The following is a 71,724-nucleotide window of genomic DNA, read 5'->3' as shown; positions in this document are numbered from 1 at the left end:
ACAATTTAACGTCTCTGTTTAGACTGTATATAACGTCAACACGTGTCGCTCTCTGCCGGCCTCCCTACCATAGGCATGTTCCCACCATAAAGGCTTCCCTACAAGATATGCTTGACGTCAGAGGAAATTGAGTACATCCAGTATTTTCTCAAACGGTGCTAAATTTCCAAACCTCACGACACCTGTATTTAGAATAAAATTATAAAAATGGAGTATATAGACGTAAATAGCAGTAGTTGGTTGATATAGCTATAGACATACAAAGCTTACATGAATTTACTAGATATCTCCAAAAGAAATTTACAAAGCTCCTGGGGTTTCGATAGCATTGGCATATGATCAGCGTGGACAATCTCTTTCACTTCTGCCACCCCGATGTTTTTAACCAGCCATCTTTGGAAATCTGATGGTAATCCTTTATCCTCAGTACATATGATACCGAGCCATACCATTTTGCAAAAAACATTTTCCTCTTTGACAAATTCTCTTCGAGTAGGGGGCTTGGCCTAATCAACAATTTTGCCAATTCAATATCCTAAGAAACGAAAAAAGGTGTTTTAATTACTTCAACTTGCAATATTGCTAATGAAAAAGAGGGAGCCTGTTTAGATTGCAATTTTTGGAGAGTTTTGGGAGAAAAAAATACTATAGCACTTGAAGAAGCGCTGAGCTTCCCCGAGCCGAGCTGACCTGATGAGCTCGGCGTGCTGATGATGAGAACGTATCCCAACCCTGCAAAACGAACAAGAAGTAGTCTCTAGGGTGACTAACTGGGGAGCTCCGAGGTGGCCCCCGAGGGCACTCCGACGGTTAAGTTAGTTTTTCGGTGAGTGGAGTTCACGGGAAGAGGAGCAGTCGGGAGTAATTTGCCAATAGTGAGCGTACCTTGTGTAGTTGGTGTGCGTTACCATTTATACCTGCTTGTGAGTCCGACCTCCGTACGTTTCGGGACCTGCCCGGGATAACCTCAATCCCGCGCTGAGGGGGATTCTCCCCGCCTTCGGCGGGATTGTTTCGCAGAGCCTCTCGAAGCCCTAGTGGTGGTGTGCCCCAAGACGGTTGTTAGGAGCCTAGGGCTCAGGCCCAGCTCCGACTGTCCTGGGCTGCCACATGTCTAGGCCCAGGACGGGGCCTCTGCACTAGCCCCCTAGATTAGGTAGGGCTTCCAGGTAGACCTAATCTACACCCTTGCCACGTGAGAGCTCAGCGTCGCACTGCTCTGCCATGGTCACCTCCGGTACAGTGCCGTTACTGAAAAAGCTGCGCCCGCGTCCTTTCAGTTGTCGCGTCTCTTCGGTCTCCGTACCGCTCTTAAATGCGTTCACATGGGGCGATTCAAATTCAGACAGCCGTTTCCCCCTATTCCACCCCCTATAAATAGGGGTTGCCAAATTTCATCCGACTCTCTTTGCCATTTTCTTCCCCTCGTGAGTTTTCTCATTCTCTGAAATTCCAGCGGCGAGACTCCCAACCCCAAGTGCCCAGATTCCGGCGATTCTTCCCCCTTTTCCCATTCCGTTCATCAGTAAGTCCTTTTCCCTCCTTCATTGCTCTCCTTTTCTTTCCTCTTGCCATCTTCCGCTTTTTATGTCGGATCGGTCCGACGTTACTTCCACCACCTCCCAGATTCCTGCCCACCGTAGAGCCCCCAGGATCTTCATCTCTTCTTCGTCTTCATCCTCATCCTCATCTTCATTCTCTCTTCCACCTCTTTCTTCTTCCGCTTCCAATCTCGACCTGTTCGAGTCTATAGTCATCATGAGCTCTCCATCTGCCCATTCTCCCTTGGCCCAGATCCTGGAGGAGGCGGTCGAGCTCAACGCTTTCGTCGAGCGACAGGCCATCTCCGTCCCTTCCTCCAAGTCCCCCCATGACTCCCCCGGCGGAGCCCGGGGAAGGGCTGGTGAGGACAGGGACTCCTCCGAGGGTACCCCTGCCTCCGAGCAGGGGGATGATCCTGGACTTGGCTATGGTCATCCCGACCAGCAAGAAGTCACTCTCTCACCCGAGGCAGTGGCCGAGCTGGCCGGGTCTTTTTCTATTCCTCCGGCCTTTGACTCGAGGACTGCCGGGCCCAACGACCGAGGTAGCCGACCTTCCTTCGGCTTCGTAGCCATCTATAGGGAGCAGTTGGTCGCAGGGCTCCGGCTCCCCATTCCCTCGACCCTGGCCGAGATCTTAAACTACTGGGGGCTCAGGATCACCCAGGTCCACCCCAACTCGATCAGGATCATCATTGGATTCCTGATCTACTTCCAGATCTGCTCCATCCCCTATTTTCTCTCCCTCTTCCGAGCCTCTTACACAATGCCCTAAAGGATATGGTGGGCAGAGATGATGTGGGAGCCGATCTGGCGGAGGTTCCCTTGGAGGATGACGAGGCTCCCGGCAGGGCTTCCGGAAAGTAGCCGGTGGCCTAGGGGTGTTGAGGGGGACGAGCTGTACATGGCCAGGCTTTCATTTTTGGGGTAGAGAGAAAGCATATCTTTCCCCAGTGTGAAGGGTACGGATATCTAGCATCACCAACTCTCCCAGTATGTAAAACCTGCTGCCGGGTTTTCCTCATGTCAGTAGTCACCTGCAAGAGGTTTGTCTGCCTAAGGGTAGCGACCACTCCAGAAACCCTTTCCATTTTCCTTTTATAGCTCGGTAGGCTTTGTAATAGATAGGTTTTGAATGTATATATGAAATAGCATTCAATGAAAACTGCCTAATTTTGACTTTCAATCTTTGCTTGCGTCGAGCCTTGATAATTGAAGTGGTCTGCCGACCTCCCGGGTCGAGCATCGAACTGATCCACCAAAACGATGTGCCGGGCCTCTCGGGTCGAGCATCTACCAAGCTTTAAGCTAACAACTGAGTTGTCAAGGGCAACAGTTTAAGGTAGCAACAAACTACATCAGGCTAATTAGCGACGTGCTGACCTCTTGGGTCGATCACCCAACTTTAAAGGCAGCCATGCCGACCTCCTGGGTCGAGCGTCAGAATTTTAAAGACAATCATGCCGGCCTCTTGGATCGAGTACCAAACTTTAAAGGCAACCCTGCCGACCTCCTGGGTCGAGTGCGAGATTTTAAAGATAGTCCTGCCGGCCTCCTGGCCGAGCGTTGTGCAAAAGTAATTCGCGATGTGCCGACCTCCGGGTCCGAGCACCACCCTTCCAGGGCAGTCATGCCGACCTCCTGGGTCGAACGTCGAACTCCCGGATTTCAACAAACTACATCAAAATGGTTTATGATGCGCCGGCCTCTGTAGCCAAACACCAAACTTTACAGCTTTAAAGGCAGCCATGCCGACCTCCTGGGTCGAGCATCTACTCTCAAACTTTAAAGGCATTCCATCCGTTACCATTCATCTCCAACCCCCCACTAGGACACTTAATATTGTCTGAATGTGCTAGTGTAGGACCTAAACTTTAAAACTAAACGGCGTTGGTAAAAGGAAAGTTAAAAGTCTGACATTTATTCAATGACGAACTTTTACACGAATTCTGAAGAATAGACTTCCCTGGCCCAATCTAACCTACGAACAATCGCAAGTTCGAGAAATGCCAAGTGCGGGATATTTTCACTCCATCTAATTTTGCAAGCTTGCAGTAGCCGACTCGGCTAGTTTCCAGGACTTTGTACGGCCCTTCCTAATTAGGGTCGAGCTTGTTGGAACTATGGGTTCGGCTGACGGAGCTCTTTCTTAAGACGAGGTCTCCTGGCTGGTACTGCATGTTCCTTACTTTTGCGTTATGATAGCGGGCGAGCTGGCTTTTGTACTTAGCCATCCGTATCGCCGCTTCCTCGCGCTTGGCCTCCAGCATGTCCAAGTTACATCTCAACTCTTCTTCGTTAGCTGACACAACGAAGTTCTGTGTCCGAGGCGAGGGGAGGCCGATCTCCGCGGGCACCACTGCTTCTGCTCCGTAAGTCAGGGAGAATGAGGTCTCGTGAGTGGCCGCCCTTGGCGTAGTGCGGTAAGCCCAGAGGACACTAGGGAGTTCATCTAGCTAGTTGGACTGGGCTAATTCCAACCTAGTCTTTATTCCTTGCAAAATGGTTCAATTAGCATTTTTCACCTGGCCATTGGCCTGGGGGTGGCCGACCGATGTGAAATGTTGGTTAATCCCGAGCTCGGTGCACCAGCTCCGGAAGGGGTTTTCGGCGAACTGCCGCCCATTGTCAGATATCAAGACATGTGGAATCCCGAAGCGGCAGACTATGTTCTTCCAAAAGAACTTCTGAATTGCTTTTTCAGAGATAGTGGCCAGGGGCTCGGCCTCCATCCACTTTGTGAAATAGTCGATGGGCACCACGAGGTGCTTGTACCTGCCAGGAACTCGGGGAAAGGGATCCAAAAGGTCTATTCGCCACTGGGCAAAGGGCCAAGGACTATGGATGGAGACCATCTCCCCAGTTGGCTGGTGGCGCAGCGGGGCGTGCACCTGGCAAGCCCGGCATTTCTGAACTAGAGCCTCAGCATCTCGAAACACCGAGGGCCAATAGTAGCCTAAGAACAGGCACTTTTTGGCCAACACCCGGTGAAGAAGTGCTGAGGTTCCCCGAGCCGAGCTGACCTGATGAGCTCAACGTGCTGATGATGAGAACGTATCCCAGCCCTGCAAAATAAACAAGAAGTAGTCTCTAGGGTGACTAACTGAGGAGTCCCGAGGTGGTTCCCGAGGGCACTACGACGGTCAAGTTAGTTTTCCGGTGAGTGGAGTTCACGGAAAGAAGAGCAGTCGGGAGTAATTTGCCAATAGTGAGCGTACCTTGTGTAGTTGGTGTGCGTTACCATTTATACCTGCTTGTGAGTCCGACCTCCGTACGTTTCGGAACCTGCTCGGGATAACCTCAATCCCGCGCTGAGGGGGATTCCCCCCGCCCTCGGTGGGATAGTTTCCCAGAGCCTCTCGAAACCCTAGTGGTGGTGTGCCCCAGGATGGTTGTCAGGGGCCTGGGGCCCAGGTCCAGCTCCGACTGTCCTGGGCTGCCACGTTTCAAGGACCAGGACGGGGCCTCTGCACCCGAGATCCCACATGTGCCGCGCATAAGCTTTCGTGAACTTCACGGAGGATGTAGTCACCTTCCTCAAGAGTCACGCACTTTATCCAAGGGGACAGATACGACCTCCTATAGAGGGTCCCCCCAGCGTAGGCGTACTTAGCAACTCTGAGCTGGAGTCGGCGAGCTTCGGTTTTGTCCCCGGGAATGACACCCGAGTTGAGGAAGTTCACGAGGGGAGTCATCCAGGTGGCCGAACTGTCTATGGCCAAGACTTGGACCGGGTCAATGCTCTTCTGCTTGACTACCTCTACCAAGACTTCCTTGCTCAGGTGAGCAAACGAGGAGGACGCCAGTTTCGACAGGGCGTCCGCGCGCTTGTTCTGGGATCTCAGCACCCGCTCGATTTCAAAAGTATCGAACAGGGCTATTGCCTCTCATACCTTAGCCAGGTATTTCTTCATGACCTCCTCCTTAGCCTCGTACTCCCCGTGAACTTGTTGGACTATGAGCTGAGAGTCGCTCCGGACTTTGATCGCAGTTATACCCATCTGGTGGGCTATCCGCAATCCTGTCAATAGGGTCTCGTACTTAGCCTCATTATTGGATGCCGGGAAATTGAATCTGAGTGCGTAGATCAGCTCTTTCCCGGTGGGCGAGGTGAGCAGCAGGCCGGCACCGCTCCCTTCCTTACTCGAGGCCCCGTCTGCGAATAGTACCCACGGCTCTTCCGGCCGTACCTCCGTGGGCGGAGAGCTCGGCTCAGCCATAGACAAACTTGCCCCCTCGGCAAGGAAGTCTGCCAAGGCCTGAGTTTTAATAGCAGTGCGAGGCTGATAGCCGATGTCGTGCTCAGCCAGCTCGACGGCCCACTTGGTCATTCTGCCCGAGACCTCAGGTTTGGTGATTATCTGACGTAAGGGTTGATCCGTCATGACAATAATGCTGTGGGTTTGGAAGTAAGGTCGGAGCTTCCGAGCGGCGTGCACCAAGGCCAAGACTAATTTTTCTGCAGGCGTGTACCGCGTTTCCGGCTCTTGTAGAGCACGGCTGACGTAGTATATTGGCCTCTGAGCCCCCTTGTCCTCCCGTACTAGAACCGCGCTAACGGCCTCGTTGCAGGCAGACAAGTATAGGAACAGGGTTTCTCCCCGCTCCGGGGCGGTCAAAGCAGGCAGCTCAACCAGGTATGCCTTTAGGTCGGTGAAGGTTTTCTGGCATTCCTCAATCCACTGAAAGTCCTTGGGTGCTTTCAGGATTCGAAAGAAGGGTAACCCCCTTATCGCGGAGCACGAGAGGTATCTATTCAGGGCGGCCATCCTTCCCGTGAGCCATTGGACCTCTTTGACGCTCCTCGGAGGGGCCATGTCCATGATGGTCTGGAGTTTATCCGGGTTGGCCCGGATCCCCTTTCGAGAGTCTAGGAAGCCCAGGAACTTTCTCGACCTAACCCCGAAAGTACATTTCTTCGAGTTCAGCCGCATCCGGCTTTTCCATAGAATGTTCAGGATTTCCCTCAGGTCGGGAGCGAGCTGCCGGTCAGTTCGACTCTTGACGATCATATCGTCCACATAGGCCTCCATGCTCCTGCCGATCTGCTTTTGGAACAACTTGTTGACCAAACGCTGGTAGGTAGCTCCGGCGTTTTTTAACCCAAACGGCATTGTCCGGTAGCAATAAATCCCTTCCTCGGTGATGAAGTCTTTTCCCGGTCCTCCTCGGCCATCTCTATCTGGTGGTATCCCTTGAAGGCATCCAAGAAACACAAAATGTCAAAACCCACAGTTGAGTCTACTAACCTGTCGATCCTCGGCAAGGGGAAGCAGTCTTTAGGGCAGGCCTTATTGAGGTCTGTGAAGTCCACGCACATCCTTCAAGACTGGTCCTCTTTCTTCACCAGGACGGGATTGGTTAACCAGGTCGGGTAGTATACCTCCAGGATGATCTTGGAGTCCAACAGCTTGCCGATCTCTTTCTTGATCACCTCGTTCCGCTCCGGGGCGAAGCTTCTATTCTTCTGCTTCACTGGCTTGAAGCGGGGGTCTATGTTGAGGTGGTGAACGGCCAGGTCAGTCGGAATCCCGGGCATGTCTTCAACCGTCGACGCGAAGACCTGAGAATACTCCCTCAGCAGGGCCTTCAAACTCTCTTTCTCATCAGGGGGTAGCCGCGCACCGATGCGGAGGATCTGGTCAGGCCTGTCCTCCCTCAAGGGTAACTCCTCGATCTCGTCCTGAGTGCCCAGCTGTTGGGCCTCCTCCCCCGGGATGTAGGGCTCCAAGCTGGTCGTCTGGACGACCACCTTCTCATGTCCTCGGAGCATGGCCAAGTAGCAAGCACTGGCCATTTCCGGATCGCCGTGCACCTTTGCTATTCCTCCCGGAGTGGAAAATTTGACGCTGAGGTGGAGAGAAGAGGGGATAGCTCGGAGGGCGTTCAAAGCAGGCCGACCTAAGAACACGTTGTATGGGGATGGTTGTTTGACCACCACGAAATTGACTGGGATGGTCCGGCATTTTGGGGCCTACCCTACCGTGACCATCAGGGTGATCATTCCCTCCGGGTGAATGGGTGGTCCGGTGAATGCCACCAGCGGTGTCCGGATCGGGGTCAGCTATCCGTCCTCCAGGCCGAGCTCTTTGAACACCCGATAAAACAAGATGTCCACAACACTTTCTTGGTCGACGTACACCTTCTTCACCCGATAGTTATTGGTGACGACGTCTATTACGATGGCCTCGCGGTTTCCGGATGCCAGGGGAACCGCGTCCCTTGGTCCGAAGGTGATTTCCTCATCCATGCGCAGGCGGTTCAGGGAATCATCTCCCTCGAGGAGAGGTCGCCTGTTTTTCCGAGCTGCATGGCTATCCCTCCCGTGGAGCCCCCAGCGATGGTGTTTATCACCCCTGCTAAGTTCTGGGTGTCCTGGTCGGGGAAGTTGTCCCGGGGAATGTCACGCCGCTCAGGGCGGCCGCGACGCTGGCCCTCGTCCCTGTCCCCGCGGTAGGTGCGCCCTGACTCCTGGGCTGGTTAAACTTGCCGCACAAATCGTCCCAGGAAACTGCGCTGGATCAGATCCTCGATCTCCCTCCGCAGGGCCCAGCACCCCTCCGTGTTGTGCCCGACGTCACGGTGAAAGGCACAATACCGGTTCTGATTCCTTTTGTTCCGGGGGGTCCTCATCTTAGGCGGCCGTTCCCCTAGGCCCTTTGCCTCCATGACTGCCAGGATCTAGACCCTAGGCCGAGTCAGGGGGTATAGCCCTTCTCCGGGAGCGGGGGCGGAGCAGGGGCCTTTTCCTTCGAATGCCGGTCAAAGACGTTTCTCTTGGCCAGGCCATCCTTGATCTCAGAGAGGTTTCCCCGTCCCCTCCGATCTCCGAGCTCCCGATCCGACTCTCTTTTCAGGCGGGCTGCTTCCTCTGCGCTGGCGGCTGCGTGCGCCCTGGTCAAGAAATTCTTCCAGATTTCCAGGAGGCTTCTCGGCTAGCTTGTAGAAGAATTCCTCTACCCTGATCCCATTCGTGAAGGCGGCCATGACCACCTTCTCATCCTTGTCCCTGATCTGCAGGCTCTCCGTGTTAAAGCGGGTCATGAAATTCCTCAGTGACTCGTCTGGCTTTTGTCGGATCGCCATCAGGTGAGCCGCGTTTTTCGAATAAATCTTCGAAGAGACGAATTGGGTGACGAACTGCCTAGCCAGCTCGGTGAAACTTCGGATGGACCCCGGCGCCAGGCCCTGGAACTAGAGCCGAGCCTTTCTCTTCAGAAACATGGGGAAGGTCTTGTAGCGGATTTCATCCGCGGCGGTTTGCAGACGCATGTGCGTCAGGAAGACCGAGAAGTGGTCCTCCGGGTCGGTTGAAACGTCATACAACTCAATATTCGGGATCTTGAACCTCCGGGGTAGTGGGTAGTCCTCTATCTCCCGGGTAAAGGGAGAGGTCGTGTAGTTGTCCTCGTACAACTGCGGTCGCAGGATCTGCTCGAGTTCGTCTCAGACAGGCTTCCACTGGGGAAGGTTGTGCGGCCGGCTCTTGACAGATCGAGCGGGGGAAACATTCAGGGCCGTTCCACACGGGCTTTCGTGGGGAGGGGTTTCTCGGACGGCTCTCTGCGGACCGGTCGCGGGAGTACCTCTCACTATCTCCGACTACCGAGGCCCGTGGGCGAGGGGGGGTCCGTGGCCGCTTCCTTCTGGGAGGTTGGTCCTGTGACTCATCCTTTGAGAGGATGAGCGGGGGTTCCTTCTCCTTCGCCTTGGAAGTCGGTGCACCCCCGGCCTCACCCCCTTCCTTCGCCTACCGGATTATGTCTTCCAATATGGGGAGATTCTCCACCATGAACTGAAAGATCTGCTGTCTCCGTTCCTCTGAAAGGGCTGAGCCCCCGGCGTCCCGAGCCGCCTCGGCCTCCATTCGTCGGGACCCCTCGCCGGCTCCAGGGTCGGCGTTCTCTACAGTTCGTTTGGAACGTGTTCTGGCCATCAACACAACTTCAATTACCTTGCGTTTCCCATAGACGAAGAAGCGCTGAGCTTCCCCGAGCCGAGCTGACCTGATGAGTTCGGCGTGCTGATGATGAGAACGTATCCCGGCCCTGCAAAACAAACAAGAAGTAGTCTCTATGGTGACTAACTGGGGAGCCCCGAGGTGGTCCCCGAGAGCACTCCGACGGTCAAGTTAGTTTTTCGGTGAGCGGAATTCACGGAAAGAAGAGCAGTCGGGAGTAATTTGCCAATAGTGAGCGTACCTTGTGTAATTGGTGTGCGTTACCATTTATACCTGCTTGTGAGTCCGACCTCCGTACGTTTCGGGACCTACCCGGGATAACCTCAATCCCGCGTTGAGGGGGATTCTCCCTGCCCTCGGCGGGATTGTTTCCCAGAGCCTCTCAAAGCCCTAGTGATGTTGTGCCCCAGGATGGTTGTCAGGGGCCTGGGGCCCAGGCCCAACTCCGACTGTCCTGGGCTGCCACGTGTCTAGACCCAGGATGGAGCCTCTGCAGCACTTTTTGTAGAATGTAATGTATGTGAGATAAAAATATAATTAAAATATGAGAAAAAATATTCTTACAAAAATTTAAAAATATTTATAAAAAATGCAATCCAAACAGGGTCAAGAATTAATGATTGCAATAATGGGCTTACCTCGGTGGAGCATAGTTGGTAGGCTTTGGTTGTGAGAAACTTGGGCCCAATAGATAGTGCTCGTCTTGGGTTTTCTGGACTACCTTAGGATAAATATTGTGTGTCTAATGTCTCTCTTGCTGGGTATAGCTCAAGTAGCTTTCAGAGAAGAATATAAGAACAACACAAATTGCAAGCAAAATTCAGCAAAAATGTATTGTCATAAGAGAAACTATAAATATATCTCTATATCTAATGGATGAGTCACGAGTTTGGTGTTAAAAAATTATGCCATTTTTGTTATTTCAGATATACCTTTTCAAGATTCAGCATAATATATCCACATCCTATCAGCAAAAATTTTCACTCTTATGTAACTACTGCCATTATACGCATTCTCCATGTAGACCTCCACTATTCAACAACCTATTAATTAGCTAAAACCACTAATAACCTTTTTCCTTTTCAAAAGTAGAAAAAAATGTTATACTCTCATTTGTAAGACAATTAAAATTCTCAATAATCACCAATAAATAATATCTTTTTCTTTATGAATTTTTTTTAATGTGCCTCTCCCACAAGTAATTAATAATGCATTTCTAGGATAGTGTCATTTATAAGACTACCAAAATTTGCAATAATCACCAATAAATTATATCTTTTTCTTTATGAATATTTTTTAATGTGCCTCTCCCACTAGTATATTACTAAAAGGATTTCAAACTGAAAATTTTAATCTTTTATCTTTACCAAAAACAAATCAACATAGGATCTCAAATGGAAAATTGAAAATCCCTAACAAAATTAGTCAAGTGCAAGGCATGCGAACCGCTAAAAATGAACATTTTCATCTATTATTTTAAAGATCGTATCTAATTTTGTTATTTTAGTAATTTAAATTCTCATTTTCAAAACAAAAAAAACTCTCATTTTCACAACTTTTAATGAGAAATTAGAAAACCCTAATAGACATACAAGAAACAAAATTGAATATGACCCTCAAGATGATGAACCAAAACTATCTAATTAAACCAAAAAACTATCATTTCTAACAATGCATGTACGGTGTACGGTGTACGGTGTATGGTTTTTTTCTTTTAATTTTTCATTAAAGATCCTAAATTAGCCTTCTTTTGTAAAGGTAAAGGATTTAAAATAGTCATAATGATAGATAAAGGACTAAATTGGTCAAAACCCAAAAGTTGAAGGATCAAAATAGCCATTTTCCAGCTAAGAGAGGCGGGCGGTGTTCGAATCTCAGCCAAATCCGATATGCACTACTACTAGCTGATTGGTGATTTTCTTAGCACCATCCAATTATCTCCTTTCGTGTTTGTAATCTGTTTGATTTTGAGCCTGAATGAGAATTACAAATTAATGCTCACCGTCAGATCAGTTTGTTACCTTTTCCCCAATATAAGATGGGGTATGAACAGCATCAGGCATCAAGGCTGAAACAAAAACAGCAACTGAGATCTTCTCGGGGTAGGTTTCCATGGCAAGAGCCAAGCTATAACCACCATAGCTATGACCTACTAGTATTACCTTCTCATCAGCTGGAATTGCAGCCATGAGTTCCATTAATGGCTCAGCATAGTCCTCAAGTGTGTGGATCTCGTGGATGCTTTTTGTGTTGATGCTGGAGGCAGATAGATCAACCGCCGTGACCCTGTGCCCGCCGGCTGACTCGAGCAATGGTTTCAGCTTGTACCAAATCCAAGCTCCATGGCAAACACCATGTACCAAAATAAAATGCTTCTGTCGCTTGTCACTGGAAATTTCCATCTTGTTACGTTTTGATTTTTCAGAAGTAGCAAATGATCATGAGACTTCGTATGTAATGAGGGTGGCCAACTAATTACTAATATAGTCTACGTAGAATTCAAGGTTCACACTTAAAAAGAAGCATATTTTATTTTATTTGATTTTTGGCAAACCTGGAAAAGGATGGAGGGGACATAAATCTTATCTCAGAAACCCAATTCTTTTACATGAATTTGTTAAAATATAGAAAACTAAAGCTATCTAACCTAATTAAAACTTGAAAATTAGCTGGTAAAAAGAAGCATATATGGTCAACCGTACCTTTTTTCTTAATTGATGTAAATGGTTGATGCAACTACTTTGCTATCTACATCTTCTGTTTTATTCATTTGCTTGTCATGTTTGTGGAAAAAAATGAATTCTTCCTTTAAGGCTAGCAAGTTTGCGGTCAACATGGGTGAGCTACAAGGACCGGCGCTTGGGTGGAGCTTTATGCTGATAAGCAGAGGTATCAAGATGGGTAAATCCGGTGAGTTTTGATAGATCATAATTAGCTAATTGGTATAATTGGATCAATTCATTTATATTCATTTGATAAATAAGTCATCAATTTATATATAATTAATAAATGGATATGGATATACCGAATTACCTATTTATAATTCATGTGAAATTTTATTTTATTTTTTGTATGTTGTTTGATAAGAAATAATACATTTTAGTGTCATTAGATGGATAAAAAATTCAAATTTATTTGTTTAACATCCACTAGAAATTGAGTTTAAATGTATAATTATTTTTAAATAGATATAAATGGATGAACTGAGTCAACTCATTACCCATCAATTAAACGAGTTTTATTGGGCATACGTTGAATACAAAAAAAAAAGAAAGAAAAAAGAAGAGATTAATTGGGTACTCATTTAAACCAATTCAAAATTCACTGCATATCCAAGTCCACTTATTAGTAGATGGATTTGACCGAATTAACATAATTAGGTAGGTTAACACCTCTACTCATAAGGGTGGATGATTCCTCCCTCAAATTCTGAGAAATATTTATAATTGTTCTTAAAGCTAGCTGTATTAGTAGTTTGCACCCCTTTGAAACCACAAAATTTATATATTTGCACCAAATAATTTCCAATATAGAAATGTCTATGTAGATTCTATTAAATATGCATTTCTTTACATTTAGAATGATAAAATTCTTTAAATAAATATAAGATTGGTGAACAAAATCATAAGTGTAATAATAATAAATTTAATTCAAGCTAGGGTTTATTTTTAAATATCTATGGTCATAATATAAACAAGATAAGAACATTTTAATATAGAATTACTAGCACATACTGGGCCTTTTCCTGTAGTTATTCACTAAATTGCTCTACACAAAGATTTCCGCATAGGAAACTATTTGAGTGCCAATAACAAGAAAGAGAAGATGAAAAAAAGGAAAACAAGGAAAGTAGAAAGAGATTCAAAGGATTCAAAGGAGTGAAGAGTAGAATGAAATGGAGAGTAAGAAACACTATTCTTGCATATATTTATATTAAAGATAAAAAAATATACATGCGATAAAAATGAAATTATGAAGAGAAAGAATTGGAGAAGATAAACTTGAAGACGCAGAAACTAAACTGAAAGTATAGAAGCATAACGACAACAGAAAAAAGGAAGATGACGGGAGAGGTGCTCAAAAATAGAAATAAAAGACAGAATCTTTAAAGTCATGCTTGGAACTTTTCTAGGATAGGTTTTTGACCCATAGATGTTTTAAATGACTATGAATAGCCTCATAAATTTTTCTTATTCAAATTTGATGTCTTAATTTTCATATTCCTTCAAATATATCTTGATAATTTAATTTGGACTCGCTAACTTATGTTTGAAATTTTAAAGAGCTGATTACATTTATGTCCCCTAAGGCTTGGCCAAACTAAAGATCTATCCCTAAGGTTAGAGCAAATAACATTAGCACCCTTGTCAATAACAACATCTAAATTCCATCATTAGCAGCAGCAAAATGCAAAAATTGCCCCTCCTTCCAAGTTCATTGATTATAAAACCTGATAAAAGAAAAACAAAAAAATAGGAGTTAAAAGGGAAAAAATTATTAAAAAAATTACAGTTTGCATGAAATTTAGATTAAAAAAAAGAGAAAAAAGGAATATTCTCTTAATTACGTACCAGGGAAAAAGAAATAGAAAATAAAAAGCATAAGACCCATTTATAAAGGAAAAAAATTGTATATACAAAAAAAAATCAAAAGAAAAATAGAAAAGAGGAAATACTTGCCATGAAAGAAGAGGGAGATCAGTGAAAAAGGTGAGGGGTAGGGAACTCTACTGCTAATTTTTCCATCACCTTAACCTTCTCAACATCTTCATAAGCCATCCTTACCCACTGTTAAGACCCAATATGGGACTTGGAACCGACATCAGAAGTATGGGATTCTAGCGTGGAGTTTATATGATTTTGAACTGTTTCACTTCAACAGTTAGCTTTTGAGGTAGGTTCTCTTAAAGTTCATATCAATTGGCACTAGAGCCATCCACCATCACTCCCAGTTGCAATTGTGCAATGTGAGTGGTGATACTTGCATAGACGATTGTATCTTCTCTTTTTAACCTATAGCATACGAACACAAAAATTGGATTTTCAACAGATATACAACTACATGCTGAGAGGAAAAATAGATATTGATTTGGATAGCAAGATCTATTTTACGTGTCAATGTTTGAGGTTAAATTTTGTTTTATTTTTTCTTTATTGTGTTCTTTGGTTCCATTTTGAGTTGCTTTCCAATTTTTATAATATGAAATTCAAACTTTATCCATTCATGAAGTTAGCCAACTTCATTTCTGTGAGACTATGGTTGAAGCCTGAACGTTGAAAATAATGATTTTTGAGTGTAAAAAGTGAGGGAGAAGAACAAATAAATAAAGACCTTTGGACTTTTTTTTTTAATAATGACCTTTGGACATTTTTGAACTTCCATTGCATATTTTGATGGCATCACTGACACTTGAACAGTGAGAAGCTTGTTGACCGGTAGGAGAAATGTATTTGTTAAAGGTTTAGTAGTTTGTAATTTGGTCTAACCTCAGGGATTGGTTGATAGTTTGGTCAACTACAAGGGAAGTAAATATAATTGATCCTGTTTTAAAAATATCAAATTGAGTTATATAAAAGGTTTTAAATTGTACGATACGTGTGAAGACAAATCATATTAGTACATATTTACATGAGGCTTTATACGTTAACTAGTTAAATCCCTGAATACACTTACAATTTCATGCTAAGGCAACTTGATTATCAACATCAATCCAACCGGTTGAATCCTTTGAGCACTCCCAGTTTAAGTTAAAAAATGTAGGATGTGACAGAGTACAAATAATAGAGATAATTTCAGAAACTCCTCTCGAGGTTTCTAACAGTCTCACTATTCTCCCTTAAAATTTTAAAAATATTATTAATCTCCCTAAAATTAATGTTCTTTTAACAAATTAGCCCAATTAAAAAAGATCAACAATAAAAAAATGATTTTAAGAGGAAAAACACTTCATACCAAAAGTATCCCATAACTTATTATTAGTTTGTTGACTTAGAATCCAAAGGGAATATTAGTTAAAATAAAAAATAAAGACTAAAATCTATCATGAGCATAATAGAATTTAGCAACACTGACTATTTTTCACAAAATTGCATAAAATAGCAAAATCAAAGTATTGGAGAGGAAAACTTATTAATTTGGAATCAAGATTTATACGTAAAATTCCTAAACTCTTAGTATCAAAATTTGAAAGATTTTGAATAGGAATTGAACAAGACAAAGTTTGGCCTTTTCAAGAAAAAGCATCACAATAGATGGCTAATCATAACAAAATATAAAATATGCTAATATATGTTTGTTTTTTCGAATTATATGTTTAACTTACGGGGTCCATTATTTCATATGCTTAACAAGAAATTTGCATCATTTGTAATTAAAAAAAAAACAACTCTCAAGCAACGTTTGGGTTAATAAAAAGGTATGATTTTAATGGAAAAGCACATAAATAAAAGTAGAAAATTTTTTTTCTAAACCTCATGCCTGAGTTATGTATATAAATAAAAGAAAAGAAGCACCAAATATTTTGGAAAAGAAAGGAAAGAATAGATTATGTGCAGTTGTATTTTATTTGTAACTTAATAAAATCTAATTGTAAGCATATTTTACTACTTTATCCTCTTTTTAGTGTATTTTCATATTCATCTTGTTATTCTTTTGAAAAATTTATGAAATAATAATATTTCAATAGGAATTTTAATCTTTTTTAGGAGAAAGAAATTACAAGAACTACTAAAATATAGAAAAAGAATTTTAAAATGTTAAGAATTATTGCTACAAAATTTAGTATTCAAGATTTTCAAATTTTTTATATTATTATGGTTAATTTAGTACAAGTGACTCAATTGTTTCTCTCCATATAAGTTCGTAATATTTTCTAACTTGTAAGGATAGTAAAGTCATTTGACCATTCATCAGGTAAGCAATGGGCCACAAATGGTTTATAGGGGAGGTAAGTAATATTGTCAAAAGTTTAGGGAAGGACAATAAAATTGTCAAACATCTCAAGGGAGGTTTCTGAAATTATCCCTAAATAATTAGATGAATGGCATATGAAAGAATTGTGATACCCCAATTTGGATAGGCCGGATAGGCCCAATAGCTTTTGGGTGTAAATCAGGGAACTAAAATGCTTGAACCCAATGTTAAGCCTAATTTTATAGATCATACTTTCCAACTATCCAAAATGTTCAGTCTGGCAAGAAAGATAAAGAACTATAAGACAAGCTTGATAGACTGGAGTAAGGCAAGTAAGACAAACTTTGGGAAAGAGATAAAAGCATTAAAGCAACAGATTATGGAATCAAAAAATGGAAAGTATGATAAGAACAAGGGGATCATTGTTGAACTGAAGTTGAAGCTATGTCAGGCTTACAAACAAGAGGAGATTTACTGGGCACAAAAAACAAGATGCAAGTGGCTTCAAGAGGGAGATAAAAATACAGCTTTCTTCCATGCAAGGGTGAGAACTAGGAGGCAAAGGAATAGATTAACATGCCTGCACAATGAGGATGGGAAGTCGTGTGAGACAGAACAAGAAATCGAAGAGGAAATATGTAATTTTTACAAGAAAATGTACACATCTTCTCAACCATTTGACATTGAAGTAGTTACTGAGGGGGTTCCTTGTACAGTCACAATGGAGATGAATGCAATGCTGATAAAACCAGTAGATGAAAATGAGTGAAGGCTGCATTATTCTCTATGCACCCAGACAAGGCTCCAGGTCCTGACGGTATGTCTCCTTTCTTTTTCCAAAGGTACTGGACTACTTGCAAAAATGATATTGTGATGGCTATTCAAAGTTTTCTTGCTAGGGGTCATTTACTAAAAGTTTTGAATGAAACAATAGTGACTTTGATTCCGAAAGTAGAAGCTCCCATCAACCTATCCCAGTATAGGCCTATCTCTTTATGTAATGTTATATATAGAGTCATTGCAAAGGTGTTGGCAAATAGACTGAAAAGAGTCATCCCAAAATGCATTAGTTATGCCCAATCTGCTTTTGTCCCTGGTCGACACATCCTTGACAATGTAATCCTAACCCAGGAACTCATGCACTTCTTGAAAAATAAGAGAACAGGCAGCAATGGATTTATGACCCTAACACTTGATCTATCAAAGGCCTACGACAGAGTAGAATGACAATTCCTAGGAAGGATGATGATGAAAATGGGATTCTGTCTCACTTGGGTAAAATGGATCCTCAACTCTGTTACAACTGCAGCTTACTCCTTTAATGTAAATGGCCAAAAGGTGGGATATGTCAAACCATCCAGGGGTATTAGACAAGGAGATCCCCTTTCCCCTTATTTGTTCCTTATTTGTGCTGAGGGGGGCTGTCCAACCTGATGAACCAGAGACTAAACAGTAAAGCTCTAACAGGTGTCAAAGTAGGGAAGGAATGTCCAATGCTGTCTCATTTACTGTTTGCTGATGACTCTCTATTTTGCTATAAAGCTAGTATCCAGGAAGCTGAGCAAATGAAAGGGATGTTTGCTATATATGAACGAGCTTCAGGACAGGCCATCAACTATGAAAAGTCTGCTGTGTTCTTTAGTGCAAACACAAACAAAGAATTGAGGAAGACCATATGTGCTGAGCTGGGAAATATGAAGGAAGTTGCAAGTGGAAAATACTTAGGACTCCCTATGATGATAGGCAGATCAAAACAATAGGTTTTTGGCTATATCAAACAAAAGGTAAAAGACAAGCTACAAGGATGGAAAAGAAACCTGTTAAGCCCAGTAGGAAGGGAGACTCTTATCAAATTAGTGGTAATGGCACTTCCCATATATACCATGTCATGTTTCAAACTTCCCAAAGTGATGTGTAAGGATATAAGTCAGATGATAGCTAGGTTCTGGTGGAGTGGGGGAGAGAAAGAGAGGAAGTTACATTGGACTAGCTGGAAAAAAATTTCTCAGGTGAAAGGTAGAGGGGGATTAGGATTTAGAGACTTGGAAAAATTCAATGAAGCACTCTTAGACAAGCAACTATGAAGAATACTCACCAATCCAAATTTGCTTGTGAGTAAGGTGATGAAGGCTAAGTATCTGGCACAACCACAGAACTGGAACAAGGATCCACCAAGAGCAGCTTCTTGGATCTGGAAAAGTGTGAGAACCTGTAATTTTCTTAATTGCTAGGTTTTATTTTCTTTTAATTGCACGCTTTCCCACATTTATTGATACGAAAAAATTTTAAAAATAATTTTTATGAGTAAATATGGTTTTTAAATTATTTTTCTAGTATAAGTTAGTTTATAAGATTTTAAGAGTGTATACCGGACTTGGGACCCACTAGTGCGGTAAGTTTGATAAAATTCGGCCGATTAGGTTAAGTTTTGCATAAATGGATTTATTTACTAGGTGTTAAGAGATAATTGGAGGTTACATAGATGGATTAGTATTGGAGAGACAAGAGGATAAGTTTAAACTTAAAAGGTGACAAGTGTCACCATCTTACTTAATCTTGGACTTTGACCATTTAACTTTACCTTTCCTAATAACCAAAAATTGACCAAAAATTCATCTTCTTCTCAAGCTTCTTGGCCGAACTCTTCAAGGGAGAAAAAGAGAGAAAGCTTCTTCAATTTTCCTTCCTTTCTTGCTTGAATCTCCCAAACCAACCGTTTAAATTCCAAATTTCTCCACAAAAGGGAGTTGCTAAGCTAGTTTAAGGTGTTGAGTGGTCATTTGTGAAGAACAAGTTCTAGTTATCTTACTTATTGGAGTTACAAGGGTAAGTTGTCAAGGAAATTCTCTTTTGTCCTTAATGATGTCAAATTGGAGGTTTATAAAGGTTGAATATGTTAGTTTGTGGATTATTTCATGACTTATGGTTGAGATGTGCAAATTTTCCTATTTATTGAGGATTTTCTGTTTTAATATAGAAATTATTGTTTAGTCATGGATTAATGGTTTGTTATAGTGTAAGATAGAGTTGGTATGTGTTGGAAATGATTGTTTGTGAAAAATTGTTGGTTTGAAACTAAAATTCCGGATTAGGATTCCAAGCAAGCCTGTTCTGTCTGAATTTATTTGAGCATATTAGATGCTGAATCAGCTTTAGGCTAAAACATGAAAGTTTGAGATAATGATGTTTTGTGGTTGCCTACAAAATTTCAGCTCAATCGGAGTAGCGTAACCTGTGAAACAATAGAAATACCCCTGCTGCCCTGTTTCTATCCGAAACTGATAATCAGCTTCTGTAATTGATTAGTTTGACTAAAAATATTACTGAATTGGTTGTTGATGTCTACTTAAGAATTAAATATTTGTATCTTAGCTTTCAAATGGCTTTGGAATTACCTGAATCGGAGTGGTGTATGCTGAGATATGATTGAATTAATCAGGACTACTAGTTGAATTTCACAGTGACGTTCAAACTGGAAAATCTGGGGTTGTTTTGATAACTTTGACTTAGTTAGGGTGAGAACTAGACTAAGTAGTCTTCATCAAAGTTATAGCCCTCTATCTTAGCTTCGAAACGGTATAACTTGTACTTCAATCCAATAAGTGTAGCTTCGGTTATCTCCGATACGCTAAGTAGCAGTGAATCTGCCTTTTGGTTTCTTAGCTTAAAATTCATTTCCGGTCATTTTCCTAGCTAAATCTTGTACTTGAATGACTTTGAGCCTATTGAATGGATGTTGTGATGAATTTATATTGTGTATGACTTTGGGATTGGTTGAGAAAAATAATGAAGCCATAAATGATTGGAAAATAGGTAAATACAGAGGACATGCTGCTCAAAATTTTAGGGCTATACGATTCTTTCAAGTTGAATTGATTTTGGTAAAAATGATGGATTTTAGGAGTTGTTTGTAACCCTAGAACCAACTGTTATCCTTTTGCTCAAAAGTCATATTTTATTCTTTTGTACTAGTACTTAACTTGGAAAGGCGTACGACGTGTAGTCGAGCCTCATTTATGCATTCCATTTACTGGATTTATGACTGTGGGAACCATAATTATTTACCTTGGTTATTCTAGGGTTTCTTGGTTATTAGAGCCCTACCTTGGTTGAAACTTTTGACGTATCCTTGCTTTAACCGGTGAGTGTACCATTCCCCTCATTTGTTGCTTAACTGGATTTCTGCACTTGAAATCTGTGATCTGAATGATTGTACTATCTGTTTATTCTGTTTGAGATGAGGGTATACTTTATCACACTCGTTCTCTTATCTGTCTGTATATCTACTGTCTGTCTATATGCCTCCTTACTGTGTATAATCTGTTATCTGTATCTGAGTCTGCTCGGACGTCGTTGGGAGGTTGGTATCCAACGACCTTTCTGTGACCTTTGAACTCAACACCAGTGGCTAGTTACTCAAGTCGGACCGGCAAGGGTCTGGTCGAATAGATAACGAACCACGGTAGTCTCTTCTGGGAATCTTTGGGTATTGAAACTCTTGATTCCGGTATACTCAAGTATTACCACTTCTGTTTCTGTTGAGGTGTTCGGGCTCGGTAGGGGTATGTTTGGTGGATAGAATTTGGTGTAAAGTGAGGTCTACGGACATGTCAGTTCTAAATACATTGACGGAGAGTCAACGGGTTCGGATCAAGTACTGCAAATGGGAATCTGGCTCCTGAGAGCCACCTGTATCCTTCATATTGGAATCATTGTGTCTAACTATTTCACTTTATATCTGGCATGTGTACCTGATTTGTTAAACGTGAGATGTTATGATTTTACTGCTATATGTCCGGTACCTCATTGGGCATAAGCTCACCCCCTTCCCGTTATTTTGTTTTCCTTACAGGGTTCCATGTTTTGAAACCAAGATTTTTGGAAGAAAAGAGTTGAGCTAGTTGTAGGACTTCTCTTGCTTATGCTCCTCTGTAACTGAAACCCTAATTGTATTTTGTGTAGCGTGAATACTTTGGCTTTTATTTTGGTTCATTTGTTCAAGATTCCGATGTAAATATATGTATAAGTGTTTAATCGACTTCCCTTACTTCCGTATGGTTTGGTAAGCTCTATTTTAACTTTTGGTGGTCTCCAGTTGTTCATTTTCATTGGGTTCTCGCGCGTACTATAGGGTTTGTGAGATTCAACTCCGTAGTTCTATCGAGAGTTGGACAGGCGGTCCGTCGAACCCTTTGGTTCGCCTTAGGTTGAGGTGGGGCTGTCACAGGTGGTATCAGGGCTGCTTCGCGTGGTCTCTGCGCGGAGTGAGTTTGGGCCAAGTGGTGTTATGGTTCTGATTTCGTGAATGTGTCTAAGTGCTTGTTTGAGTATAAGTTATGAACCGTGCATGTCATAAGTGTAAAGATCTTTATCATGGAACTTGAGAAAGCTAGGTATGTATGTCGGATAGGAATCTTTCATATATGGATGATTTACTCTTGGGACCGGCCGGCTCGAGTTGTGAATTATCTTAGATGGGATTCTTGCGCCCGGATACGAAAGAGATGAGAGTCTAGGTTAGAAAGGACTTGGGCGAACTAGAAATTTGATTCTATGGAACTTCATGTGGTTTGTTCGGGTATTCGTAAGTATGATTAACCTGGATTAAGATATAAATTGTGGCATTCTCGTAGATTAGGGATGGAGACCTAGAAAGGAAATAACTTTTCGTTAGTTGCTTTTGTACTTTTAATCTAGTTCGTTTATTGTACTTTTGGATGACCCCGCTACCTTCATGGACCTCTTTTGGTTGTATCTAATTGACTGCTACTGTGTGACTGGTTCGATACAGTTGTGTATATATATGCTTTTGATTTGTGTGTACCTCTTGTTATTTGCTTATGCTTATAATTATCTTTAATATTATTTTTGCACCTCGACTTTAGATTGACTTAGATCAATGGAGGGCACTCGTAGTGGACGAGGCCGTGGGCGTGGAATTAGGCAACCCACGTCTAAAAGGGGCACTGTGAAAACCTCGTCTGGACCAAACCCTGAACCTAGGGTTGACCCCAACGTCCAAATAGCTACTGCCATGCAGCAAATGACTGATTTGCTAGCTCAAGTGGTGCACCAACAGGGTCACAACCCTAACCCCAACCCTGGGAACCCTGGTAATCACGTGGAGAGCGAGGATCGGGCCCTCGAGAGGTTCCAGAAGTTTGCCCCACCAAAGTTTATTGGGGGACCCGATCCAGATGTAGCCGAAAGGTGGTTAGAGAAAATGGTAGATATTTTTGCTGCCCTGCACTACACGGAGGAACGGCAGGTGACTTTTGCTATTTTTCAACTGAAAGGGGCGGCCCGTTCCTGGTGGAAGGTAATACGACAAAAGTGAGATCGAGAGCAAACGCCCAGGACTTGGGTGAACTTTATGCGGTAGTTCAACGCTAAATTCTTTCCTCCTCTAGTTCAGGAACAAAAGGAGGATGAATTTATCCGACTTTGTCAAGAGACCCAGACGGTGGCCGAGTATGAGAGCCAATTCACCCGACTATCCAAATTCGCACCCGAACTCATCGTGACCGAGCAACAAAGAATACGGCGATTCATCCAGGGTCTGAACGTGGAGATCCAGAAAGATCTAGCCATAGCCCAAATTAACGCCTTCAGCGATGCCGTAGAGAAGACGCAACGGGTAGAGAATGCTAGGCTGCAGGTGAAAAACTTCCAAACCAAGAAAAGGGGCTTTCTTGGGAGTAGCTCCGAGCAAGAGGGTACAAGTACACCCCCTAAGATTGGAAAGAGAAACGAGGGAGCACGACAACCAGGGGTGTCACGGGATGTCTCTCAGGGGGGACCGGTCTCTGCTACTCATGGTCCCTGTGGATATTGCGGAGGGCCAAATCATACGGAGGCAAATTGTTGGAAGAAAGAGAGAAAATGCTGCGCTGCGAAAGTGCCAATCATTGGATTGCTGATTGCCCAGTTCGATTACGAAAAGGAAAAGGGACCCCGCAACCCACTAAGACTAACCCTAGACAGTCGAAAAAGGAAGGGGATGGATTGAAGGTACCGGCTCGGGTATATTCTTTAGAACACCATCAAGTCCCTGACTCGTCTGAACACGTAGAAGGTACGATCCGTTGGGTACCTTAGATTTTGAAAGATTCCGTTGATAAGAAAATTTTGAGGACGAAATTTCTTTAAGGGAGAGAGAGTGTGAAAACCCGTAATTTTCTTAATTGCTAGGTTTTATTTTCTTTTAATTGCACGCTTTTCCACATTTTATTGATACGAAAAAATTTTTAAAAAAATTTTTATGAGTATATATGATTTTTAAATCATTTTTCTAGTATAAGTTAGTTTATAAGATTTTAAGAGTGTATACCGGATGTGGGACTCGCTAGTGCGGTAAGTTCGATAAAATTCGACCGATTAGGTTAAATTTTACATAAAGGGATTTATTTACTAGGTGTTAAGAGATAATTGGAGGTTACATAGATGGATTAGTATTGGAGAAACAAAATGATAAGTTTAAGCTTAAAAAGTGACAAGTGTCACCATCTTACTTAATCTTGGACTTTGACCATTTAACTTTACCTTTACTAATAACAAAAAATTGACCAAAAATTCATCTTCTTCTCAAGCTTCTTGGCCGAACTCTTCAAGGGAGAAAAAGAGAGAAAGCTTCTTCAATTTTCCTTCCTTTCTTGCTTGAATCTCCCAAACCAACCGTTTAAATTCCAAATTTCTCCACAAAAGGGAGTTGCTAAGCTAGTTTAAGGTGTTGAGTGGTCATTTGTGAAGAACAAGTTCTAGTTATCTTACTTATTGGAGTTACAAAGGTAAGTTGTCAAGGAAATACTCTTTTGTCCTTAATGATGTGAAATTGGAGGTTTATAAAGGTTGAATATGTTAGTTTGTGGATTATTTCATGACTTATGGTTGAGATGTGCAAATTTTCCTATTTATTGAGAATTTTCTGTTTTAATATATAAACTATTGTTTAGTCATGGATTAATGGTTTGTTATAGTGTAAGATGGAGTTGGTATGTGTTGGAAATGATTGTTTGTGAAAAATTATTGGTTTGAAACTAAAATTCCAAATTAGGGTTCCAAGCAAGCCTGTTCTGTCCGAATTTATTTGAGCATGTTAGATGCTGAATCAGCCTTAGGCTAAAACATTAAAGTTGGAGAGAATGATATTTTGTGGTTGCCTGCAAAATTTCAACTCAATCGGAGCAATGTATCCTATGAAAAGACTGAAATACCCCTGCTGCCCTGTTTCTGTCCGAAACTGATAATTAGCTTCTGTAATTGATTAGTTTGACCAGGAATATTATCGAATTGGTTGTCGATGTCTTCTTAAGAATTAAATCTTTGTATCTTAGCTTTCAAATGGCTTTGGAATTACCTGAATCGGAGTGGTGTGTACTGAGATATGATTGAATGAATCAGGACTGCTAGTTGAATTTCATAGTAAGCTTCGAACTGGAAAATCTGGGGTTGTTTTGGTAACTTTAACTTAGTTAGGGTGAGAACTAGACTAAGTAGTCTTCATCAAAGTTATAACCCTTTGTCTTAGCTTCGAAACGGTATAACTTGTACTTCAATCCAATAAGTGTAGGTTCGGTTATGTCCGATACGCTAAGTAGCAGTGAATCTGCCTTTTGGTTTCTTAGCTTAAAATTCATTTCCGGTCATTTTCCTAGCTAAATCTTGTACTAGAATGACTTTGAGCCTATTGAACGGCTGTTGTGATGAATTCATATTGTGTATGACTTTGGGATTGGTTGAGGAAAATAATGAAACAATAAATGGCTGGAAAATAGGTAAATACAGAAGGCATGCTGCCTAAAATTTTAGGGCTACGCGATTCTTTCAAGTTGAGCTGATCTTGGTAAAAATAATGGGTTTTAGGAGTTGTTTGTAACCCTAGGATCAACTGTTATCCTTTTGCTCAAAAGTCATATTTTATTCTTTTGTACTAGTGCTTAACTTGGAAAGGCGTACGACATGTAGTCGAGCCTCATTTATGCATTCCATTTACTGGATTTATGACTGTGGGAACCATAATTATTTACCTTGGTTATTCTAGGATTTCTTGGTGATTAGAGCCCTACCTTGGTTGAAACTTTTGACGTATCCTTGCTTTAACCGGTGAGTGTACCACTCCCCTCATTTGTTGCTTAACTTGATTTCTGCACTTGCAATCTGTGATCTGAATGATTGTACTATCCGTTTATTCTGTTTGAGACGAGGGTGTACTTTATCACACTCGTTCTCTTTTCTGTCTATATATCTACTGTCTGTCTATATGCCTCCTTACTGTGTATAATCTGTTATCTGTATCTGAGTCTGTTCGGACGTCGTTGGGAGGTTGGTATCCAACGACTTTTCTGTGATCTTTGAGCTCAACACCTGTGGCTAGTTACTCGAGTCGGACCGGCAAGGGCCTGGTCGATTAGTTAACGAACCACGGTAGTCTGTTCTGGGAATTTTTTGATATTGAAACTCTTGATTCCGGTATACTCGAGTATTACCACTTCTGTTTCTGTTGAGGTGTTCGGGCCCGGTAGGGGTATGTTTGGTGGATGGAATTTGGTGTAAAATGGGGTCTATGGACATGTCAGTTCTAAATACGTTGACGGAGAGTCAACGGATTCGGATCAAGTACTGCAAATGGGAATCTGGTTCTTGAGAGCCACCTGTATCCTTCCTATTGGAATCATTGTGTCTAACTATTTTACTTTATATCTGGCATGTGTACCTGATTTGTTAAACGTGAGATGTTATGATTTTACTGCTATATGTCTGGTACCTCATTGGGTATAAGCTCACTCCCTTCCCGTTATTTTGTTTTCCTTACAGGGTTCCATGTTTTGAAACCAAGATTTTTGGAAGAAAAGAGTTGAGCTAGTTGTAGGACTTCTCTTGCTTATACTCCTCTGTAACTGAAACCCTAATTGTATTTTGTGTAGCGTGAATACTTTGGCTTGTATTTTGGTTCATTTGTTCAAGACTCCGATGTAAATATATGTATAAGTGTTTAATCGATGTCCCGTACTTCCATATGGTTTGATAAACTCTGTTTTAACTTTTGGTGGTCTCCAGTTGTTCGTTTTCATTGGGTTCTCGCGCGTACTATAGGGTTTGTGAGGTTCGACTCCGTAGTCCTGGCGAGAGCTGAGCAGGCGATCCGCCGAACCCTTTGGTTCGCCTTAGAGTGAGGTGGGGCTGTCACAAAAAGCATAATGGGAAGCAGGAAACTGTTGACAAAAGGGATAGCGAAGAGAGTAGGTGATGGAACAACAATCGATATCTGGCAGGATATTTGGACACCAGGGAGTGATGATGGCAGGATAAAAACTCGGAGAGGTCCACAGTGCACCATAAGGAAAGTAGATGAACTGATAACAAATGGAAAATGGAACCAAAGAACACTGAATCGTTGGTTTATAGAAGATATCCAGAAGATAAAGGCTATACCACTAAGTATAACAGGCTGCCAAGATAGACTGTATTGGAGATACACCAATTCAGGTGTGTTCACTATGAAGTCAACCTATGATGTAGCAATGAGAGCAAGTCAGCAATAGCACAAGGAAAGGATGCAAGAGGATAGAGGGGGTATGAGCTATGACCAACAGAGCTCAAAAATCTGGAAAGGGGTGTGGTCCTTACCGATGAAACACAAACTAAAACATTTCATCTGGAGGTGTCTACATCACAGCCTGCCAGTAAATGAAGAAATAAGCAGGAGAATAGGTAAAGGCAGTCCAATGTGTAGAAGTTGTGGGGAAGAGGTGGAAACAATCAAACATATGCTGTTTTTTTGCAACACTGTTGAAACTACCTGGAAACTAGCACCAGTACAATGGGATGGTTTGAAGGATATGAGAGGCAATTTTGTAAGATGGTGGGAAGGGATATTAGGCGCAAAAAAGAGGGAACAAGGACAGGAGCATATAGCGCTAACTGTAAATATCCTCTGGCAAATATGGAAGATGAGGAACAGGAAAGCTTTTGATGAAAAAGATGCAGATCCAAGGAAGTCAGTACAGAAAGCTATGGTAGAGTGGAATGAGTATATAGAAGCCCAAAAAAGTTTAGATGGAGAGTTCATTCAACAAACAACAAGCTCAAATAGAAGCGAGGAATGGAAGCCACCCTCAAGAGGACAGATAAAGATAAATTCTGATGCTGCATTTTCACAAAACACAGAGAGAACAGGCATAAGTGCTGTGGCTAGGAATGCAGAAGGAAAAATGATGAAAGCATGGGCAAGAGCTGAACTAAAAGCTAGCGAGCCACAAGTGGAGGAAGCAGCAGCAATTCGGATGGGAATGCAAATGGCTTGCGATGCAAACCGGAAGGAAGTAGAATTCCAGTCTGATTGCAAGGAGGTAGTGGACATGATCAACAAGGAAAAGGAGCATCATACCAGGACAGCTACTGTCCTTGAAGACATTGCAAATATGAGATGTTTGTTTGAGCAATGTACCTTTTCTTTTGTTCATAGAGCTGGAAATAGCTGTGCACATAGCTTAGCAAAATTTGCGGTAAAGCTAACTAAAAATATTGAATGGGAAGAGTATTTTCCCATATGGCTCCATGAGAGTGCACAAAAGGATTACGAAGGGAGAAATTCTGATGTATCCAATCTTGTAATATCAAGTTCATGAAATGAAATGAATTTATGATGTTTGACAAAAAAAAAAAAAAAAAGATCATACTTTCCAACCTGATATAGACTTTACATTCATCCCTTGAGGCTTTTGCATCCTTGTAAAGCTTGCCTAATCCATAATTTAGAGCCAGCTTATAAGAGCACCAGATGTGGTTCTCAGTTCCCGTCTTTAGGTCAACATGTACTTAATCCAACACAGCACTAAGTTTCTGCACACCTTGTATAGTCATGATCCAATACCACTTATTAACTGATGTAAGGGCCATACACGGGTTGCTCTGATGCCCATTGCAACACTCAATGCAGGAGGCTAAGCAAATAACTTTTGATTATAAACTATTAGGTCTTGGTCCAATGGTCAGGGAAGCCTCCTAGAACTCTTCTGTGCACTAGATTAGATGTTTTCTTTTTTCAGAAAAAATATAGCTGTGTACTTGTTTGGTTTAAAGATTTAGTCCCCAATCCTCACACAAGCTCAGTTGGACTTCCCCTTTTGCACAGTATGGGAGTAGTGAAGATTGTTGACGTTAAAAAACAATAATTGATTATAGATTGTTGGTTCAGAATGCTAAAGCAAAACTTTAAGCAGCCCATGACCCAAGAATGTCGATTACAGTACTCATTTTCCAAACTGATATGGGGCTAGGTATTAGAAGAGTAATCTGATTCATTAGATAGATTGGGCTATGATGTTTCATACACTGCAAGTGTAATATATTCATGTCCAAATTGCATAAGCCACAATTACAGAGTAAGAAGAAGATTGCTCTATAACTTCAATCTTGTGAAAAGAAGATGTTAAAGCCTTCCTTCACATTGATGAAGCACTAGCATATTGTTCTACGAGGGAAGCATAGATGCCATCTTTCATACTAATCAAGCTTTCATGGTTCCCTTTCTCCTTAATAACTCCATTTTGAATAACTGCAATCAAGTCTGCACACTTAATTGTGGACAGCCTGTGTGCCACCATGATTGTGGTTTTTCCCACAATAGCTTGATCCAATGCATCGTGGACTACTTTTTCAGATTCAGCATCAAGAGCACTAGTGGCCTCATCAAGAAGTAGAATCTTGGGGGACCTTACAATTGCTCGAGCAATGGCCACTCTTTGCTTCTGTCCTCCTGACAAATGTATCCCTCTTTCACCAACTTGTGTGTCGTACCCCTGAATTTATTAATCTTTGGGGAATTAATCAACAGAGCACTTTAAAATGTCAAAAACAAGATTGGATAGTAAAAATATGTGAAGTCAACAGGAAAGGATGACAAGGTAATAAGGAAGGTAAGTTTCTGTTTGCAAAAGGTCTAAGGAGTGAATGTATCTGCCTCCTTTCTCGTAGAAGCGATCCAAAATACTCGATCAATCTTTCTGTACTCAATTCAAATAGATGCTTTTTGAATGAATTATGAATTTCGGAAACAACTAAGATAAGAAATATGGTGTGTTTAGACCTGCTGTAAGCTGCTTATGAACTTGTGAGCATTTGCAATTTCCGCTGCAGATATAATTTCGGCCTCTCTGGCGCTGTCTTCTTTGCCATATGCAATGTTGGCGCGAATTGTGCCATTAAATAAAACTGGCTCCTGACTTACCAATCCCATCTGCTGCCTTAACCATCTTAAATTCAGCCTTCGGATTTCTACTCCGTCTAATGTTATTTCACCTGAATTAGGATCATAAAATCTTTGCAGCAATGAAATGACAGTAGATTTTCCGCTCCCACTTTCTCCAACCAGAGCAAGTGTCTGAACAACGAACTGCACATAATTAGTTTCAGTTGACAACTAAAACCAGTTTCTCTTTTTGATTACCTACTGACTAAGGGTGAAGTAAAGTAAAATTAAACAAATAAAGAAACTGAAGACCATTCATGAGACTTTACCTTGCAAGACTCAATAGCCAAACAAAGATCTTCAAAAATTGGAACATCAGGTCTACTGGGATATTTGAAGCTGACGTGTTGAAATAGTATGTCTCCCTTCACATTGTCTAACGTAATTCCTGAGGTCTCACTCGAGTCTATGGGTGACTTCTGGTCAAGAAGTGCAAAGATAGAAGCAGCTCCACTCCTCCCTTTGCTAGTGTCTGGACTAAGGGCACCTGATGTAGATATACTGACAGCTGCCAAACTCAGGCCATAGAAAACCTGCCAATTATGTTAAGTGGAATAAGAACAAATGTAATAGAAATGATATGAACCTGCCAATTTGTTAAGTGGAGGAAGCTCAAATTCAAATAGAAATGGTAAACGACTTTAATCTTTAGCGGCTAGAAAAATGATAATGAAAAACGATATATTATGAATCTTACCTGGAAAACCTCACCAAAGGTTATGTTGCCAGCCTTAATGAGTCTAGCTCCAAAATAGAAAATGGTTGCATAAGCAGAGTACAGGAAGAACATGGACAAACCATATCCTACACCACTATATAATCCTTGTTTTATTCCTAATGTCATAGGACGTTTACACTTCTTCTTAAACAGTTGTATCACCTTATCCTCTGCAGAAAAGGATGCAACTGTTCGAATACTTCCAACTGCATCACTGGCTACTTGAGTGGAATCCTCGTACAGCTTCTGTAAACAGAATGAAATGTCAACTTTTATTGCATAATCCCTCAATTCCAGAAACAAATACTTTGGCTATGAAAACTTTTGGGCAATTAGTTTCTTTCCAACACAAAGAAGATGCAAAGGTGTCAGCTTATTACCCGAGTTCAGATCTAGTACCGCAACGAATATCAGTCTTCTGTTCCCTTTTGCATGGTAAGTTTTGAAATCATCAGAACATACACAAACTCCTAAAGACACTAAACATCACTCGCAGTACTTATTTATTTCTAAATTGTTCATTTCTCAAAGTATTGTTTGTTTCACTTCCAGTGCAGCAACTATTAACAAATTGTCCTGCCTACAGATATTTAATCAAATCTCTAAAAACTGAAGAAATATCAAATTTTATGGCAAAAACAAAGTATGCACCTAGTTGTAATTTAAAAGCACTGTAATGATGGCTCTGTGGTTATAACAAGAATAACTTGGTATAGTGCCTAAACTTATTATCTCAAGACCTTGTACCAGACAAGAATGCAAGTAATTATGAGTTTCTGATTTCTCTTTCGAAAGTCAATATCTCATACATTTGAACCTCCCAACAGTAATCAAGGTCTTGAACTAACCTTTGCATCTGCACTGAATCCACTTAAGGATTTCATATTCATGTACCCGTGAAGGCCAATCAGTGGTAACATTACTATTACTATGAGAGATAACTGCCAGCTTGCTCCAAAACCAATAGCCAAACCAGCAAAAGCTGTTGAACTATTCTGAACAAGCGAGGAAAGTGATTCGCCAACTAGACTTCTTACACATGTTGCATCAATGGCAAGCCGAGAGCTAATTCTACCACTTGAATTCTCCTGCCTGTCAAACCAACTTATGTCCATATGAATTATTCTTTCAAAGCATTTCAACCGAATTCGTCTGATTAGCTTACATCCTGCCACAGCAAAAAAGTATGTTTTTAATGGTGTTGCCAGTAAAGAAGACCCCCCAAGAACTATTAGCATTAACGCCCAAAATCTTGATTTCTTCTGAAGTTCATAAGCAGGCTCATAGAAGGTCTTGATTGCTCCTGATAAAATTACACCAAAAATTGGTAATATAGCACCAGTAACAACAGCTGCCAAAGAACCAAGCAATAATTCTGGAATTTCTTGTTTGTTAACGTAGGCCAAGCGGTAAAGTGGAACTTGATGGTCCATCTTTGATGGCATGGAAGCTGATTCTTGCGATTCTCCAACTGCCATATCAACCATATTGACAACAGTAGGCAGACCAGTTGAAATGGAGAATGAGTGATGGCTACTGTTACTTAATCCAGATGAGCATCGGCTTATGGATCTCAGAGAGGAAATACTCTGGCTTGAATGTCTTCCTGAATCTGTTTTAATCCCTGAGCCATCCTGATTATCCACAATATGCTCATCGGATTCTTTGCTAAGCTGTTGTAATCGTACAAGCTCAAAATATACTCCCCCAGGATTATTTAGTAGCTCAGTATGTAAGCCTGAAAGTTTTAAATGATTAAATTAGCAATAAGCATTTCCTGTAAGCCTAATGGAACGAGAAAGAAATAGATATAGTTGAAAAGAATCCTCAACCATGATAACTCCTCATTTACATTCTGAGGAAACTTCAACAAAGCATGAAAATTTCTAGAAATATGTGAACCTTATCAACAATCGTTCTTGATAAGATGAGAAAATATAACAAGTACCTCCATCCAAATTCCAATAAGTCTTTTGATAGCTGCTGATCATCCTTTGGTTTGAAAAACTAGGGTCCTTACCCTTTAAGTTTGCGGAATTCAAATCACAATGCTTTCAAAGGGGAAACATTGGAGACATCTTAGTCGTGAATTATCTGCTACAATTATAACACAAGACTTGCTTATTCACGAAACATTTTAGCTATTCATTGTTGTTCTAAACCATCACTTTTACCTACTAGTAATTAACCGATCATTCAGTTTATATATCACACAAGTACTGACCTTCTTCAACAATCTTTCCTTGATGAATTACAGCAATTTTGTCTGCGTTCTTCACTGTACTCAAACGATGTGCTACAATAACAGTAGTTCGGTTGACCATAATCGCATCCAGAGCTTCTTGCACAATCCTCTCAGATTCTGCATCAAGAGCACTTGTAGCTTCATCCAGTAGCAAAATTCTGGGGTCTTTGAGAATTGCTCTAGCTATTGCGATTCTCTGCTTTTGTCCCCCTGACATCTGAATTCCATGCAAACCAACCATCGTGTCTAGTCCCTGAACATATTAACATTAGAAATGTCAAAAGGGAAAGCTGTCAAAATAAAAGTGAACAGAAAGGAATATTATGAGAAGACGAGTTCTCTCATGAAGATAGTTTCATTTAATTATTACTTCTGAATTTCTTGATTTCGTATCCATGCCAGTTAACTATCAACTTATCTTGGAGAAACCATTGTTAACAACCATGAGAAAGATCTGTTCATGTACTACTACTCCAGGTTCATGGTATTGTCCTTAGTTGCAACTTGCTGGTGCACGGCTTAATTTTTCAGAACCTAAAGTAATGATTGATTACATGCCAAGCTTTTGATGACAATTTGTTTAACTGTTACTGAAAAAATACATCTTTGCAAACATAAAGTTTGTGCTATCCAAGTAAACAATTCAAAAGAGTCTCAAAGCTAAACCTGAGGTAGTTTCTCTATGAACTTTGCAGCATTGGCGTGTTGTGCAGCAGCTTGTATTTCTTCAAGGCTTGCATTATCCTTCCCATATGCAATATTTTCCCTAATGCTCGAAGCAAATAAGATAGGTTCTTGGCTCACAAGACCAATTTTGCTTCTGATCCACTTGAGTTGAAAATCTTTGATGTTGATACCATCTAACAGAACTTCACCTGCTTGTGGATCATAAAATCTCTCGATAAGGCTCAGCACTGTTGATTTTCCACTTCCACTTCGTCCAACCAATGCTGCAGTTGTTCCACTTTTTATGAAGAGAGAAAATTCACTAAGAATTCGTTCATGCACCCTTGCTGGATAGCTGAAATAGACATTCTTCAATTCTATAGTACCAACCATATTATCCAATTTCAATCCATCTAAAATGGATGGACTGATTAATGGCTTTCTATTCATTATCTGAAACATTCTAAAAGCCGCAGCTTGTCCCAATGCAAATGCACTCAAGCATGGGGATGCTTGCCCAATTGAACTGCCAGAAAATCAAAACAGCTAGATGTTATTAGCATTTCAAGGGGTCATGCATATGAAATCAAATTCACCCAGTCAAGGCCATCCTAACCCCTATGAAATAAATCTTCCTATGCAATTTCTGCATTCTAATGTAGTGGATTTTGAAGTACACTTGGAAACATGACATGCAAAGAAGCATTCCTTTTTCTATTCCCACACGCATACACACAAAGAAGAATGTTACTCACAAGGATCCCGTTAGTATTGCGAGTGTTACATTCAGGACATCTCCTCCTGAATAGTGTTTCTCCAAGATCATCTTGGCCCCAACCCATATGGCTAAACCATAGCAGCAGTAGAAAACAAACATAAAGACACCAGAACCCAAACCGGCTGCCAAGCCCTCTTGCACACCGGATTTGTAAGCTTTATTTAGGGATTTGTCATATTCTGCAATAGCTTGCATCTCCCCTGTAAAAGATGCAACCTGAAATCCAAAATCTTTTGCTAGTCATGTATAATTGAAAGCGAAAAAGCTTAAAAAAACACCATTTTCAGAATTTCCATTCTAACAGTATTCTTACTGTTCGAATAGCACTAAGAGTCTGTTCAACCAGTGTAGCTGCTGCGGAATAGGCTGCTTGTCCGTGAGATGCTAGCTTTGCCATTAGGATAGTCATTGCAAAGGCAGTAAGGACAAGTGGTGGGATTGAAGATAACATTACCAAGGAGAGTAGCCACCCCTTGATAAAAGCTATAATAAAGCCTCCAAAAAAAGAAGCTGACAACTGTATGAATTTTCCAACCTGTTGTTTGCATCAAATAGAAAAGTATCATATTATGCTCCAATGATGCTAAGAACTTCTTGTTATGACTATGAGTTGAGCCATGATACCTTTTCACCCATGGCATCTTGAATAATAATAGTATCCCTTGATATCCTCTCAATAATTTCACCAGTACTAGTTTCTTTGTCAAAAAATGCAATATCTTGCATTAGTAAAGATCGCAGATATGAACTTCTCATCCGAGCTGCCTGCCTTTCTCCTGTGATTGTCCAGCAAGCTACCTCTGCCAAGGAAAAAGGGCGCATTGTTGAGTTTTTCTCCAATACTCATCATGAAATTATAGAGAACATTGCTAATCAGGAAACGAAAGTAACTCACGAAAAAAAGATGTGACACCAGAACTCAGAGCCAAGTACACAAACTTTAAAGATACCTGTACATGAATTTGTGAGTCAGATAAAATAGGACTTCCCGACACATAGTCCATCAAGATACCATTGCAACACTTGCATTCACAGAGTATAAATTGTAAGCTTCTTTGAGATAACTTTGAATGGAAGTTACAGAGTTGAAAATTTGAAATATCTACACAAAATATCTACCCAAACTGAACAGCATACCGTTGTCTATTTTCTATCTCCTGAAAGAAACCAAAATGTCAATAATTAAGAATCTGTTTGTTAAACTAGAGTGCTTGATACCTTTGAAACTTCATGTACAATTTCTTTTCTATCCAGAGTCTTTCCGAAAGAGTTGATTGTCTCTCCCAATACCACTGCCAAAAGGGGTACGCAAATCCCACTTGCAACTGCTGTGACCGTACCAACTACCATCAAGAAAACGTCAACAGAATCAGCTAAGGAGAACAGCTTGCAGTATGGGACTTTATCAGCCACTTCCTTTTTATTTCTAGACTTGACTGGAACTTCTTGATTGCCTGATGCTTCCAGTGAAGTGTTCCGGACGTTGATCATGTCTCCATTGGAGCAACTCCCCTCAGCCATCACTTGACTAGCGTGCTGGTTCTCCATTTATCAGATATCAGTATCCCAGACTCAATGGAAATGATGTGCCTGTATCCTTAGCATTCTATCACTCAATTTATATACAGAAAGTGATAGTTTTTTAAGTGATTATGGGGTGAAATGAGCAGTTTGAAGTGGCGATAATTTATATTTTACCATTGGAAATCACCTTTATTGAGCATCAAATAATGCAGAAAAATCCTTGTACGGAAATTCCAACATGATTCCTTCAAATGTATGCAACAAGCAAAACTAAAGATAATGTAATTAATGATAAGGGAAATAACAAACATCACTAAAATCTTAAAAGAACTAAAAGATATGCACAGCTTTCCAGTATGGAAATAAAAAACCACTTGAATTCTAAGACAGGTATTAGTCTTTGGGAGTAGGGTTGCAAACGAGCCGAGTCGAGTCGAGTCGAGTTTTGAGCTAATCGAGCCAAGTCTCGACTACATTTTATCAAACTCGAACTCGAGCTCGACGAGCCGGCAATTTTCAAGCTCGATCTTAACTCAAATCAAGTCGAGCCGAGCTCGAGCTCGAAAAAAATAAAAAATAATTATTTTATTTTAAAACAAAATAAATAAAATAATATTTTTTTCTTAATAAATAATAAAATATTAAGGATATATACGTAATTTTACTATGAAAATAAAAAATAAAAAAAATATATATAATATACATAATTTTATTATTAAATAAAAATAAAAATAAAAAAATATATATATACTCAAACTCGCGAGCCGGCTCGCGAGTTAACGAGCTTAATATTCTGAGCTCGAGTTCGACTCGAGCCGCTCGCGAGTGGCTCGATTCGTTTGCAGCCCTATTTGGGAGCCAATAATGTAGTATCAAATTTGCATGGTTACTAGTTCTTTTCTCAAATGCAAGTGCTCTGAGCATCAGTACTTTTAATTTTCTTCTAATAGTTTAGCACATTTAGAAGTGTTGTATCATGGACCATCAAAAGGGCAAAAAAAAAAAAAAAATGCTGAATCTTCATGACAACAAAAAAGTGTAAAAAAAAAAAAAGTACTCCAGTTACTTAACGAAAACCGGGAATGGAATTCTTTGAAGTAAATAAACACTCATTTACTCAATAGCCCAGAAATAGGATACATCCAACAAGAAACAAAAAATAAATGGAAATTTTAGCTACGTTAAAAAAAAAAGTGGCCTCCCCCTTCCCCCACAAAAAAAAAAAAAAAAAACCGGTAATCAAGAAATTTAATTGGTCCTTTTGGAACGGAACTGCCAGAAACACATAAATCTGGAGAGAATAAATTTTTATAAACACCATTTAAATCAAAGTCGTATAAAGCATTGAATATTTCATCTAAAATATATGTGTGACTAACTTTAAACATAGACATTTGATGCATGACAACTGATAAAGATCTTAAAAGTTCCACAATATCTGTCTTTTATTTCAACAACCAGTGCTGTGAAATATTCGGAGCTTTGCAATCATGGCTGTTGAATGATGTTTGCTAATTAGGATGTCGTCACCTATGATGAAATTTGTGGTACCACTCTTTGTTCTGAAAGGCGAAAATATTAATCATGTGGTTTTTTTAACTTTTCCAGAGATACGAAATGACACGCGCCAATACAGGTTAATATTAAGCTTCATTTTCATTTAGTTGAAGGGCTGAAGATAATAACTTAATGTAATGCACTGAGCTTGACTAATAAGTTTCTTGATTAACATGCTACCGACAAGTTTAGATTCTAATCATTTTAAAGTTTGCTTTATAACGTAATGATTAGGAACTGATTAGTAGCGAGAAAAGCTTAAGACAATAGGACCACTTGGCCCTGTCTGGTTCAATTATGTCTTCTTCGTAGGTGATGAAACAAAAAGCAATTAAAAGATTGTTTAAATATTTGAAAGTTCAACGTTTTGCCAAGTTATTTAGGAAGTATTATATTAGAGAAAAGTTTACATTATGCTTCATTTTCATTTGGAAGAAACGAGGGACTGCAGCAGGTAAGTTGAAGGGCTGAAGATACTAACCTGTTTGATAACCCAACGAAACACTTAGACTTAATCAATTTAGATCTTAACATGTTCAGATGTGTTTGATAACTAAAAATATAACATCTTAATTAATTAAATAGTTCTAACTTATCTAAATAAAATTTACTCCAAATAATAAGCGATAAGTTATTACTTATCACTTAAAGCAAAATACGCTCAAGTATTTAATAATTCAGCAATTTAATAGATTCATATTTCAGATTTTAGATTTCATATTTCATATTTCAATTTTATTAAATGCTCACGTACTAAGCTTTACCAATAAGTCTTCTAATTAACATGCTAATGACAAGTTTAGATTTTAATCATTTTAAACTTTGCTTTATAACGAAATGATTAGGAACTGATTAGTAGTGCGTAAAGCTTAAGATAGTAGGACCACTTATGTGAGGATCTAGAAAAATTTTCTCTACTTTATTTTACTTTATTTTATTTCTTTGAATATGTGACGACCTCACCTTCCCCTAGGGCGTAACTCAGGATTTAGCGGACCGCCTGTCCAACTCTCGCCAGGACTCACTCACTATTTCGAATAATATAATTCACAACTTCTTAACGTAAAGGAAACAACAGTTGTCAAATTTCAACATACAAATACATTCATTCCTGTCTCAAACTTCCATACAATCCCAAACACATCAAAAGATTAGAATTCTAAATACATTCAACCCTAATCGAGCGATTAGTGTGAGTACAATTACAAAATTTCCAAAAACTAGACTACGCTAACCTGTACAAGTTTCACGCCTCGCTCGTACTCCCTGTAAGGAAAACAAAACTAATAGAGTGACATAAATCTCAGTGAGGTCCCAAATAGCAAGTTGACCAGTAAGTACAAGTGACAATATCATAATAGTAAAATAGCGAGCATTAACAAATCAAGAAAATGAGCAATAACACTTCGAATGACCAAACATTAAATATTTAACATTTCATGTAAAAGGATACAGTTGCTCTTGTAAATTGGCTCCACCATAGCTTGATCGTATATTAGTTGACACTCCGTCAATTTTCGAGTAAGGTAACTAGTCCAGTAGTACTCCACTTAACTCCAATCTCCGTCCACCAACCAAATCCCTTACTGGGCCGCACTCCAAGATAAATATTGGTGGTAATACTCGAGTATACCGATTAGTCGAGGAGATAACACTCCATTCGACAAAACTAATGACCCAGGGTTCGTTATCGAATCGACCAAACCCTTACCGGCTCGACTCGACTAACTAGCCACAGGGTTTCTAGAATTCCAGACAAGATATGAATCATATGCATGTACATCAATTCACTTCCAATCAATGAACAAGAATATAGTACATTAGGACAAGTGCGATAAAGTACACCTTTGCCCGATCAAATCAATCACATATCATTCGATCACATTGGTCAAATATTGAAAACAAGTATCAAATTCAATCAGATATTTGGAAACATTCACCAAAGATTTGTGCTTCTTTGGATCACGTTCAGGTATTACTCCTGGTTTGGAGTCCAAATTTGCGATAAAACACCGTTTAAGAGTTTTGAAATCAACTAAGGTTCAAAACTTACGCGTTTCATTTAACGAAGACAAGTAATTGAAACTCATTTGAGGAATATTCATAAAACTCATGCTCACTCTTAAAACTTTGAAACGATTAAACTGTGAAATTTCCATTTGAGTCGAAGAGACGAGAAAAACGTATTTCTATTAGTCGTTACTTTAATTTTTCCAGGGGTACAAGTTTCGGTCAAATTCCAACTTATATATCTCTACGAAAGTAGACTCGAATACCCTAGACAAATCGTGTTCAATTCAACCTCAATTCTTCACTCGAATCACAAGTACACACTCCTAGTCCTTGAGTAAAAATTTGGGCGGCATGCCCCTTGTATTTAGCTAGTTTCCAACCATTAATGGCTTCATTGTTTCCCTCAAATCAACCCAAAGTCACACACAAGCAATGTTACCACAATAGCCCTTCAATTAGGCTTAATGTCATTCAAGTACAAAACAATACTAGTAATGCGACTGGAAACCAAGTTTAAGGACACACAACAAAATAGTAGGTTTGACGTCTCTTGGCATTTCGATCACAACGGAAGCTACGGCTATCGGTTTGGGGTAAACTTTATACCATTTTGAAGCTAAGACAGAGAACTACAAGTCTTATGAAGTCTTCGACAGCCATTTAATTCATTTTCAAGGTCAAAAGGTGCAATATCAGAGAAAACAGAAAACTGTCTGCTAAAAAGTGCATTTGGCAGTCAGGGGTAATTTTATCATTTCATATGCTACAGTCCCTAGATTGAGCTGAAATTTTATAGAAAGATATATAACTCCATTCCCTACAACTTTCATGTTTTGACTTAGGCCTGATTTGGCTTCTAACATGGTCGACTTAAACAGGTTAGAACAGAACAGATTGGTTTCAACTTTCTAGAATTTGAACTTTTACTCTAGAAATTCATATCTAACAAGTACTCTATCATCAAAACCATCAATTACTAGTTCAATAACATCATTTAATAGGTAGATAACCATAATCAAGGTTGAACATGTAAACCCTAGCTAAACATTCCACCATATCATCCACAACTCACTAATTAACCGTCATAACCCAAGATTAAGAGTTTCTATCCAAACTTTAGCAAGATTAAGAAGAGAAAAAGGAAAGACAGCCATGGTACCTTCCCAAAAAGTGCTTGTAGGTGAGAACCACACCCCTTTCTTCCACAACTTTTACCACACAAAGCTTCCTAAGTACTAAAATGAAAGTTTAATTGGTTTGGATTGGGTGATTTCTCTCAAATGAAGATAATTCAAGGTGAAAGTTGGAGTTTGCTCACTTGGTTTTTCTCTCCCTTAAGCTCAGCTGGAATGTGAAGAAATGAAGAGGAAATGAAGTGAATTTGGTGATAAAAATGAAGGAAATTGGTTGGTAAAACAACCCTTGGATGTTTGCCACTTGTCACCTCAAGATTACATCTTTAATTTTTCTTCTTTTTCCTTTCTTTTTGGCCAATAATTTCGGCTCTCTCAAGGATAATTAAGGCTGATATTTATGAAATAATAACAAGGGGATTAAGGTAATAAAGTAGTGGTCAAGTGGTGTATTCAATCGGTAGCAAACAGTACCCGTCGGATCAAACCGATTTTCCTTAAATCGCGTGTACTAGGGTTTTAACTTATGATTAACTAACTTATTATTATCACTTCTAATCATACACTTTCTCTTATTTAAAACTCACTCTTAATCTTCAAATTTAGTACACACTCCGTACTGAGTAAACACACTACCAAAAGACATAAAAACTCTAGTTTACTTTAACAATGAAAGTAAAGGAAAAACCCTTGGATCTATGATTAATTGTAACTATTAAGGAAGTGAATGAGTAGTAAGGCTATTATAAAGGAATAAATTCCAAATAAAAGGGAATTTTAAAAAAAATATGAGGGATTTTACAAGTCCTCACGCTCTCTTCCCCTTAAGAGAATTTCGACCTCGAAATTTATACCTTTAGTTGTAAACAACTTGGGATACTTCTCTTGCATGTCTTTCTCTAGCTCCCAGGTTGCTTCCTCCACCTCATGGTGTCTCCATAGAACCTTAACCAGGGGAATTTACTTATTTCTCAAGTCCTTCATCTTCCTATCCAGTACTCGAATGGGTCGTTCCTCATAGGTCAAAGACTCGTCCAGTTCAATATCTTCTGCGGGCAAAATGTGAGTCGAATCCGGATGATATTTCTTAAGCAAAGAAACATGAAACACGTCATGGATCCGAGACAAACTAGCTGGTAACTTTAGTTGATAAGCCACATTTCCTATCCATTGGAGTATATTAAACGGTCCTATGTACCTCAGTTGTAACTTTTTTCCTTTTCCTGCTTTAATTTTTCCTTTCAACGAGGTAACCCTAAGAAACACCTTATCTCCTATCTCAAACTCCAAATCTTTCCTCCGATGATCGGCATAGCTCTTTTGTCGGTTTTGGGCCGTTTGAAACCTCTGACGAATTACCTTTACCCTTTCGTAGGCTTCCTCAACCTATGGTATCGTGGTCGGATCTATGATCTTTCTCTCTCCTACTTCATCCCAATGAATAGGTGATCGGCACCGTTGCTCATACAATACTTCATAGGGGGCCATTTGAATAGAAGAGTGATAACTATTGTTATATGACAACTCAACCAAGGTTAGGTATTGGCTCCAACTCCCTCCAAAATCTACAATACAGGTTCTCAACATATCCTCACGAGTTTGAATGGTTCTCTCAGACTGTCCATCAGTTTGAGGATGATACGCTGTACTATAACTCAACTTAGTTCCTACAGCCTCTTGCAGCTTTTGCCAGAATCGAGATACAAATTTAGGATCCCTATCGGATACGATACTCACTGGTACCCCATGTAGTCTCACCACTTTATCCATATAGAGTTTGGCAAGTTTCTCTAAAGAGTATTTCATATTAACTGGCAAGAAATGTGCGGTCTTAGTTAATCGGTCTACTATCACTCAAATCGCATCATGACCTTTTTGAGTTTGTGGTAACCCTGATATAAAATCCATCGTTATGTGCGCTCCTATTTCCATTCAGGTATCTCTAAAGGCTGTAATAGATTCGATGGTTTTTGATGCTCAGCTTTCACTTGTTGGCACGTAAGACACTTTTGTATAAACTGAGCAATCTCCGCCTTCATATTATCCCACCAATACAGGCTTTTGAGATCTTGGTACATCTTACCACTATCTGGATGCACCGTATACCTAGAACGGTGAGATTCCTCCAAAATCTCCTTCTTCAGTTCTTCATCTTCAGGTACAACGACGCGATTTCGAAACCTCAAAATCCCATCAAGACCTAGGTTAAAATCAGGCAATTCTCCCTTCTTCACTCTTTCCACCCATTTCTGTACCGTTGGTTCTTTCATTTGGCCCTCCTTAATTCGATCCAACAGTGTCGATTTCACCTCAATATTTCCCAAAATAACTTTTCGCGGCTCCAGATGAGGGTTCTATTCACATACATTTTCTAACAAGCTTCATTTGCCCACCATTAAACTTGCAAGTTAAGCCTTTCGATTTAAGGCATTTGCTACAACATTAGCCGTTCCTGGATGGTAATTAATCGTACAATCATAGTCTTCTAAAAACTCCACCCACCGATGTTGTCTCAGATTTAGCTCTTTATGAGAGAATAAGTATTTAAGGCTCTTATGATTCGTGTGTACCTCAAATGTCACCCCATACAAATAATGCCGTCACTTCTTCAAAGCAAATACAATTGCCGCAAGCTCTAAGTTATGGGTTGGATAGTTTTGCTCATGAGACTTTAACTTTCGAGAAGCATAGGCAATTACATTCCTATTTTACATCAGAACACACCCTAACCCTTCTCTCGAAGTATCGGTATAAACCGTATAGCTATCCTTCCCGTTGGGCAAGGCTAACACTAGCACCAAGCTCTTAGAAACTATTTTCACACTTAGTATCCCACATGTATTTTCCTTGTTTCTTGGTCAAATTAGTTAGGAGTCCCGCAATTTTTGAGAAATTCTTTATAAACCGGCGGTAGTACCCCGCTAGACCCAGAAAACTTCAAATTTTGGTAGGAGTCTCCGGCCGTTTCCATTTGGCAACAGCTTTCACTTTAGCCGGGTCTATAGTAAGTCCATCTTTTGAAATTATATGGCCTAGGAACGCCACTTTCTCTAATCAAAATTCACACTTGATAAATTTAGCAAACAACTGGTGCTCTCTTAAGGTTTGCAACACTATTCTCAAGTGTTGTTCATGCTCCTCCCTTGTTTTCGAATACACCAAGATATCATCAATAAACACTACCACGAACCTATCCAAATAAGGTTTAAACACCTGATGCATTGAATCCATGAAGGCTGCTGGGGCATTGGTTAAGTCAAAAGGCATTACTGCAAACTCAAAATGCCCATATCGAGTGTTGAAGGCCGTTTTTGGCACATCCTCCTTTCTAATTCTCAATTGGTAATATCCCTGTTGAAAATCCAACTTAGAAAACACCATGGCCCATTGTAATTGATCAAGCAAGTCATCGATGTGGGGCAAAGGATATTTGTTCTTAATGGTTACTACATTCAACTCTCGATAATCAATGCATAACCTTAAACTCCCATCCTTCTTTTCTACAAATAGCACTGGAGCGCCCCAAGGTGACTCGCTCTTGTGTATGAATCCTGTGAGAACCCGTAATTCTCTCATTTTCTAGGTTTTATTCCCTTTAATGGCATGTTTTCTGCATTTTTTTTATCCAAAAAATTTCTAGATAATTTTTATGAATAAATAGAGTTTTTAGATGATTTTTCTAATATCGATTAGTTTTTGAGAAATTAAGAGTGTATACTGGACGTGGGACCCGCTAGTGCGGAAAGTTCGGAAAAATTCGGCCAACTAGGTTAAGTTTTGGATACTGGGTTTAAATTATCGGGTGCTATGAGATAAGTAGAGGTTACCAAGTGGATTGGTGTGAGAGGAAACAAAGGGATATACATGCATTTAATAGGGTGACAAGTGTCACCATGTGATTAAGTCTTACAATTTTGACCACTATTCATCACTTTACCAAATTAATACCAAAATTCACCAAAAATTCACCATTTTCTCCAATCCTTGGACGACTCTCTCTCTCTAGAAAACAAGGGAAGAAAACTCTCCAAGTTCTTGCTTCAATCTTGTTCAAATCCAACAAATCAACCATTTAATCTTGCTTTTGTTCCATAAAACCCCTTCACTTAGTGATTGTGAGGTGTTTAGTGGAGTTGTTTGGAAGGCTAAGGTGATTAGTTACTCCCTCTCTTGTATTGCTAAGGAGAGTAGTGAAGGAACCCCTCTCCTCCATCTAATGATGTTTAATTCATGACTTGTGGTAACCTAAGGGATGATATTTGGTGTTATTTCGTGATTTTGGTTGAGATTGATGACATTTTCTATTTACTCATGATTTTTCTGTTTTCATATGATTATTATTATGTGGTCATGTATGATGATTGAAAATGATATTTAAGGAAGCTAGAAGGTGGGAAAAGTGGTTAATTGCAGGAAATTTCTGTTTTGGAAGGAAATTTGGAAAGTTAGGGTTTCATTTCCCTTAATTCTGCCCGGCACTGTTCATCATAGTTAGAGGCCGAATTAGACTTAGGTTAAAACATGAAAGTTTAGGGAATGATATTTTAGAGTTTCCTGAAAAATTTCAGACCAATCGGAGTAGCGTAGCTTGTGAAAAGATTGAAATACCCCTGCTGCCCTGGTTTCACCCGAACTTGAGAATTGCTTCTGTAATTGGTTAATTTGGTTGGGAATACTTCTGATTTGGTTGTTGAGGTCTTCTGAAGCAATGTAGCCTTATGTCTTAGCTTTGGGATGGCTTTGGAATCACTTTATTTGGACTTAGGTAGCCTGAATTACGGTTCGTTAACCAGAATGCGGTTTGTTAACCTGTCTTTACTGTTCTGGTTTTGTATATTGCATTTTTGACCTGGTTTCACTACAAACTGGACTGAGTGGCCTTCTTCAACATTGTAACCCTATCTCTTAGCTTCGAAACGGTGTGTATTTCACCTCCATCTGATAATCATAGTGCCAATGGTGCCAAAACCGCAAAATGACGTCAAAACTGTCTTTTGGTTTTAGGGTATATATAATTGGGGCTTTTCTAGGGTTTCTTTGTTGAGATACCATTTGGTTGTTTTGAAGGGTATTGTGGCTCTAACTAAAGGTGCTTGATAGTTTGTGATTGGGTATTGAGGTTTGGTTGGAAAAGTAAAGAAAGACAAGGGGAAGTGCCGTCCAAATGTTTGCAGGAGCTTCTGTGCAGTCTCGGGAGATTTTCTATATCTTGATGTAGAAATGTCAGACTTGAGTTTTGTTTGTTGCGTTTTAAACTAGATTCATAGGGATATAAATCGTGTAAATTTCAGACCCTGTTTCTATCTGTCCAATTTATGGTAATTTTTCAAAGTTGACTGAAATATTGTACCTGTTCTGTCTTCCACTGGATAAAGCAGCGACTTGCGACTTGAATTTGACTGACTTGCGTTCCGAGTCTTACAATGGTGTTTTCTGGAAAGTTGTAGTCCTTTGAATGTATTTTCCAACGGTATAGCCTTTATTAATTTTGGACTTACAAAACTTGAGATATGATTTTTCAAATAGGGTTGCGTGAAACTGGAAAATCCTATTTTTCTAGTATTGACCTTACTTTCATTTTCTACTCCACATTTGGAGTTGATCAGTCACTGTAGGTAGGGCTTTGAGGTTGTTCATGCCTTTAAGACTATTTGTTACCTTTTTACTTTGGGGTCCCCTCTTTGCTTTGCATTAACGGTTCTTTTGAATAGGCATATGGCTCGTAACCAAGTCTCACTTGCGAATTTCATACTAGGTCTTGGGAGTCGAGTCTTAAGTGTTTGTCTTGATTGTTCTAGGAGGTGCCGACGATTAAAGCCACACTTGGGAAGGAAACTTTTGAAATTATCCTTATTTGAACTGGTGAGTGTACCACTCCCCTCATTTGTTGCTTAACTTGATTTCTGCACTTGCAATCTGTGATCTGAATGACTGAACTATCTGTTTATTTTGTTTGAGACGAGGGTGTACTTTATCACACTCGTTCTCCTGTCTGTTCATATGCCAATTTTGGTGCGAATCTGAATCTATTATCTGTATCTGTATCTGTATCTGTTCTGACGCCGTTTGGAAGCTTGTATCCAACGACCTTTCTGTGACCTCTGAACTCAACACCTGTGGCTAGTTACTCGAGTCGGGCCGGCAAGGGTCTGGTCGATTAGATAACGAACCATGGTAGTCTGTTTTGGGATCTTTGGGTATTGAGACGCTTGATTCCGGTATACTCGAGTATTACCATTTCTGAACGGATTGGATTTTGGGCCCGGTAGGGATATGTGAGGTGGAAGGAATCGGAGAAAGTGGAGTCTACGGTATTAGTTATTTCTTTAACGTTGACGGAGTGTCAATTATTATTTCGATCAAGTTTTGGTGAAGCAAATGGGAATTTGGCTCCTGAGAGCTACCTGTATCCTTCATATTGTGCTGTTCATTTATTTCTCGTATTTGATGTGAATACGTGCCTTAAAAGTGATTTCTCATGATTTCCACTGTTTATAATTTTGGTACCTCATTGAGCTTCTAGCTCACCCCGTCCCGTTATTTTTTTGTTTTCCTTACAGGGAACAATACTTTTGAACCATGATTTTGAAGAAAGAAGTAGAGCGAGCTCTAGTTATTCTTTTGTATAGCACCTCTGTAGTTGAAACCCTAATTGTACTTTGGTTCCTCGTGAATATTCCAATTTGTATTGCTTGTTAAACTTTTAAACCTTTCAGTGTTTGTATTTATTAAAGAGATTAACCATGTAAATTAAGTGTACTTGTTGAGATGGTACTTTTACTTGGCTGGATGAACACTTCTGGTGTCCGTATGGTTTGGTAAGTTTTATTTTGGCTTGGTGGTCTCCAATTGCTTGTTTTCTTTGGATTCCGGTGCGCGGTTGTAGGGTTTTAAGTGATTTGACTCCGTAGTCCTGGCGAGAGCTGGGCAGGCGGTCCGCCGAACCCTTTGGCTCGCCTTAGGGTGAGGTGGGGCTGTCACAGGTGGTATCAAAGTGGCTTCGCGTGGTCTCTGCGCGGAGTGAGCTTGGGCCAAGTGGTGTTATGGTCCCGATTCCGTGAATATGTACGAAGGTTTAAGTGCTCTTTGAGCATAAGCTTTGGATCATGAAATATTGTAGGTTTTAAACCTTTATCATGGTACTTGGAGACAATAGATCTGTAGGTCAGGTAAGAATCTCGATTGTAGATGAATTACTCATGGAACTGCCCAGCCCGAGTTGTGAATTATCTTATTTTGGGATTCTTGTGCCCGACTACTAAATAGACGAGAGTCTAGGTTAGAAATAACTTGGGTAGACTAGAAATGAGCTTGGCTAGTGATGGGATACTGATTGCTTAGCTAGGTACGGTGCTCAATTTTAGTGTGAGAAGGAAGCAGTAAAATTTTTGGTATTCCGAAGAAGGCGATGATAAGGAATTTCGAGGGCGAAATTCTTTTAAGGGGGAGAGAGTGTGAGAACCCGTAATTCTCTCATTTTCTAGGTTTTATTCCCTTTAATGGCATGTTTTCTGCATTTTCTTTATCCGGAAAATTTCTAGATAATTTTTATGAGTAAATAGAGTTTTTACATGATTTTTCTAATATCGATTAGTTTTTGAGAAATTAAGAGTGTATACTGGACGTGGGATCCGCTAGTGCGGAAAGTTCGGAAAAATTTGGCCAACTAGGTTAAGTTTTGGATACTAGGTTTAAATTATCGGGTGCTATGAGATAAGTAGAGGTTACCAAGTGGATTGGTATCAGAGGAAACAAAGGGATATACATGCATTTAATAGGGTGACAAGTGTCACCATGTGATTAAGTCTTACAATTTTGACCACTATTCATCACTTTACCAAATTAATACCAAAATTCACCATTTTCTCCAAGCCTTGGCCGACTCTCTCTCTCTAGAAAACAAGGGAAGAAAACTCTCCAAGTTCTTGCTTCAATCTTGTTCAAATCCAACAAATCAACCATTTAATCTTGCTTTTGTTCCATAAAACCCCTTCACTTAGTGATTGTGAGGTGTTTAGTGGAGTTGTTTGGAAGGCTAAGGTGATTAGTTACTCCCTCTCTTGTATTGCTAAGGAGAGTAGTGAAGGAACCCCTCTCCTCCATCTAATGATGTTTAATTCATGACTTGTGGTAACCTAAGGGATGATATTTGGTGTTATTTCGTGATTTTGGTTGAGATTGATGACATTTTCTATTTACTCATGATTTTTCTGTTTTCATATGATTATTATTATGTGGTCATGTATGATGATTGGAAATGATATTTAAGGAAGCTAGAAGGTGGGAAAAGTGGTTAATTGCAGGAAATTTCAGTTTTGGAAGGAAATTTGGAAAGTTAGGGTTTCATTTCCCTTAATTCTGCCTGGCACTGTTTATCATAGTTAGAGGCCGAATTAGTCTTAGGTTAAAACATGAAAGTTTTAGGAAATAATATTTTAGAGTTTCCTGCAAAATTTCAGGCCAATCGGAGTAGCGTAGCTTGTGAAAAGATCGAAATACCCCTGCTGCCCTGGTTTCACCCGAACTTGAGAATTTCTTCTGTAATTGGTTAATTTGGTTGGGAATACTTCTGATTTGGTTGTTTAGGTCTTCTGAAGAAATGTATCCTGATGTCTTAGATTTCGGATGGCTTTGGAATCACTTGATTTGGACTTAGGTAGCCTGAATTACGGTCCGTTAACAAGAATGCGGTTTGTTAACCTGTCTTTACGGTTCTAGTTTTGTTTATTGAATTTTTGACCTGGTTGCACTACAAACTGGACTGAGTGGCCTTCTTCAACATTGTAGCCCTATCTCTTAGCTTCGAAACGGTGTGTATTGTACCTCCATCTGATAATCGTAGTGCCAATGGTGCCAAAACCGCAAAATGACGTCAAAACTGTCTTTTGGTTTTACGGTTTATAATTGGGGCTTTTCTAGGGTTTCTTTGTTGAGATACCATTAGATTGTTTTGAAGGGTATTGTGGCTCTAACTAAAGGTGCTTGATAGTTTGTGATTGGGTGTTGAGGTTTGGTTGGAAAGGTAAAGAAAGACAAGGGGAAGTGCTGTCCAAATGTTTGCAGGAGCTTCTGTGCAGTCTCGGGAGATTTTCTATATCTTGATGTAGAAATGTCGGACTTGAGTTACGTTTGTTGCGTTTCAAACTAGATTCATAGGGCTATAAACCGTGTAAATTTCAGACCCTGTTTCTATCTGTCCAATTTATGGTGATTTTTCAAAATTGACTGAAATATTGTACCTGTTCTGTCTTCCACTGGATAAAGCAGCGACTTGCGACTTGCGACTTGAATTTGACTGACTTACGTTCCGAGTCTTACAATGGTGTTTTCTGGAAAGTTATAGCCCTTTGAATGTATTTTCCAACGGTATACCTTTATTAATTTTGGACTTACAAAACTTGAGATATGAATTTTCATATAGGGTTGCGCGAAACTGGAAAATCCTGTTTTTCTAGTATTGACCTTACTTTCATTTTCTACTCCACATTTGGAGTTGATCAGTCACTGTAGGTAGGGCTTTGAGGTTGTTCATGCCTTTAAGACTAATTGTTACCTTTTCACTTCGGGGCCCCCTCTTTGCTTTGCATTAACGGTTCTTTTGACTAGGCATATGTCTCGTAACCAAGTCTCACTTGCGAATTTCATACTAGGTCTTGGGAGTCGAGTCTTAAGTGTTTGTCTTGATTGTTCTAGGAGGTGTCGACGATTAAAGCCACACATGGGAAGGAAACTTTTGAAGTTATCCTTATTTGAACTGGTGAGTGTACCACTCCCCTCATTTGTTGCTTAACTTGATTTCTGCACTTGCAATCTGTGATCTGAATGACTGAACTATCTGTTTATTTTGTTGATACGAGGGTGTACTTTATCACACTCGTTCTCCTGTCTGTTCATATGCCAATTTTGGTGCGAATCTGAATCTGTTATCTGTATCTGTATCTGTATCTGTTCTGACGTCGTTTGGAAGCTTGTATCCAACGACCTTTCTGTGACCTCTGAGCTCAACACCTGTGGCTAGTTACTTGAGTCGGGCCGGCAAGGGTCTGGTCGATTAGATAACGAACCATGGTAGTCTGTTTTGGGATCTTTGGGTATTGAGACGCTTGATTCCGGTATACTCGAGTATTACCATTTCTGAACTGATTGGATTTCGGGCCCGGTAGGGATATGTGAGGTGGAAGGAATCGGAGAAAGTGGAGTCTACGGTATTGGTTATTTCTTTAACGTTGACGGAGTGTCAATTATTATTTCGATCAAGTTTTGGTGAAGCAAATGGGAATTTGGCTCCTGAGAGCTACCTGTATCCTTCATATTGTGCTGTTCATTTATTTCTCGTATTTGATGTGAATACGTGCCTTAAAAGTGATTTCTCATGATTTCTACTGTTTATAATTTTGGTACCTCATTGAGCTTCTGGCTCACCCCGTCCCGTTATTTTTTTGTTTTCCTTACAGGGAACAATACTTTTGAACCATGATTTTGAAGAAAGAAGTAGAGCGAGCTCTAGTTATTCTTTTGTATAGCACCTCTGTAGTTGAAACCCTAATTGTACTTTGGTCCCTCGTGAATATTCCAATTTGTATTGCTTGTTAAACTTTTAAACCTTTCAGTGTTTGTATTTATTAAAGAGATTAACCATGTAAATTAAGTGTACTTGTTGAGATGGTACTTTTACTTGGCTGGATGAACACTTCTGGTGTCCGTATGGTTTGGTAAGTTTTATTTTGGCTTGGTGGTCTCCAATTGCTTGTTTTCTTTGGATTCCGGTGCGCGGTTGTAGGGTTTTAAGTGATTTGACTCCGTAGTCCTGGCGAGAGCTGGGCAGGCGGTCCGCCGAACCCTTTGGCTCGCCTTCGGGTGAGGTGGGGCTGTCACAAATCCCCATTCTAGCAAGTCTTTCAATTGAAATTTTAACTCGTTAAGTTCAGCAGGCGCCATCCGATATGGGGTTTTTGAAATGGGAATAGTTCCAGGTGCGAGGTCAACCTTAAATTCAATCTTTCTCTCGAGTGACAATGACACCAATTCCTCCGGGAACACATCTGAATACTCATTTATCACCGGCATATCTTCTAACTTAATCTTTTCCCCTTGAGTGTTAACTAGAAAGGTTAGATAACCCCATGCCCCATGACTAAGTAATTTCCTAACCCTTATTCCTGAAATGAGGGCAGATGAAACTAACATACCCCTCACGTCTAGCTTTAAAGTTGTCTCCGCCGGTATGTAAAACTCAACCACTTTCATACGACAATCCACTCGAGCATGATAATGAACTAGTCAATCCATGCCTAGAATAATATCGTACCCCTTAATGGATAGACTTATGAGGTCAACTACTAATTTCCGCTCACCAACCCATATATCGCAATTTTATACACTTCATTGGCAAGTAAAAATTGATTACCCGTAGGTGTTCTTACTTCTAAGTCATATGGTAGCCTTTCAACTTTCACATCAATTCCAAGTATAAATGTGGGGCTAACAAAAGAATGAGTTGCACCAAGGTCTATCAAAATTTTGGTTAAATGATGGAAGATAGGAATCATCCTTCCACTACCTCCGATGGTTCAGGTACCGATTACTGGTCCAAAGAATACACTTTGGTTGGCACCCTTGACCTGGTCCCTCCTACATTGGTTGGTTTAGGGTTCGATTGCCAGCCGACTGAGCATCACTGATTAGTGGGCAATTAGCAATCTGGTGCTCCGTATTTCCACACCTTAAACATTTTCGAGCTTTTCTCCAGCAATTATCCTTGGTATGGTTCGATTTCCCACAATACCCACACGATACTCGGGGGCGGATGTCTGGCCTCCCTGCGGGACACCTCTCCCCTGTCCCCTTCCACTATGGGCTCCCCTCGGAGTATCTCTCTTGGATGTGCTCGTAAATCTTCCACCTCTAGCTCCACGACCGGCTTTAGGGGGTGGCATGTTTTGATCACTCTGTGCCGACCCTTGATTTTCACCAGGCGCCCCTCTCCGTTTTGCATGAAAATTCCTTATTTGTGCCATGGCAATTTCTATTCTCTGGGCCTTTTCCAAAATCTCCGTAAAAGTGTTAATTTGAGCTGCCACCAAGACCTCCTGTATCTCTACATTGAGACCCTGCACAAACCTCCTTACCCTTCTTTGCTCCATAGCTATCAACTTGTGAGCAAACTTCGATAGCTTAGTGAACTGAGTCTCATACTCAGATACACTTAGGGTTCCTTGGCGAAACCTAATGAAATCATCTTCCTTCTTCTCCTGGACTATCAATGGGAGATATTTCTCGTTAAACTCCCGCATGAAATTCAGCCAGGTCCATGCGGTTCCCTCTCTTTCCCATTTGGCCCTAACTACATTCCACCATGCCCTGGCCAGTCCCTCAAACTGAAAGATAGCAAATTGCACCTGTCTATCCTCTGTATAATTTAAACCGGCGAATATAATGATCATTGTTTCTAGCCATCTCTCAACCACTTCAGGGTCCGGCCCTCTCAGGAACTTTGGAGGGGAAAACTTTTGAAATCTCTCTAGTGTGATAGCCCCACCTCACCCTAAGGTGAACCAAAGGGTTCGGCGGACCGCCTGCCCAGCTCTCGCCGGGACTCAGTCGTTCACTTTAGACCTCAATCAAAATTGGAATAAAACCACAAGAATTTGTATAACAAAATCCAAAACTTAAAATGAAACTTATCTACATTTCTATTTCAAAAGGGAGTTCAACCATTGAATATACAAAGGTTCCCGATTCTTCATACATCTAGCCCATGCCAAGCGCTAGGGCGAGAACCATTACAAAAAAAATGAAAGAACTAGACCAAACTAGTCTACACCGAGCTCCCGTCCTTACTCGCCTTCCCCTGTTAAGGAAAACAAAACTAAAGGGATGAGCTAAAAGCTCAGTGAGGTTCCGAACATATAATCAAGCAATAAGTTCAATGCAGTTACCATAAACAATCAATAACTCAAGAAACATTGCAATGGAAAGCGATAAGAACACATTCATTAAAAGGATACGTGCTCACAAGGAGCCATTCATTCATTCGTTCATTCATTCTCCTGTCATTTCCCCTAATTCCTCCAATCATTTGAAAATACATTTTGATAAGTAAAACCCCTCATTTGTGTTGACATTCGTTCATTCATTTCATTCACCCCCTTCCCGGACATTGGCCAGGCTCCACCAGACTTCAAGGTAATACTCGAGTATACCAAACGTTCACCCAGGGTCACTAAAACACCCGACCGAGTCCGCTTCTGGCTCGAGTCGATCAGTAACGAAGGGCAGGGCCCAGTTCAGCCAAGATGCTTACATTCATGCACAACTAGCATTTAATCACTTAAACATTGAAAATTTCACATTTCATTTAGGTCGAGTGCGATAAAGTACACACTCGCCTAACAAACTCATTTTAAGCAATCATTGAAAGCATTTAACATGTTATCATTCGTTTATAACAAGTCATATAAGCAAGAACAAGCCACATAGGCAATGAAAATATAACAAACAAGGAACACTCACCTATTTACGCAAAATAACGTCCAAAGTTTCCTTCCGGATACACCCTCAATCACCAAGGTATCCTAATATAATCAAACGAACACATTATGCTTCAACCATCAAAGATATAAGTGAGTCAAAGAAAAGTCGCATATGTACTAGTACAAAGTATAAATATGATTTTGGTAGTGAAAAGAGTACATTGAAACTAAAGGACATAAGTAAAATATTTGTAAACTTAGACTCACTTGTAAAACTTTAAAATCACTATTTGAGTCGAAGTGGCAAAGAAAATGTAAATACCCTAGATGGTTTGTGTGGTATTCGATCTCAAGCCTTACTCAAGTCGCAAGTATATCAACCTAGTTCTCGAGCGTAAATTTGGGCAGCATGCCCTTTGTATTTACCTATTTTCCAGCCATTTATGGCCTCATTCTTTTCCTCAATCAATCCCAAAGTTACACACCAAATAATCTTATTTCAATAGCCATTCCATAGGCCCCAAGTCATATAAGTACAAAATCAAGCTAGGAGCATGTGCGGAAATGAAGGTTGAGTTGGAAAACAAAAGACAGATTTGACATTATTTTGCGTAACGGACACAACCGAAACTACGCTTATCGGATTGGAGTACAATTTATACCGTTTCGAAGCTAAGACAGAGGGCTACAACTTTTATGAAGACAACTCAGTCCAGTTTGTAGTGTATCTAAGTCAAAATTCCAAATTACAGAACCAGCATCTCACATTCGGGCTTGTTAACTGCACTATGATTCGACGACAATAACTCGGGCTGCCGAAGTCCGATTGAGGTGTATCTTATGGCATTTCGAAGCCAAAATATATACTTACATTTCTTATGAAAAACTCCAAAGCTAAATCATACATTTCAGAGTAAAAAATTGAAATTCCCACAAAGATAGAAAACTGTCCGCGAAATTAGGGGTTATGGGCAGTCAAGGGTATTTTGGTCATTTCATAGGTTATGTTGCTCCGATTGAGCTGAAATGTTTCAGAAAAATATAAAACATCATTCTCTACAACTTTCATGTTTTGTGCTAAGGGTAGTTCGGCCTCTAACATGGTGAAATAGAACCGGGCAGAAGCAGGGCAGGTTATCATCCAAGCTGGAATTTATGCTTACAACCAGAAATTTCTTTAGGCCAAGTAAACTAACATCTAAACACTAGCTATTTCACGTATCAAAGCTATCAAACCATAACTAATCATTAATCTTCAGATTAGGTTAAAAAATTCACCAAGAAACTGAAATTTTCATAAACCTACTTCAACCTATATAATTCTCTCACAAAATTACTAATTCAACAACTATAACCACAAATTGCCCATTAATTGAAGTAAAGGAGTTTCTTGACAACTTACCTTATCTCCCTAAGAAAGATGGTAGCTTAGGCTTTGTCCTCCCAAAAATAACTCCACAAATGATACGAAATATGGGCCGCTTATGGGCCATGTTTTGTTGCTGCAAGAGATTGAATCTTTTAGTAATAGTTAGTAGTTTATTTTCCAGGTTTCTATTTTATTTGCGAGGAATAAATTCGGTCCAAGACCTCATGTTGAGTTGGATCCGATTTATAGAGTCTAGGCTCACCATTACTTAAGTTGGTTAATTAGCTTTTATTGGGTTATGTTGGGCCAGCTTAAAAGCCTTCATTGGATCGATTATAAGCTGACCATTAGATAGTGGATTTGAGTAGTAGAATTGGCCCAAAGGCCTAGCCTAACTGAGTTAGGGTTTTCCCAAGTTACTTTAGGTTTTCAAGTTGTATGGCTATATATAGCCAAGGCAAGAGACGTTCATGATCAGTTTTTAGCATCAAAAAAATTGTGAGTTTTCACTTTTCTCTTTCCAAGAGAGCCTCTTTGAATATTTGAGAATTTTTCTCAAGTTATTCAAGTGAACTTATCAATCAAGTAACTCCTTGGTTGTGGCGTTCCTCTACCTATAGTTTGGTTCGATAATTCATTAGGTAACGGGTTGAGATAATATCAAAATTGTTCGTGACTTCTAGGGATTAGTTGGGTCAAATTTCCGCTACCTAAGCCATGGTGTTTTGGTTGTCTAGATCGGGGTTTCACATCAGTTGGTAATCAGAGCTAGTCGACAACCACCAGGTTATATCCTTCTTTTCTTTTGTGTTTCGAGTCACATACTCTTGTTCCAAATCAGTTTGTGTGTCAATTCAAAAAAAAAAAAAAAAGTACTGTAGCATCGTACTGTTCATCGCTACTATAGCGATACTGTTCACCGCGCGCACTGTAGCGATACTGTTCATTGCTACTGTAGTGACACTGTTCATCCCGAAAAATTTTTTTTTTTCATAACTTGTGTTTCTTTCTTATTTTGGTGTCTTGTTATATTGTTCTTGAAGTTTTGTGTTGGTTTAGAGTCAAAAAAAAAAATCCAGCCGCTAGGGTTTTGTGCCGTCGTTGTGTTCTTGTATCTTGTTTCTTGTATGCAATCTGTCTTGTCATCTCTTGCTACTATTTTGACCAGATCTTAGTCTTTTCATTGTGTTGTTGAGTCGTTCTGGCTGTGCAAAGCAACTACCAAAAGAAAAAAAGAAAAGAAAAGAAACACACGTAAGAGGCGAAAACAAAATTCTGGTCGCTAGTTGTTTCTTAATACCGAAGTGTTTTGAACAAGAGGGTTGGGAATATTGTTTTGTTTTGCATCAAAAGGCTGATTATAATAGTTCTTGAATTCTTGATAACCTTACCTTGCTTCTTGGAACCCTTGATACATATCTTGATAAGGGGGATTGATACTTGAAATGTTGAAACTAAACAAACCTCCATTCTTGATCTTGAGTTGCGGCTGACCTTTGTACAAACACCACACAAAAATCTTGTGTTTTGAAGGTGGGATTTGAAATTCAAAAGAAAGAAAAGCATTCTGGTTGCACAAAAAAAAAAAAAAAGAAGAAAGAAAGAGGAACCAGAGTTGGATCACAAGAAATAAGAAACCTTCTTGAAATAGGCAACCTTCCTGACAAAGGAAACCCAAACCGCATTGGATTTGCTAGGGCAAACCCTAGCCGCCACCAAAGCTGTCCACTTCGGACTTCCCTTGCTTGAATTGGGGAAACCAGCCGCCAACACCAAAACACCCATAACCCAAAATCACCCAAGAAACATTGATCCCAACTTCCAAAGAAAATTCGGCCGCATGCAAAAAGTGGGTAAAGTCCTTCTAGGATTCTAAATTTCCGCCATCTTGTTCTTGTGTCAATAGAACCTTGCGTTCTGTCCACACCACAAATTGGTATCTTGAGTCATTTTTGCAGACTGCTAAAAGTGTCCAAAAGGAGTCCGTCCTGATCTAGTCTTAGAGTCCTTGTCGAAGTCAAACTTCCCCAACATTTGAGTCACCCTTTTGCGGACTAAATCAGAAAAAATTCCAGAAAAATTCTTGCTTGTATAATTGCTGTTTTGAGTCAACATTTAGTCTTCAAATTTCCAGATTCTCATACGCCACTTTTGGGGACAAACTTGGTTGATGTTTGGTTGAACTACTTGAGGGAAATTTCTGATTTCTTCAAGGGGGCAATCAAGGGATTTAAAAGTGAATGGTGAGATCATTAGAGTGTTTTAAACACTTGAGCAAAACATGAGAGTGAGCGAAACACATAAGGGAGCGAGTGAGGACTGTTCTACTAATTTTTGTTGAGTTTTACAGGTAATAACAGTATGAGACAAACGAATGCTCAACTAGAGCTTCACCATCTTGTGCCTAAAGGAGTAAATACTGTGGCATTACGTGAGATAACTGAGCAATTGGAAATCATAAAAGCTCAAAAAAATGTTTGGTTTTATACACGTTGCCACATCAAGGATAAAGTTTGCAGCTTAGCCATTGATAAGGGTTGTGAAGTTAACCTCGCAAGTACTGTCTTGGTTGAGAAATTGAATCTTCCAACCATTGATCATCTTCGACCTTACAAGTTGCAAAGTGATAGTGGTGATATTTGGATTACTAAACACACACTTGTTTCTTTTCGTATTGGCCAATACGTGGATGAGGTGTTGTGTGATGTGGTTCCCATTCAAGTGACGCATGTGCTGTTGGGACAATGGTGGATGTTTAATCGAGAAGTCAAATATGATGGATATACTAATAAGTATTCCTTCACATTTAATGGCCGTCGTACCAGGCTTGTGTCGCTTAATTCTAAGCAACTTTGTATTGATCTAGCATACATGAAGAGTGAGCAAGAGCGTTATAGTATGAAGAAAGAGCTAGATGAGGGAATTGTGACTGAAGATGTAAAATTCGAGGGAGTTGAAAAGGAGAAAGAGGTTGAGAATAATGAGGGGAAAAAGTCAGCTACTGAGCATGAGAAAGAGATTAAAAATTCTAAGAGTAAGCTGATTGCGAGAAAGGATGTGAGATCATATGTTTTTTCTAATGATCTTAACTCTACTTTGTTTAGTGTTTCTACTTTTATGCAGGTTAAGCAAGGAAAAATTAAATTGATCTTGGCATGTTCTATGCCTAAATCCATTGGTGAATATCAAACTTTTCATGGATTTTGCATCTTAGGTGTTGTATCCCTTTGTCATCCATTGATGTTCAACTTCAACCATGAGCCTGATTTGCTTGTTGGGAGGAATAATGAAGTTTCAAAGGGAGTTTCTACACTTGAAACTTATTATAAACTTCCTTTTTATTTCGTTAGTGATAATTCTGTCCTCATTGGTCCAAATTCTGATTGCTTACACCCTGATTTTATTCTTCAATTTGAAGGTTCAGAAGCTGCCTATCTCGATCTTACTCCATTTGTGCAAGATAAGCCATACCAACAACAACTTGCAATGAATTTTGTAAGTTTGCAAAATCATGTCCGGGACTTTTCTAACCTGATTGAGCATCACTATGAAGATCCTTATCTTGTGAATGTGAATGGTAAGCTGTCGAGTGATTTTATACCTACAAATGCTAATCGTGTGATTTATTGTGTAGGTCCAAATTCGACCATTCATGACACAGGACTGATTAGAGAGCTTTGGAGTGATTGGAGTCAAGCGTTGAGTTTCCCATGGCAGATTGTGAGCATTTTCAAGCTGACCAAGAGACATGTGCACCGAATTACAATAATCATGACGTATGCAAGTACCATTCATTCTAAGAGAGCCAATATGTGGAGATTTGAAGTTTCATACTGCCAATTCTTGTAGTACTATTCATTTCCAAACACGATTTGAGGACAAATCTTTTTCAAGAGGAGGGGAATGATACGAAATATGGGCCGCTTATGGGCCATGTTTTGGGCTGCAAGAGATTGAATCTTTTAGTAATAGTTAGTAGTTTATTTTCCAGGTTTCTATTTTATTTGCGAGGAATAAATTCGGTCCAAGACCTCATGTTGAGTTGGATCCGATTTATAGAGTCTAGGCTCACCATTACTTAAGTTGGTTAATTAGCTTTTATTGGGTTATGTTGGGCCAGCTTAAAAGCCTTCATTGGATCGATTATAAGCTGACCATTAGATAGTGGATTTGAGTAGTAGAATTGGCCCAAAGGCCTAGCCTAACTGAGTTAGGGTTTTCCCAAGTTACTTTAGGTTTTCAAGTTGTATGGCTATATATAGCCAAGGCAAGAGACGTTCATGATCAGTTTTTAGCATCAATAAAATTGTGAGTTTTCACTTTTCTCTTTCCAAGAGAGCCTCTTTGAATATTTGAGAATTTTTCTCAAGTTATTCAACTGAACTTATCAATCAAGTAACTCCTTGGTTGTGGCGTTCCTCTACCTATAGTTTGGTTCGCTAATTCATTAGGTAACGGGTTGAGATAATATCAAAATTGTTCGTGACTTCTAGGGATTAGTTGGGTCAAATTTCCGCTGCCTAAGCCATGGTGTTTTCGTTGTCTAGATCGGGGTTTCACATCAAAAGCTCTTAAGGAAGTCGTGATTAATGCAAGTGAGGACTTAAGTGTAAGTGTGCAAGTGTGAGAAAATAAAGGTGTTTGTGTGTGCAAATGAATGAAAATAGGATAGTAGATACATATAAGTGCAATTGGGTGCCATTTGTAAGATAGAAAAATAAATAAGTGAAAGGAAGAAAGTGGTGAGAAAGTGTAGATTGAGAAAAGTCTAAGTAGTGAGAAAATGTGGCTAAAAGAGTGAGGAAGTGATATAAAAAGAATGCAAGTGTATGACCCTAAGGGAATGCATCAAGTCGGGTACGGGAATGACTCCTAACTTTACGACTTTGATTTTCCCTTGGATTAGAAGGAAGAACTAGCGTGCTAAGGCTATTTTGTAGCCAAACTCGCTCGTTTCCCTTATCGAAAGGGGACCCTCAAGCAAATGTACCCTATACCTAGCATGAGGATGCAAAATCCTAAAATGAGGGGAAAAGGGTTGAAGGGACATGCCAAATGATAGAAAACTAAGAAAAATGCGTGAAATGTAGTGAAACATGCAAGTACGTTCTATTGAGAGGGAACGGCCTATTGGGTCTAGCATTGGACTAGCTCTTTCTATGAATTCCTACTAGCGTTGGACTAGTGGAAACGGACAATGAGCCACAACTAGCGTTGGACTAGTGTGGTGACGTACATTCATCCATCACATTCATTCATGACTATAAAAAGCGAGTAGACATGCGAATCACTTATAAACACGTAGCACAGAACACTTAGCATGCTCGACTAGATGCAAGAGCCTAATAAAGCAAATTAACACATAGCAACAAAGGCAAACAACCAAGCTAATGAACCTATTACATTTGCTAACTAAAACAAAAGGGGAAGGGGAAAAATGAATAAAATTGCTCTCCAAGCCCTATCTATTACAAGCCAAGAGATGTACACATACCCCATAAAAGAATAACTTAATAAAAGCAAAAGTAAGTGAAATAAATTAAAGGAATTAAGGAAAAGCAAGGAAAACAAAGTAGACATGCAATTCTCACTCAGCACGTTGAATCACATAGGGGAGAGACAAAAAAGATAAAAGAAGTTATACCTCCCTTGAGTTGATGCCTTAAATGGAGTGAAATCACTTATTTATCCTCCAAAATAAAAGAAATGATCAAGGTACCAATTTATTTGAGAAAATTAAAGAAAATGTGCAAAACAAAGCTCACTTGATCATGAAGCCCCTAAAGTCATGACTTAAGTGCAATTGAAACAAAGCATAGTAATTACATGAAACAAACAAGCAATAAGGTTGTAAAATTAAGGCTGCCAAGGACCAAATTGAGGACATTATTCAATTGGTTGGGTCATAGTGAAATGAAGGGAGACTTGGGGGGTCAAAATGCAAAGTTCAGAAATGTCTCATGCATGTTCATGCAACACACGCAGAATCTTTTCTCATTTCAAATTTCCTTCCCTTTGCAACATGCAGCGTCCCATTTCCAACCGAAGCACATTATCAACGAACAATCACTTTCGAATCAAAACAACCATGAGATCCCACTCCCCTAAACATCAACCAAACCCAAAGACAGCAGAATCTGGAATATAAGTAAACAGCAAAGAGAAGAAAGCACTTTGGCCAGAATTTTCTGCAAATTTCTGCTGCAAAGTTCCTACGCCTTTCAGCTCATTCATCTGGCAGAATTGTCGCTCAACAAACGACAGAGAGGAAAGTGACTACGGTCTGTGATTTCATAAAACTCAATCCTCTTAACAGGAACATCAACTACCTTCAACTCCAGTAGATTAAATTCCAATACACGAATGCACAAGACAGAAGAGAGCCAAGCCACGGAAAAAGGAAAAACAGCAACTCACGCAACTTTACCAGTCCTAAGCATTCAACTTTGATCAAAACTTTCCAACCAAAGATCATAACTTTACACTAAGCCACAAAACACATAACAAACTTCAAAGGAAATTATCTAAGTTCCGGAAAACTCTCATGCAAAATGGTTCCAAAACCTTCTTGTTCACAAAAATGCCTTAGACAATTCTGATTGCAGCAAAGACTCTTCATTTTCGTGCATAGGCTTCAGCCTCAATCACAAATCTTTATCACCATTTAACCAACATCACAAGAACCAACATCAAAAGCTTTTAGATTTCTAGCAAGAAAATAACATCCAATACTTCAACATACAAAAATTCATTCCAGAAATTCCGTACTTTTTCAGCAACTTTATCGTCAAAACAGCCATGAAGGAATAGAATACAAGACAAGACGTGCATGATCAAAACACTCAAACAAATCTATTTTTCCGACAAGCAACCTCTAAATCTTCAATCCCAACTTCCAGAAAGCAAACCCAGAACATCAAAACAAGATAAACCCATCATATCAAAACATGTCAAACCTGCAACTTCCTACCGTGAACTTGCGGACCAGATTAAAGATTATGAAAATCTAATGAAAAAAGAAAGAATATACAATCTGCTGGGCTTGCTTGGAGATATGAAACAAAAGGGATTACCTTTAGCACCTTAGGAAGTTCCGTGCGCAAAGAAGAATCGAAGAGAGGGCGTATAGACGTCAACTTCAACAAGACAGACTTTGGGTGAAGAGATTTCTGGAATACCGTATGAAGGGGAAACAAACGCTTCTTCTTGTTCAACCACCGCCTCCTTTTCCTTTCTTCCCCTTGCAGCCTTTCCCAGTTTCTTCAGCTATCCATCCGTTATTCTTTCTTTCCTACCTGAACTCTCCCTTTTTCTTTCTACTCTCATTGCTGATTGTCCTCTCTCAAAAATCTCTCCGCTGTCACCAACCTTTTTCTTTCGGCCGTCCCCAAAACCTCTATCTCTCTCCGCCACCTTGGTTTCTCTCTATTGCTCTCGGTTCTTTCCCAGCCGTCACTCTTTTTTGTTTTCCTCTCGGCTGTTTTCTTTTTTCTATGCCGTCGAACGCCACACCCGATCTACTGTCTCTCTCCCTCTCTCCTTCTTATCTCTATCCGCCGCCCCCCTCTTGCTCTCATCCTTTTCTTTTTATATGGGAGAAAAACCAACCCTAAACCCTTAACCATCCTTTCTATATTTGCAGCCAAGGGCTGCCCGAACCTTTCTTTGTAAGCTGCGAAAAAACGCAGCTTGCTGTCGCGTATTCCCCTTTTTTTTTTTTTTAAACAAATTTGATAATAAAAAAAATAACAAAAATAATTTAATTAACATTGGATAAAAATAAATAAACTAGAAACAACAAAGTGCAAACTCCATTTTCTTTTCTTTTTTCTTTTCCTTTTTCATCGTTTTTCTTCTTTTCCTTTTTTTTCAAAATAACTTAACAAAAATAAATAAAAATGCCAAAAGATTGAATTAAAAAAAATAAATAAACATATTTTGTGAACAATTTGTCCCTTTTTCTTTTTTTTTCCCAAATTTTATGTTAGAAACTTAAAAATAAAAACTAAAAAAAACTAAAAAACTAAAAAGTGAATAAAACTTAACACGACAAATATAAACTAAGAAATAAATAGTAAATTATGCTAAAAAATTTGGTGTCTACAGTTTGCCCCTCTTTGTCTGAGTTGTGAAAAAACTTGAGACAAACAAGTAGACACCAAATACTTACCTGTGTTATTCGGGTGCATTAAACTTGAACGACTGATGCTCTAGAAATGAGGATTGACCCCTTTTGACAAAAAAATTTTTGAAATGGGACTGACCCAAATAAGAAATTTAAAATCGGGACTGACCCGAAACTGAAAATTTAAAATCATAGGACTGACCCGGATAAAACTTAAAATCATGGGACTGGCCCGAATAAAATTAAAATCATGGGACTGACCCGAATAAAATTTAAAATCATGGGACTGACCCGAATAAAAATTGAAAATCATGGGACTGGCCCGAACAAAATTTAAAATCATGGGACTGACCCGAATAAAATTTAGAATCATGGGACTGACCCGAACAAGCTTTAAATCATGGGACTGACCCGAATAAGCTTTAAAATCATGGGACTGACCCGAATAAAATTTAAAATCATGGGACTGACCCGAATAAAACTTAAACTCATGGGACTGACCCGAATAAACATAAAATCATGGGACTGACCCGAATAAACATAAAATCATGGGACTGGCCCGAATAAACATAAACTCATGGGACTGACCCGAATAAACATAAAATCATGGGACTGACCCGAATAAACATAAAATCATAGGGTGCTCACTAGTGGGACTAACCCACGACTAGTGGCGGTGCAAAAGGAAATGCTCACTAGTGGGACTGACCCACGACTAGTGGCAGAAAAAATGAAATGCTTACTGGCGGGACTAACCCTACGCTCCAGTAGCGATGTAAATGGAATGCTTACTGGCGGGACAAACCCACGCTCCAGTAAATAAAATGTAAAATGAAGAACTGTATAAGACTTGTTTCGAAAAATTATCTAAAAATTTGCCCCAGTGTGATGAATTGGTCAGTGGGATTAAACCTGAGCCTGCCATGAAAACCAATCAGTGGGATAACACCTGAATCTGCCTAGGTTGGTGGGATGAAACCCGATCCTAATGTGATAGAAGTGGTCAGCGGGATAAAACCCGGTCCTGCCGTGGTTGGTGGGATGAAACCCGATCCTAACGTGATTTTAAACGATCAGTGGGATAAAACCCTATCCTGACGTGGTTGGTGGGATGAAACCCGATCCCAACGTGATTTTGAACGATCAGTGGGATAAAACCCTATCCTGACATGGTTGGTGGGATGAAACCCGATCCCAACGTGATTTTGAACAAGAAATTGAATTTGATTTGCCAAGAAACAAGAAATTAAACTTTGGTTTTTTGATTTTTGACCTTTCTGATTTGATTTGATTTTTTTTGAGAGAATCTTTTCAAAATAATTTGTCCCAGTTTCCACCAATTATTGTACAACCGATCAATTGATTCGCATCATGGCATGGTTGCTCCTCCTTGAGGCCTTAATTCGTACGATTCTGACTTATACTTCTTCATCGATTTCAGCCATGGATACCTGCACAGGGCCTTGCCAAAGTACAACATGCACTTTATTTTAAAATATTGCAACTACTCCTCATGGAAAGAGCAGTGTGGTTGATTTGAAAGTATATTACTTGGCTCTTTGACGAAATCCTCAAATGGACTATAAAAAATTTGCCCCAGTGTGGGCTTATTTTGTGAAATCTTGCAAATAAAAATTTTGCCCCAGTGTGGGCCCATTTGATTGCAAAAATTGATTTGGATGACTCTCCAATTATTTGAACAAAGTAAGCAATTGCTTTTCCTAACATATCATGTGAAAAAAATTGAATGTCTTGCATATAGCAAATTTCATGATGAATTTCTCAAAATAATGCCAAATTACGAAAGATTTCTTCCCCACTTTAGCATCAATGTTTTGGGTGATGGGTCACCATTTCTGGTTGGTTCATCTTTCAGGACCAATCAAGTGACTTTATTTTTGATTTTGAGGTGGCTAAGGAAAATGAGAGGTCAGGATTTGTCTTATTTTTGTGCCCAAATTGTATGTAATTCCTTCAATACCACATCTTAGTGAAAGCAAAGAGTTTGTCACCCTTATTTCTTAAGAAAACTTAGTCAACGTATAAGCTTTATAGGCTTGCAACAAAATGGGTAGAAGCGATAGCTAATCCTGTGAAAACTGGTTATACCCCCATGATCACAAATGATTGATGGATTTCTTACGAGCATAATCCTCACTTTGGATTGTCATGAAGGAATAAGTCAACGATGGACTTTATGAGCTTGTAATGTGGCTTGAAAATGATAGTCAAAGAATAAGACTTTTAGGGATATTGCACCGAAAATCGCATTTTTCCAAAATTGTCCCTATTTTGAACTCAAAAAATCTCAGACTTTGTTTGCATTTTTTCTCATCATTCACCAGGGACTTCAGCGTCGAATTTTTCTGCATTTTCCTTGCATTTACTTTTCTTGCTTTGCTTTTTGCCTCTTTTTCCTTTCCTCAACTTGGTGGGTTTTCACATGGTGAGTAGCGTCATCCCCATACCCAAACAATTCAGAAATACAGCTAAAATTTTCCGGCATCAGAAATTTTCTTGACAGGGCCATTGCAAAGAACAGAAGTCAGGACTTTCAGCTTTTGTAATGGGGTCAGGTGGGGTGCTTAGAAAGGTTAAGGCTTGAAAGCGGATTTCAAAAGTGGTTTGAAGAATCTGAGATCGCATTGTTGCGCAAACCCTATTTTAGGGTTAAATCAGAATTTGCCCCAGTTTATGCTCAATTGAGGCTTTTTCTCTTTCATTTTCTTTCTTCTTTTGATTTTTCGGCCTTCTGCCATTCTTTGAAATTTTCAAAATTTTGCCCCAGTTTATTTGTGAACTGAGGTTCTCATTTCTTCTTTTGTCTTTTGATTTTGTGGCTTTTCACTTTTCACTTCTTGAAATTTTCCTTTTTCAACTCAAACTTGCCCCAGTGAGGGGTTTGCGATTCTCAGGGGTTGGCAAACGAAATAATTTATTCTGAAGGCTCAAAAAGGATAACTAGGGGTAGAATGTTTGATTGGAAAAGAAGAGGGCCTGACTTTTATTCCGTTCCTTACAATAACTCTGAGAGGAAACTTTCATTAATGCGAAATTTCTGGCATGTATCTGAATTAACTAACTGAGGAAGACCCTTGTTCATCCATATTTGTGAAACATAGGTGATCCACGCGGACAAAACTCTTCCTTTTCTTTCTTTTTTTTTTTCAAAATTAGACCCCAAGTGGAATCAAATTTCCCCAATTTGCGGTTCCCTTTCCCCTTTTCTTTTTCCTTTTTTCAAAATTCTCCAATCTCCTTCCCCAATGTGGGGTGCGATCATACGTGCACTTGAAAAGAACCTACCAATTTTTTGGCTCAAATGAGGATGCAAGGGATAAATGGTGTTTAGGTCGTAGAAACGATGGCCAAAGTATCATTCTTACGCCTCATGACAACCAAGTAAACGAATTGCTCATTGGGAATCCATTCCCTTTTGAAAATCTTCCCAATGTAGGGTAGTGATCATTAAGGCTCTTATTTGAAACGAAATTATTCTTTCAAAGGCTCAAATGGGAGAGCAAATGATAAAATGTGTATAGGTAGAGAAAAGAATGCTCGAAGTATCATTCCAAATTTTCAAAACAAACAAGAATAATGCACATTTTTGCTTTCATTTAGATGTGATTGAATCAGATTAGTCACCGCGGACATTTTCAAGCAAAAGTTGCCCCAATTTGCAATTTATCAATCAATGTGACTGATTTTATTTTGGGGTTAAGTGAAGGAGAAAGACATCTCATGGGTCTTCTGAGTGACCCTTTTAATTTTGAGCACTCTTATTGTGCAGCTCGGATCACCGATCTAATGTATACATTTTTGAGTTTTCAGGCAAGAGGTTGAAAACAAATCCCAATTTAGCCTTATTTCTTAGAATTCATCATGAAATCTCCAATGAGCCAAAATAAACAATGAAATGTACATGAATATACATACAAAACAATAATTGTCTGAATAAAAGCTTCATTAATGCCAATGTTTGAAAAATTTAAAAGCAATACATATGTGAAAACTTCTACAAAATTCCTTTGCACATGTATACACATTTTCTCTCTTAATATCCCCTTTTTCTTTGAGCAATGAAATTCCTTAGATGTTTTGCATGAGCGCTTTCAAATGAATTTTCGAATTCACATTGTAGGGCCTGCCTAAGAATCAAGTAACACTTGTAATTTTCAAACTTTATCACATCAAAATTGTTATCAGATATAGAAAGGTATTTTCCCCTTATTGAAATATTTTATGAATGCAGGGGGAGGGGAAAAACAAAAGGAAAAAAACCCAGAGTCAGTAAGTAAGAATAAAAAATCGGTATGCATGTCCTATGGGGGAACCCTTTTTATGCCAAGGGTAGGCCTAGCATGAAAATGCAATCCTCTAGGGTAGGCACTATACCATACCTGATGAATCCAATCAACTTATTGAGCGAAGAATGATTAAAAATGAAAATTGTCCAATTGGAGTGAAAAAGGGACATTTGTCCCAAAGATGAGGACAAAGTCCGAATGGATTGCATGTTTTGATCAACACATAATGTGCAAAAGGGGTAAAATGGTCAAATGCATTGAATAAAATTTGATTATTTATTGAAAATTGAATGGATAACCCTAAAAATGAATTAAACTTGTGACGACCCCACTTCTCCCAAGGGCGAACCCTAGGGTATCGGCGGGCCGCCTGCCTAGCTCGCGCCAGGACTCGAAACTTAAAACAATAAAAGCCAGAAAATCCAAAAGAGTACTATTTACAATCCCAAAAGAGTTATAATTACATTCTCCAAAAGTACCTACTCTTACTATTACATCCGTATAATTACAACCAAAAATCAAAATGTAGACCCTAAGAAGGATCCTAATACAAACCACCAAGAATAAAACAAACATCCTAATGGTTCAACTATTACAAGCCTCTACTATACTAGTGGGTGTGCCCAAACGTACCCGCGTCAGCCCCTGCTAAGGAAAACAACAGGAATGGGGTAAGCTAAAAGCTTAGTAAGTAAACAGGGGCAAAAGCGTAAATTTCATGTAGCATCAATTACACAGTAAGAGTAAAGCAAAAGCAGAAAAGTAACATCACATAATAAGGATACGGGTGGCTCCAAAGCCAAGTCATTTGCCATGCGTGATCTCCTGTCGACCCTCCGTCGACCATAAATAAGGTCCGTAGAACTTCACTTGTACACCCACCGACACCTTATCACCCTCACTGGCCAGTCACCTCACAAACTTGTCCAGGCGAACGAAATCACAAACTTGAGCTTGAGTCGCAAGCTCGGGTCACAAACTTGGTGACCTCAATCCAGGTTGGACTGACTTCGACCAAGCTCTAACCGGCTCGAATAGTCCATCTAGGTATTGAGTTCAACCTCAAACTCACAAAATTCACAAAATTATTCAAAAGTCACCCGAGTCACAAGCTCAAGGGTTTTAGTTCCAAAATTTCTCATATACATATGTCATGTACAAATAAGCGCGCAAATTAGGGTTTAGGTCGAGCGCGATAAAGTACACTCTCGCCTAGGTACCCTTTTTACGCATAACGAAACACATAAACAACTAACACATAAGAGCGGCCTGAATACTTACTCAAAATACCAACAGTAGTATAAAGGCGGAATTCACTTTGTGTGTTGGCTAATAGTGGGCCCCACCGGCACCGCCTAACTCACCACTGTCTGAAATCGAAAATTATGTCACAATATATCACAAACGGCAACTAACGTACTTGAAATAAGCCAAACGGCAAAATTGGAACGCGCAAGTGCGGAAACGGCAAAACGGCCGCACACGTCCGCGCGGAACGGCAAACGGAAATGGCCGAATCGGCCATCTCAAACCGTTTTGGTCAAAAATTAGGCTAGGAGTGTCGGATCAAAGTGGGTGAGACACCGTTTTGAAGCTAAGAGAAAGGGCTACAATTTTCGTGAAGACATTTCAACCCAGATCTCACTAGGTATAGGTCAAAAATGCACGAAATAGTGCCAGCTGTTTCATTGCGGGTTACCAAACAGGCCCTGTTTGCAAGACCGTAACTCACGGCACAGAAATCGAAATTCCGAAATTCCAAAGGCATTAGAAAGCTGAAACATAAGGCTAAAACTTTCATGTTTTGGCCAAGACCTGAATCTATTAAGAACAGAACAAAATTCGAGTGCCAAAGTACCCGTCAGAACTGTCCAAAAACCGGGCAGTTCTGACGATCGATATCGTTTCGATCATAACCGGAGCTACGGAACTCGGTTTTCAACGTACTTTATACCATTTCGAAGCTGAGACCAAGATCTAAATTTCTTATGAAGGAGCCGACACCCAGATCGAATGGGATCAAAACCGAAAAATCACGGCAGAAGCTAAACTAGAAAAACGCGCAGAATCAAAGGGTCAAAACAGGCTTGAGCATTTCGTCGATAACTCAGGCTACGCTAATCCGATGGACCTGAAATTTTGGAGGCATACTCAGAACCTACAAGGCTACAACTTTCATGTTTTGAGGAATTCCTAAATCCATACATAGCATTAAGAAAAATGAAGCCGAAGTTCAGTCGTTGAACTGTCCTGTTTTCCCAGATTTGCCGGCTTTGCGCGTCACAATCGCATGGTCCGTTTCTATGGTTCTTATACTAGTTTCCAACCAAATTCCTACCAATGAAACACACTTATACCAGCTTCTAAAAGGTCTATTAATGGTCCGAATTTCTCTCCTTATTTTACCACAAAATTACCAAACACAAACCATACTCCCTAACCTATCTTCATATGCACTAAAGACTTGATCTAACATCCCACTAACCAAACCCTAACCCAAAAGCCTTAGGCTAAACTAAACTAACCTCATGGAGTCTAGGGTTTCTTAACCCAAATAAGATTTTTGCTAGCAACCAACCAAATCAAGTGAGGCAATCTATCAAACACAACCACTACACATCAATTCTCAAGCAAAGCAACTAAGGAAAACATCAAGCAAGAAACCCAAATTTTCCCCCTTCTTGGCCGAATTTTCAGCAACCAAATAACACTAAAATTAACCATGAAACTTCTATATAAACATCAAATCAACCATATAAGTCCATAATCATAACATAATACATCATTTCCATGGCTTAAAGATCAAAACCCCAAAAGTTTATCTTTCAAGTAAGAGGCATACCTTCAATTAAGCTTTGTAGATGATTAACCTTCACTAATCAAGCACCCAAGTTGTTGCTCCAAGATTCAAACCCAAGATGGAAGCTAAAACTTGAAGATTTTTGAAGAAATTTTCTCACTTTCTCTCCCTCTCTCTCTCGGCTCTTCCTTTCTTTTTTTTTCTCTTAGTTTTGTTTTGTTTTGTTTTCTCTTGTTTCTTATAAGTTGTAAGACAACATATAGTCAAAGCTTTGGGAGATATTTCTTATAGCTAACCAATCACAAAAATGCTTTATTTGTTGTTTAAACCCTTGCACTTTAACTTTCTCTTTCTTATACAATTTCCCTCACACATTTGATAATCTTTCAATTTACTCCATAAGTCATAACTTAATCTCTTTTAAAACATGTAATCACACTTAATTACCTCACTAATCACTTTCTCATCTTAATCACTTACACTTAAGCATGCTTTATCCCACATAAAAGTAATTAAACAAGAACCTTTTTGTCAAGGGCAAAATTAGGGTTTAAACCCAACTTAAAACTTCTAATAAATCATAATATTAGGGATTTTGCTCACTTAGGGTTTCTACCCTTCTTAAACTTAATTAACCTATACAAACTGGATTAAATCCTATACTTATCCACACTAAGACACACATTCACCTTACTAACTTTAATCACCACTCGAACTTGTAACCAATACATAACTAGGGTTTAAATCTTAATCCCTACTTAGAGTTTTCGAAATACTCCCGAAACCAAACGTTACCGCCCAACTAATGAATATATCAACGTAAAACGGACTGGGGCCTCACAAAACTGATCAAATAAATTGAATGAAACCAATTGATCAAACCGATCGAGTGAAAGGATGATTTATTCAAAATCGACCGAATTGCCCTAAAAATAGGTAAACTGGTCAAATGGATCGGATGGTTTATTCAAAATTGATTAGATCACCCTAAAAAGGGTAAACTGGTCAAATGAATTTAAAACCGACTAGTTTGCCCTAAAAATGAATCAAATTGATAAAATGGACTGGATGTAATTGGTGAATAAAATGATCCACTGGACTGAATGGAATTGACGGCTTATTGCGATGCATTAGTCTATGAGCCTTCTAAAAATCAGATTTTGGCCTCAATTTATTTATCGTCTCAATAGTGAGGGATTACTTGTGAATTTCTTCAAATTAATGTCCTTTAAGCAAGGGATTTTTACCAATTTTGATAAAATGGCCAAAAAGTGATTATTAAACGCTCATATTCCAAAGATTCCTCTATGAAAATGATCGGATCCTACCTTACCTTGTGCACTACCCCTTTGGAT

At 39.7% G+C, this 71,724-nt stretch overlaps 4 protein-coding genes across 5 annotated transcripts; 1 reads left to right on the top strand and 3 right to left on the bottom strand.

The window, feature by feature from the left end:
• Positions 1-10,158: 10,158 nt before the first annotated feature.
• Positions 10,159-12,100, bottom strand: LOC113722187 (polyneuridine-aldehyde esterase-like). Its single transcript, XM_072063109.1, has 2 exons — positions 11,523-12,100; positions 10,159-10,277 (listed from the first exon to the last, which is right to left on the bottom strand). Exons 1-2 carry the CDS (start codon positions 11,901-11,903, stop codon positions 10,224-10,226), a joined length of 435 nt encoding a protein of 144 aa, XP_071919210.1. The 5' UTR covers positions 11,904-12,100; the 3' UTR covers positions 10,159-10,223.
• A 14,509-nt stretch (positions 12,101-26,609) lies between these two features.
• Positions 26,610-28,040, top strand: LOC140005207 (uncharacterized). The gene is made up of 2 exons (XM_072045776.1): positions 26,610-26,943; positions 27,223-28,040. The coding sequence occupies exons 1-2, from the start codon at positions 26,610-26,612 to the stop codon at positions 28,038-28,040; spliced, it is 1,152 nt and encodes a 383-aa protein (XP_071901877.1).
• A 654-nt stretch (positions 28,041-28,694) lies between these two features.
• LOC113722181 (ABC transporter B family member 11-like) lies at positions 28,695-35,697 on the bottom strand. Of its 2 annotated transcripts, none has more exons than XM_072062992.1 (12): positions 35,288-35,697; positions 34,965-35,019; positions 34,694-34,869; positions 34,383-34,604; positions 34,047-34,285; positions 33,292-33,817; positions 32,605-32,878; positions 31,229-32,118; positions 30,360-30,626; positions 29,932-30,195; positions 29,501-29,806; positions 28,695-29,213 (listed from the first exon to the last, which is right to left on the bottom strand). In XM_072062992.1, the coding sequence occupies exons 1-12, from the start codon at positions 35,615-35,617 to the stop codon at positions 28,857-28,859; spliced, it is 3,906 nt and encodes a 1,301-aa protein (XP_071919093.1). In that variant the 5' UTR covers positions 35,618-35,697; the 3' UTR covers positions 28,695-28,856. The 2 variants fall into 2 exon arrangements, with proteins under 2 accessions (XP_071919093.1, XP_027101467.2); XM_027245666.2 differs by having other exon boundaries at positions 29,501-29,794; positions 35,288-35,696.
• Positions 35,698-41,682: 5,985 nt separating this feature from the next.
• LOC140005206 (uncharacterized) lies at positions 41,683-43,872 on the bottom strand. The gene is made up of 3 exons (XM_072045769.1): positions 43,510-43,872; positions 42,380-42,650; positions 41,683-42,107 (listed from the first exon to the last, which is right to left on the bottom strand). Exons 1-3 carry the CDS (start codon positions 43,870-43,872, stop codon positions 41,683-41,685), a joined length of 1,059 nt encoding a protein of 352 aa, XP_071901870.1.
• Between the last annotated feature and the right edge of the window lie 27,852 nt (positions 43,873-71,724).

Source organism: Coffea arabica, chromosome 1c (assembly GCF_036785885.1).
Source record: "Coffea arabica cultivar ET-39 chromosome 1c, Coffea Arabica ET-39 HiFi, whole genome shotgun sequence".
NCBI classification, from domain to species: Eukaryota; Viridiplantae; Streptophyta; class Magnoliopsida; order Gentianales; family Rubiaceae; genus Coffea; species Coffea arabica.
Note: the sequence above shows the minus strand (reverse complement) of the source record. Positions and strands in the feature narration are given on the sequence as shown.

Bases quoted from the DNA above. Each gene is read 5' to 3' on its own strand.
- LOC113722187 (XM_072063109.1), bottom strand. From the start codon at position 11,903: ATGGAAATTTCCAGTGACAAGCGACAGAAGCATTTTATTTTGGTACAT. The intron at 10,278-11,522 runs GTAACAAACTGA...CTTCTCTGAAAG, and splicing joins CATCTTATATTGGGGAAAAG to CTACTTGAGCTATACCCAGC.
- LOC140005207 (XM_072045776.1), top strand. From the start codon at position 26,610: ATGGGAAGCAGGAAACTGTTGACAAAAGGGATAGCGAAGAGAGTAGGT. The intron at 26,944-27,222 runs GTCAGCAATAGC...CCTGGAAACTAG, and splicing joins TGATGTAGCAATGAGAGCAA to CACCAGTACAATGGGATGGT.
- LOC113722181 (XM_072062992.1), bottom strand. From the start codon at position 35,617: ATGGAGAACCAGCACGCTAGTCAAGTGATGGCTGAGGGGAGTTGCTCC. The intron at 32,119-32,604 runs GTCAGTACTTGT...TAAAACTTTCAG, and splicing joins AGGAAAGATTGTTGAAGAAG to GCTTACATACTGAGCTACTA. The intron at 30,196-30,359 runs GTAAGATTCATA...CATAATTGGCAG, and splicing joins CCTTTGGTGAGGTTTTCCAG to GTTTTCTATGGCCTGAGTTT.
- LOC140005206 (XM_072045769.1), bottom strand. From the start codon at position 43,872: ATGAGAGAATTACGGGTTCTCACAGGATTCATACACAAGAGCGAGTCA. The intron at 42,651-43,509 runs GTGTTTAAACCT...GTATGTGAATAG, and splicing joins TCATGGATTCAATGCATCAG to AACCCTCATCTGGAGCCGCG. The intron at 42,108-42,379 runs GTAAGATGTACC...ATTTCTTGCCAG, and splicing joins TACGGTGCATCCAGATAGTG to TTAATATGAAATACTCTTTA.